At 33.0% G+C, this 72,089-nt stretch overlaps 6 protein-coding genes and 1 pseudogene across 17 annotated transcripts in view; 3 read left to right on the forward strand and 4 right to left on the reverse strand.

Moving 5' to 3' along the window:
* Positions 1-2,302: 2,302 nt before the first annotated feature.
* Positions 2,303-7,016, reverse strand: LOC114725100 (pentatricopeptide repeat-containing protein At5g04780, mitochondrial-like; annotated as a pseudogene).
* Positions 7,017-22,750: 15,734 nt separating this feature from the next.
* Positions 22,751-23,407, forward strand: LOC114725092 (cysteine proteinase inhibitor 2-like). Its single transcript, XM_028911553.1, has 2 exons — positions 22,751-23,059; positions 23,108-23,407. Exons 1-2 carry the CDS (start codon positions 22,751-22,753, stop codon positions 23,405-23,407), a joined length of 609 nt encoding a protein of 202 aa, XP_028767386.1.
* Positions 23,408-24,715: 1,308 nt separating this feature from the next.
* Positions 24,716-36,928, reverse strand: LOC114725089 (fanconi-associated nuclease 1 homolog). 2 transcript variants are annotated; one of them, XM_028911551.1, is made up of 15 exons: positions 36,737-36,928; positions 35,606-35,804; positions 34,788-35,245; positions 34,599-34,703; positions 33,781-34,036; positions 33,633-33,695; positions 32,340-32,414; positions 32,048-32,166; positions 30,533-30,603; positions 30,088-30,175; positions 29,859-29,999; positions 29,550-29,770; positions 26,882-27,155; positions 26,512-26,745; positions 24,716-25,553 (listed from the first exon to the last, which is right to left on the reverse strand). In XM_028911551.1, the coding sequence occupies exons 1-15, from the start codon at positions 36,827-36,829 to the stop codon at positions 25,122-25,124; spliced, it is 2,829 nt and encodes a 942-aa protein (XP_028767384.1). In that variant the 5' UTR covers positions 36,830-36,928; the 3' UTR covers positions 24,716-25,121. The 2 variants fall into 2 exon arrangements, with proteins under 2 accessions (XP_028767384.1, XP_028767383.1); XM_028911550.1 differs by having other exon boundaries at positions 25,383-25,569.
* Positions 36,929-45,932: 9,004 nt separating this feature from the next.
* LOC114725091 (probable splicing factor 3A subunit 1) lies at positions 45,933-51,727 on the forward strand. Of its 10 annotated transcripts, none has more exons than XR_003738397.1 (5): positions 45,933-46,061; positions 46,495-48,765; positions 48,872-49,166; positions 49,826-49,893; positions 50,323-51,727. XR_003738397.1 is itself a non-coding variant. In XM_028911552.1 (4 exons), the coding sequence occupies exons 2-3, from the start codon at positions 46,594-46,596 to the stop codon at positions 49,139-49,141; spliced, it is 2,442 nt and encodes an 813-aa protein (XP_028767385.1). In that variant the 5' UTR covers positions 45,933-46,061; positions 46,495-46,593; the 3' UTR covers positions 49,142-49,166; positions 49,826-50,214. The 10 variants fall into 10 exon arrangements, 1 of the variants encoding a protein (XP_028767385.1); XR_003738394.1 differs by lacking the exon at positions 50,323-51,727 and adding an exon at positions 49,270-49,728 and having other exon boundaries at positions 49,826-50,214; XR_003738395.1 differs by lacking the exon at positions 50,323-51,727 and adding an exon at positions 49,601-49,728 and having other exon boundaries at positions 49,826-50,214.
* Positions 51,728-54,408: 2,681 nt separating this feature from the next.
* On the forward strand, positions 54,409-57,345 carry LOC114725101 (cytochrome c-type biogenesis CcmH-like mitochondrial protein). 2 transcript variants are annotated; one of them, XM_028911563.1, is made up of 5 exons: positions 54,409-54,575; positions 54,714-54,773; positions 55,477-55,669; positions 56,701-56,832; positions 56,934-57,345. In XM_028911563.1, the coding sequence occupies exons 3-5, from the start codon at positions 55,526-55,528 to the stop codon at positions 57,126-57,128; spliced, it is 471 nt and encodes a 156-aa protein (XP_028767396.1). In that variant the 5' UTR covers positions 54,409-54,575; positions 54,714-54,773; positions 55,477-55,525; the 3' UTR covers positions 57,129-57,345. The 2 variants fall into 2 exon arrangements, with proteins under 2 accessions (XP_028767396.1, XP_028767397.1); XM_028911564.1 differs by lacking the exon at positions 54,714-54,773.
* Positions 57,346-67,033: 9,688 nt separating this feature from the next.
* Positions 67,034-68,167, reverse strand: LOC114725093 (uncharacterized). The gene has a single exon (XM_028911554.1). The coding sequence runs from the start codon at positions 68,165-68,167 to the stop codon at positions 67,034-67,036; it is 1,134 nt and encodes a 377-aa protein (XP_028767387.1).
* Positions 68,168-71,940: 3,773 nt separating this feature from the next.
* The window catches only part of LOC114725098 (30S ribosomal protein S1), a 6,681-nt gene continuing 6,532 nt past the window's right edge, over positions 71,941-72,089 (reverse strand). Inside the window, exon 10 of the mRNA XM_028911560.1 lies at positions 71,941-72,089. This exon is cut by the window's right edge and continues 248 nt beyond it. The gene's annotated coding sequence lies outside the window, so the exon portion shown is untranslated.

Here is a 72,089-nt window from a genome sequence, read left to right on the forward strand (position 1 = left end):
TCAGGCTTTTCTGCATCACTACGGTTAAACAATATATCTCTTTTCAAATACAGTACAATTAGCATCGTACTTCGATTTTTTTTTGGGTACATCCTAAACTATGCCAAGAATTTCAGGCTTTTCTGCATCACTACGGTTTATACAATTTTCACTGTCACCATCAATTTCAAGCTGGCTACCTTCATTGGCTTGCACATTATTCAAAAATAGAATCATCATCAATCCTTTCACTCCCCCACTTTCTTCAACTTCATTATCATCATAATCCTTCTCTTCAACATCGGTCTATAATTTATCAATAGGAGGTCAGTATTTATCACAATTATCAATATCTCCAACATGAGTTATATTATCCAAAAATGGTGAAATTATTTTAATTTGAAATAATAATAAAATATAACTAAAACATATTATATTTTCACGCAAATTACTTTAGGAATGATATATGTTAATATTTGTTCAATAAAAAAGAATTGAATGAATGATTAGATAGTGGTATATAATGGTAAAGAAAGTGTTCGTATTAATCTATTATATGCAAAGCACAAAATATAGCAATGGTTACTTCAACAAGAGAATTAAGCTTAAGTGCACATGCGACAATGCACCCTGTTGCTTTATATTGCAAGCGAAATGCTTAGATCACCAGCAGTTAATAATACATCTCGTTTTTTGGGCAGTTTGGCTTCTATGGATATTTGCAAGTTTCGCTGCTTCGTTTTCAAAGAAAGGAAAATATTGGATATGCAAAACAACATATTTTTAGAATCTTTTTAAAATATCCTTAATAAGGTTAACAATTTGAATTAAGTATTTGTTTTCAAAATAAATCAGAAATCTGCAAGGAACAAAAACCGGACTGGACACTAAACCGGTTGAGATAGTGATTCAAGGGTCAGTTGGTCGGATCGGAATCAACTCGGAACCTAACCGGTCATATTAAAATAATATAATTTAATTAAAAATAACAAAAATAACAAAATTAACAATACTAATAACAAAATACAAGAAAATATGACAATAATTTGATTGTAACAATAACAAAGCATAACAATATTGAGGATTTTAATCTTTATGGTTCATCATTAATTAAAATTAATAATTATTTATACCAAAATTATCATTAAAATTCATCTATATTTATAGGAACTGATATATTAAGAGTTACATGAGAAAAAATAGGACTAATAACAACCTAATTATTCAAACCGGTTTATTATAGGTTCACACCAGTTTTTACCAGTTTGACCAGTTTTCTAGTGGTTCAACTCTCTCCCAGTTTAATATCTAAACCGAACATGTCCACTGATCGGTTCACCAGTTGAACCAGCCAGTCCGAACCGGTTTTTTGTTCACCGGGAATTTGTATAATTGATACAAAACAAAAAAGATAGTTAAAGCATTTTACTCTAATTAATGTATCTTTGACGACTTGGAATTTAGCATAGAGTTCCATTTGATGAATGAGAATCTGAGCATTTTCCTTGGACGCGTTGCTTGTGAGCATTTTGCTTTCCTAGAATACAAATTTAACTAGGATGTTTCTTTTTTCTTTTTTGGGTAAATAGCTAATTAAGATGTTGATCACCTCTTGTGATGCTTGTGATTAAGGTTTGAGGGAATTGTGATTTTTTAAAATTCTAACCATATCGGTAATGTTCTTAATTTTTTTCAAGTCCTTGATCGCGTGGTGTATTTTCCGGGTTTCTAATTCACCAGTTTCCCTAGCGGACTAGCAGTTCATAACATGAAACCCTACCAAATTGAAACCATTAAAGCTCTTTGTAGAACATAAAGTAACTTCTGTATTTCAAGCAAATGAAACGCAATGCATTTGTCTACTTTTTCAACAAATAAAAATGTTAACTTTCGACGAAAGTAAATATATATATAAAGGAATTTTGTCACCATGCTTTGTATGATATACAATGGAACGTAACATTTGCTTTCTGTATGATTGGTTGGATGAAGATGAAATAAAAATGAATGGAGAACGACCAAAATGCATTTTCAATCTTAGAAAGAAAGACAAAAATCCCTATGAAATAGGGAAACCCCGGATCAGTATCCTAAAATGCTGAAATGAAAGAGAAGTCCTCAGGTACTGATTTAGGGTTACTTAATTGGGGGAACTTACCTACATGCCTTCCACTGTTTGTCTTCCTACTATCCCCTTTCATTGTTAGAAATGTGGTCGTCATTCTCTTCTTCAGTTAGCTTTGGTCAGATAAACTTCCACTCGGTTCTGGTGGCTCCTCTGGACTTGCGTTGCATGGAACTCGCTGAGCTTGTGGAGTAGTTATGCTATTGCAGATTCTTAAGGATACTGTTGGCAGCCACTATATCACCATCTCCACTACCAGAAATAAAGAGAATGAACAGAGATGAGGCCACGGATTTGATAGGCCTTAAAAGGAGAACCAGCATTCAGACTCCGGGGTTTGTTTGGGGTGCTGCGTTTTGATTTCAGCTTGAAGTGAACAATATTAGCAGATGCTGAAATTTCTGTAACTGGCTTGCCTTACTCTTGTCATTTCTTAACTTAAACCATCAACGGCGTGACTTCAAGCTATACAATGTACGAAAAATTTATCAAGTTAATCAGGAAACATGGCATAATAGAACTGAAATACTCAGTTCTTGAGATTCATAGTATATCAATACCCTGGAATAGAAAGACCTAATTTAAGAATACAACTTAGGCGATCAACAATTTGACAGGCTAATGTAAGGTATTATTTAGAGCAAAAGCTAAACATGCTCATCTCAGCACATCACCAATCATAGAGAAGCAAAGACCTCATATCATAAGCATGCACCTTGACTTATCAACAATTTTATAGCCAGACTGAAGGCATTATCATACTAACAAAATCTGAGGACAGCATCTCGATATCCATATCTCTGCTAAACATTTTCGACCAATCTTCCATTTTCCTTCAGATTCTCTGGCAGTCGAAATTATGAAACATAAAAGGGAAAACAATCCCTTCAAAATCAAATAAAAGATGTGAGTACGAAGCACTTTTACCTTGTAGCTTGTGTACTGCAGCGTTGTCTTTGACGCATCAACTTTGGTTGAGAGGATGGTAGTAGCACATATGTAAGGAATCAGTGTGCTCCATAAGAATGGAATAATGAACCATCTTGATGACGTTACCAATAATCACCACATGAACATGAACCGTTTTTAAAATGATGGAATCTATTGATATCTCTGATAATAATTTCCCTTGAAACAATTTTACATAAAAACTTGAAAAAGGTGTGGCAGTCCATGCAGACTCGTAGATTCTTCTTAACCCTTATTGGGGATCCTGGAGGTGTAGCAATTAATCCAAAGACTACAGCCAGTTTCTCACTATGGTGAAATAAGAGTTGCTCCTTTTCACTTTGGTTCACATTATGTAGATCAATCTCTACGATGGGACTATAACCGGCTTTGCTTAGAAGGCCACATAGCTCATCCAGTTTAGCATATATTTCAGCACTTCTATAATGGCTTCTATCCCCAACAATAAAGGTGTACACTTTGTCCTTGACCTCGATCCAACTCATGCCAGGCTCCTTCTTAACCTTGCTGTCCTTCATAAGCTTTCTAACCTTTGCAACATTTTCCCACATCCCTGCTGATGCATAGATATTTGCAAGAAGAACATGGGTACCAGATTTCTCAGGCTCAATAGCCAAAAGCATTTCAGCAGCTTGTTGACCAAGTTCTACATTTTTATGAATTCTTGCAGCTCCAAGAAGTGCCCCCCAAACTGATCCATCTGCTTCAAATGGCATGGATTTTACAAGCTCAATTGCTTCATTTAATTTTCCTGCTCGACCAAGGAGATCAATCATGCAAGCATAATGCTCTTGCATTGGTTTAAAACCAAACATCTCCTCCATTTTCTCGAAGTATTGCTTTCCCTCATTTACCAAACCAGCATGATTACATGCACAAAGAACACTAACTAATGTTATTTGATTGGGACTCACACCTTCTTCAAGCATTTGACTAAACAATTGAAGAGCCTCCTTCCCATGACCATGTTGTGCCAACCCTCCAATCATAGCAGACCATGAGACTATTCCTCTTTGAGGTATCTCAGAAAAAACACGATTAGCATCCTCTATACTTCCACATTTTGCATACATATTAACTACAGAATTGCTTGCAAAAATATCAGAATAAATCCAAACTTGAGAGCATGAACATGTAATTGTTTCCCTTGCTCATATGCTGACAAATTTGCACAGGCATTCAAAAGAGAACTGCAGACAAATGAATCTGGCTTGATATCTGCATCTTGCATTCGCGAATAGAGTTTTAGTGCCTCTTCTCCATCCCCATCCTGAGAGTACGCTGTTATCATGGATGTGTAAGCCACCAGATCTTCACACGTGCATTCTTCAAATATTTTTGAAGCTTCATCAATATGATTACATTTTCCGTATGCGTCAAGAAGACTATTTATGACATAAAAATCTGAATGAAGTCCAGATTTGATGGAAAGTGTATGAATTTGCCTGCAAACATCAAGTGCCTGTATACTAGCCACAGATTTAAGAACTGTTGACAAAGTAGTTTGGTTATAAACTACATCCTCCTTGTACATTTCAGCAAAAATGGACACTGCTTCTAAGTCTTCTCCACATTGTGAGTAACCAGAGATCAAAGCATTCCATGCAACCAACTCCTTTTTTACCATTAAGTCATAAGCTCTCCTTGCATCATCCATCATTTCACATTTAGAATACATGTCTACTAGTCCTGCAGCCACAAACGAATCTGAATCAATATCTGTCTTTATCAAACCAGAGTGCAACTGTCTACCCAAGTCCTTGAACCCCATTGCGGCACATGCCTTTAGAGCACTTGATACGGTGAACATATTGGGACAAGTTCCCGCCCTTTTCATCTCACCAAACAATGCTAAAGCCCAATCATGACACTCATGAAGAACACAACCAGCAATAATTGCATTCCAAGAAATAATATCAGGATGTGTAATTTCTCTAAAAACTGCAATTGCATCTTCAATGTCCCCTCCTTTTGAGTACATGTCAACTAGAGCATTTGCAGAAAATAGATCCAGATTGTAACCCAACTTTAGCAAATACGCATGAACTGTCCTTCCATGATTGCCATCTTGCAATCCTGCACAAGCATTTAATATGATTGAAAGGCTAAACTCATTAGGCCTTATTCCACTCTGAACCATTTCTCTAAACAAATCCACAGCTTCTATACCCAAATCACTTTGCACATAGCAAGAGAGCAATGCATTCCATGAAACAACATTTAGTTCTATAATTGAGCCAAATAGTCTCCTAGAATCACCAAGCTGTCCACATCTTGCATACATAACAACCAAAGTATTTGTAACAAACACATCAGACTCAAACCCTGTGACTATTGTCATACCATGAACCAATTTCCCCAAATTCAAATCTTTCTTGATTGAGCACGCCTTAAGAACACTTGAAAAGGTAAACTCATTGCATTTAATATCCAACATTCGCATCTCAGAAAATGCTAACAAGGCTTCCACCCCGAGCCCATTTTGTGCATATCCAGAGATCAAGGCAGACCAAGAAACCAAATCTGGTTCTGAATTTTCTTCAACCAGCTTCCGGGCATACCCAAATTGTTGAGACTTGGAGTACAAGGTTATCAAATAATTTTTAAGACTTGGATTTTGAGATGAACCAAACTTAATCATGTGGGCATGAACAACCATGCCTGAGGTTACAGATTTGGAAGCAATACATTGTGACAAAAGATTTGAGTAAGATACGAAGCTTTGAGTAGAAATTTCTCCAGCCAACTTCTGGGCATACCCAAATTGTCGCCACTGGGAGTACCATGTTTTCAAATGATTTCTGAGACTTGGAATGTGAGGTGATCCAAACTTAACCATGTGGGCACGAACTTCCATGCCTAAGGTTATAATCTCGGAAGCAACGCATTTGACAGGAGCTTTGAGTAGGAAGTAAAGACCCTCGTCTCAAAGCAGGGAAAGCTTAACATAGCAGCATTAGTTTGCATAAATTTAGGGGAGTAGAAAAATTTAGATGGTGGTTTAAGCAGTGGTTGAAGAATAGGGTCTTGGAAGTGGGAAAAAAGTTACAAAGCCAGAACTTCATAGTACACTTGACAACCGGACATGAGAAGAATTGAATTACCTCATGCCCACTGGATTTGTTAGGCAAGGCATCCTATAATAGATCAAGCTATTTAAGTGACAAAACATAAAATATCTCCAACTTCCCCACGTACCCAGTACATAATAGAAGAATTAGTTCTCTCAGATCACAACTGCGTATCTTCAGACATTCAATCAGAGGCAACTTCTGCATACAAAATAGCTGAGGCCAACAATAATGGGAAGCAAAAGATAGGGTTAGACTTCAAACTTGATAGCCATAGCCAAGAATCCAGAAAGGAAATAGCAGAGTAAATGACAACAAAATATCAGACGATGACTCCATGAATTTCTGAAGAATGTCAATGCACATTCAAATAACAGCTAAAACAAGTACGAGAAGAAATGGGGTTTCCAGTTCCAAGTGGGAAAAGCTTCCAATAAGAAACGCAAAACATGGTTCGCCCCAAAATTGCTCATGCCAGAGATGCCCATCATAAAGCATTGCTCAGCAAAGCAAGGTGCCTGCGAAAGTGTGATACAATATGATACACAATTGGACTGTTTTAACAGCAATATGATACTGAAGAAAAAGTGGTGCTTGCCAAGGAGGGGGAATACTTTAACAGTACTATGATACAGAATCCTTTTTCAATTCACAGGATCCAGTCTAAAATAGAAATATCACATACAACCATTTCAACAGCAATACAATCTAGACAATATAAACATATATAGCAATAGGCTTTTCGACTGAAGAAAGAGGGAACGAAGGGTTAAAAAGAAGGCTGAAGCTATAGAGAAGAATGAGAGTGAAGAGTCACATAGATAAACGAAAAAGAACCTGATCATGGCGAGGCTGTGCAGCACCGCCTCACCGACGGCGAACGACGGTGGACAATCTGAGACTAGGGATTTGCAAAATTCAGGACTTTACTCAACGGCTAAGATGATAACTAAATGGACGGTGCAGATGAGACAGTGCGTTCTAGGTGACGTGGCAATGCAAGAATTTCTCATCAGCCCAAGCAAATATTCCCTCCCATCTTTTTTTTTTAAAATAATATCTCAAAGCTTAGCACAAATAAATTAAAAATTATAATATTTCAATTTAGGTACTTAAAAAGTCAAAACTTTAGGAGAGAAAGTGACGTCTAATATGATATTTTACAAATATAATTAAATAACTGAAATTTCCTTGCATAAGTTTTTTTTTAAAAAAAATCAAATTAATCATTGTGAATATATTTCTTGTTATTGGTTATTCAACACTTGTTATTATTAGTCATTATTTGTACATTTCTTGTCATTTGTTATTCAATATTTATTATTGTCAATTCACCACTTGTTAATAAACTTTTTGGTACAAAAGTATTTTTGTCATTTGACTATATTTACAAAATGTCATATCAGACAACATTTTCTTTTTTAGGTTTTTGATATTTTAAATGTTTGAATTGAAATATTATAATTTTTACCTTCTTTTAATGTCATTTTTCCTTCTTTTTATAGTGTTTGAACAATGAATACTCTCTTCACTCTATAATAGAAATTGCATATAGAAGAATGACTTGGTTGAAAATATAAGTAAGTAAAAGATTAATTAATACTATTTTTTGTTAATATTATCCCATAACCAAAGTTTAAAGGTAACTCCTTATATTTTTCTCTTTTCTTCGTAACCTCATTTAATATGGATAAAATAAATAAAAAAATCTCTTTTACTGCTTAAATGTGATTTTTTTTCTCATTTACTAAAGTTTTTTTTCAAGTTCTATCATGCAACGAAAAAAGAGAAAATGCTTTAAAATCTCAAAATACCTAAAACTAAGATATTCTAAAGTTACAAAAGAGTAAATGTGCATCTAACATCTTGATCTTATTTTCTGGGTGCATCTAACAAACAAAAGAAAATGATTTAAAAAATCTCAAAATATCTAAAACTTGTTATGAATATTATAATATGTGGATGTCCATATCCTCTTCTTCCTCTTCCTCTTCATCTTCCTCTCAACTTCATCATCAACTCCCACTACTTCCACTAGGCATTAATCTTCCACTACTCCATTACCTTTCCACTATGCCGTTAATCTTGTAACCCCCCCACTCATATTCATATGGTTTATTGTCCACTATCTATCATTTAAGTACAAATGTAACTTATGTGTGAGACTATGCCTATAAATAAGGCATGTCATTGTATTGTGAAGCAAGTGAAGCAAAGCAAGAAATACAATATCATTCTCTCATTTTCTTGTCTACTTCTCTTCTCCAATCTACTTTCATTGTTGGTTAATTTCATAACACGTTATCAGCACGAGACTCTACTATCAGAGTTCATGGCTCCTAGTTGATACACGTTGATGTTTTGTTCGTTGAATGAAGATAGTTTGATCCGAAAGTTTGGTAAGATTTCTCCAATTTATTTAAAGCAAATAATGGTTTTGCATATTAACCATATTGATTCAATGGCAATCGAATATTTTATTCATCATATTGAGATATGAAAATTTTTATTTTTTATTTCTTTTCTTATATTTTTATGATCCTACTATCCTTAATACTCCTTGATTTGCTATGAGGTTTATGTTTATCTATAAAATTACTATATATTATTATCATCTCTGATATTGGTTAATTGTTGTCTTAGAAAGTAGAATGTTAAACATATAAATGAATGGCTAATAGCCATTATATTCTTGATTTTGTTATCAGATGGCCAGAAGCCACATCACATTTTGATGATTATTTAATAAAGGACTATCTTATGGTAGCAACAGATGGCATGACAAAACTGTCACAATTTAATAATGTATATCAAAGTTCTGAAAATTAATGGTTTAAAAAAAATTAAACCATACAAAAGAACTTCGTAGTTCTGAAAATTTTGTTATAGTCCGGAAGACTAATATTTGAGAAAATTGATGGTGTGCTATTGAAAGTAAAGAATATATCCATAAAAGTGATAAAGAGTATGATCACATTATATCAGTTAAACTGATAACTAAAAGGGCAATAATCTTGGGGCTTGACTATTGGATCATAGCAGAAGAATTAGTAATAGCCCCATGATAAATATGATAAAATTATGAATAAATATTATCATATGACCAGAAGTCATATAGACAAATATCAATTCATTGAAAAACAAATGTTAAGAAAAAATGGTTGTGGAATCAAAAGGACCATGTGATATTATGAAAATATCGAAGCTAATTTTAATGCCTGAAAGCAGTAAGTTGTGAAGAAAGATAGATATCCAAAGTATATATAAAAATAGAAAACATATAAGTATATGCTTAGAAGGCTATGTGTATAATGTTTAATTTTTATTAGTCTTTAAATTTATTGTGATTTGTGAGAAACAAATGTTATAAGAATTTGATATTGTAATATTGATAAATATGTGATATAAAACTAAATAGATCAAATAGACCCAAAAGTTACTAGTTGTATTTTGTTTATTTATATCTTATTTATATGATCTGATTCAATATTAGTTTTGAATATTTTAAATGTTTATAGTACGTTGATCAATATTGAAAAGTTTTGAACGTTAAGTACTTTACTTTTAAAAGTTCATTTTAAATGTTCTCCATCATTTTTGTGTGTTTTCTATGTGTCTTGCAAGTTAAATCTATGATACTCATGATTATTTGTTATTATGTTAATAATATATTGAAATAGAGTTGTCTTTCATATTCCTCTTAAATTATATAGTTCCTGAAGAACTCGATGTAATAGTATTAATATAGTTCCAGAAGAACTAATACTGATTTTTCTTTATGAGTAGACAAAGTATTGATAGTGAAAAATATGATCCATAGATCTACATCGCAACTTTGGTTCTCCAAAGAGTGTAAATATTATAGTATAATTGGATTAAAGTCCGTAACTATATATAAACTAGGAAGTACTTGGGCTTCCAAGCAAAAGATAGGTTATTGGCTTTAACCTATTTTATGCTAGTAGCTATTTATGAAATATATGAATAAATGAATCATATTTGAATGACTCAATCTTGAGGGGAAAAACTGTTGAAATACAAATATGAGTTGATATTGGATATATTTTCATATCAATTTCATAAATGGATATCATCAATCATATATTATATTGAAAAGTTTATTATTGGTAATGAAACATGATACAGTAAACCAGAAGTTTACTGATATAATTAGATTTATTGTTGGCATGACTTGTTTGATCATCTTAAACTATATAATTATTGAAGATTATGTATTGATATCCATTGAAGAACCAGAAGATTCTTCCGAATAGCCAACATTTTTAAGAATCCGTATGTGCTGCTTGTTCTCAAAGAAAATTGATTATAAAATATCACTAGTTATGTTTTGTTTTTGAATGGATCACTATATTTCTGGAAATATATATGGGCCCATTTAGAAGCACATAAGCCATACAAGTATTTAATATTTGATAGATGCATCTATATAAAATGGTAAGATGTGTGATTGATATTAATTTGCAACCTAAAGTTTGCAAGATTATTTAGATAAATTTTCCAGACTGTGTGATTCCCAAAACTTGATTTCAAAGATGCTAGTGAATTTATATATCAGGCTTTTAATGTTGAAAAGCCTACTTAACAAATTGATCTAGCAAAATCATTTGTTAATGCCTCCGTGAATAGTTTGATCAATATTTATGAGAACAAATTTTTCCATTTTAGTGTTGGCATATTTGATATATTGCAGCACTTATAGACATCAAAGCAACAAAATTCTCCCAAGAAAATTGGCTTTTGGTTAGGAGCAAGATATTTTCCATCTAAAGATTGAAATGTGCAATATTTATTCTTACCAATCCACCACAATGCACATAGATGGATATTTAAAGAAAGTTGGAACATATGTTGAGTAAGAACCTCCTTCTTCTTGTTTGTTTTTAAATGGAATAAAATAATGTTCCTGAAAGAAACAAATGGATTTAGGATACTTATATTGCATAATTAGTTGATTGTTATTCAACAAAATTTTCCTAACATGAGGGGGAGAAATTGAGTAGCTGGAAAAGAGAATGCATGGAATGCATCATTACTATCAAATATAGATCCTCATATATATCAGTATGAACCAGAAGTTCATCAAAATTGCATTCATGAAATACTATAAAATATTTTACTGACTTGAGTGAAAATTTTAAATCCCTTATTCCGGCTGAAAATGCTCCAATTATTTTAAATATTAAGACATGCCAGAAGCATGGGAGGTTAATCGGTTCCAATCTAAATATTTTGAATAAAGAGGAGCATACAACTTAGAAGTTATATTGAGGAGGCATATACTCTAGAAGAGTGTCAAGACATAACTAATTGTAAAACTCCAGAAGAGGTTCAAGTACTTGAAAAGGAAGAAAGAGATCTCAACAAGTTATGTCACAAAAGAAAAAAATGGAACCGAAAAAGGTAAAGTTGTCGACAATGATTTTTCATAAGAATATCACGTGATAAAAAGAGGATCTTACACATAGATCTATCATGCAAAGTAGAGATAAATTTGGCCAAGAAGAAAAGTAAAAAGGAAAATACGTGATGGAAATATTGTTTCGATATGTGAAAATAGGCATGCAGTCTGAACATATAAAATATAAAGTTTCTATAGAATAGATAGATGTTTATGTGAAAATATAGATTTTCACAAATGATTATGATGAGACATATTACTTTGTGGTGGATATCATTTTGCATATTTGAATAGTCTGGCATTATGAAATGTGCCTGCTAGATGACCCCTGGAATACTTGAGAAATGAAGATTTTTGTGTATCAAATAATTGATACAAGAAAGGCCTTAAAGTGTTTTTATATGGATAAATCACATCCATTATATACTTTGACGGTTGTGAGATTTGTGGAGGTGAATAAAGAACCTTATATATTTTGAGAAGGTGATGAAGAACTACTTGGTCCAGAAGTACCAAATCATAGGTCCAGAAGTACCATATCTATCTTATCAATCATGCATAACATCACATATCATTTGCTGTTAACTTACTGGTAAGATATATTTCTTCACCAAAGACATTGGAATAGAATTATAGATTCTTTTCTGATTCACATGCTGGTAATTCCAAATGGAGTATTTATCTCACAATATCCAAAAGATGGTGAAAGATATATCCAGCAAATTCATTCAAATAAAAATCTAGCAGATTTGTTCACCAAGTCACTTCCTATTACAATATTTGAAAAGTATGTTCATGATATCAGATGTCATAGACTCAAGGATATCAATTGATGTTATCAAGAGGGGAAGTTAATACACGCTGTACTCTTTTTCCCTTGTCTATGGTTTTTCCCCACTGGGTTTTCCTAGCAAGGTTTTTAATGAGGCAGCATCGAATAGTGTATCAATGAATGTGTACTCTTTTTCTTCTACTAGGTTTTTATCCCACAGGGTTTTTCCTAGTTGAAGTTTTTTTAATGAGGCACATATCTTAGATAATGGACATCCAAGGGGGAGTGTTATGAATATTATAATATGTGGATGTCCATATCCTCTTCTTCCTCTTCCTCTTCATCTTCCTCTCAACTTCATCATCAACTCCCACTACTTCCACTAGGCATTAACCTTTCACTACTCCATTACCTTTCCACTATGCCTTTAATCTTGTAACTCCCCCCACTCATATTCATATGGTTTATTGTCCACTATCTATCATTTAAGTACAAATGTAACTTATGTGTGAGACTATGCCTATAAATAAGGCATGTCATTGTATTGTGAAGCAAGTGAAGCAAAGCAAGGAATACAATATCATTCTCTCATTTTCTTGTCTACTTCTCTTCTCCAATCTACTTTCATTGTTGGTTAATTTCATAACAAAACTAAGATATTCTAAAGTTACAAAAAAAAAAAATGTACATCCAGAATCCTAATCCTATTTTCTGAGTGTATCGTACATCTTGATCTTTTATACGGTGCATCCAACGCTCTCATCTTATTTTAATTGTGCACCCCAATTTTTTTTTTGTTACATCTGGCATTCAATTTTTAGGATGCTGGTTGTATTAAAAATAAAATTAGAATACTAGATATAACAAAAATCAAAATGCCAGCCGCGATATACAAATCAGGATGCTGCGCCTTTATCCGTCGCTACTCGCTAGTTTTTCCAAAAAAACAATTTTTAACCCAAATGAGGGGGCAGGTCAGAAGACCAGACAAAAGCGCTTTACGCATATTGCAATCTAAAGTTCTCATCCTTCCACCCCCTATGTTCCTTAATTTTCAGATTAAGGTACGCCGAACGGGGTGGAATTTGCCGTCAAATATGCACAGTACTTTAAAATATTACATGATTTGTCCAGCATCATGAAGTCCTTTTTAGGTCCAACGTCTTAAAATATTTATGATGTAATTTTAGTTTTAGAGTACTAATTTTTTTTCAGAAACAATTATACTTTAAAGTATTATTTCATGATCAATTTTAACTTTGTCATTAACTTTAGTCAACGGCTAAGATGATAACTAAATGGACGGTGCAGATGAGACAGTACGTTCTGGGTGACGTGGCAATGCAAGAATTTCTCATCGACTCGAGCAAATATTCAGGAAAATTTTGATTAAGAACCACAATTGAGAATTTATTTCAAATAGCTCCTAAAACATTCTGACATGTCACTGTAGGACCAAAAGACCAAAGTGAAATTAAAATTATGAGTAAGATTATAATAATACCTCTCACTTTTATTTTTTCAAAAAATTAATATTAATGGTCGCCAGAATTCCAGCCACCGAAAGTCGAAGGTTCAGCCACCGGCGCTCAGGTGGCCGCCACCGAAGATGGGAGCTCCGGTAGCCGCTACTATAGCTCCAGTGGCCGAAATTTTTTTTTTTTTAAAAAAATAAGGTACCCAAGGGAAAGTTTAAACCCATAATCCCTTAGCACACTAAGAGTGATATGACCACCAAGCTAACCAAACCATTTAGTCATATGATGCAAATAAAAATATATATAACAAAACAAATGCAGGTATCCAAATGTAAGTGAATAGGTGAAATTTGACAATTTACAAGTGAAATTCAGCAATTTACAACAAAAATTTGATGATTTACAAATACCATAATGGAATTTACAACCTTAAATACAAGTGTTTAAGTATAAATGAGTAAGTGAAATTTGAATATTTACAACAAAAGTTCATAAATTTACAACCCAAATTTAGCGATTCACAAAAAATAAAAAGGAATTCACAACCCAAAAATGTAAATGTTTGAGTATGATCGAACAAGTGAAATTTAGCGATTTACAGCAATAATTAAGATATTTACAACCCAAATTCAGCGATTCATAAGAAACATGAATACTTATATTTGAAGTTATGAATTCTCTTATTAGTTTTGTAATATTTATGTTTCTTATGAATTACTGAATTTAGGTTGTAAATAGCTGAATTTCACTTGTTTATTTACACTCAAACACTTATACTTTCGGCTGTGAATTTTCTTGTGTTTTTTGTGAATAGCTGAATTTGGATCTCAAATTCATGAACTTTTGTTATAAATCTTCAAATTTTATTTGCTCATTTATACTTAAACACTTATATTTGGAATTGTAAATTCCATTATGTTATTTGTAAGTCGCCAAATTTTTGTTGTAAATTGTCAAATTTCACTTGTTCACTTACACTTCGACACCTGCGTTCGTTTTGTTATATATATTTTTGTTTGTATTATATAACTAAATGGTTTGGTTGGCTTAGTAGTCATATCACTTTTGGTATGCCAAGAGGTCATGAGTTCAAACCTTCCCTTGGCCACCTCATTTAAAAAAAAAAAAATCAAGCCACCAGAGCTATGACCTCCGGCGGCAGCCACCTAAGCACTGGTGGCCGGAATTCCAACAATCATTAATATTTATTTTTTAAGAAAAATAAAAATGAAGGGTATTATTGTCGTCTTACTTTTAATTTTAATTTTAGTTTGGTCTTTTGGTCTTGCAGTGACATTTCAGAATGTTTTGGAGCTATTTGAAATAAATTCTCAACTGCGGTCCTTAATCAAAATTTTCTCCAAATATTCCCTCCCATCCTTTTTTTTTTTAATAATAGGGTTAATACAAATTTTAATCCCTCAAATTTGGGCCCAATTTGGTATTAGTCCCTGAAATTTAAAACGTGTGGTATTGGTCCCTGAAATTATGTCCGTTTCAGACCGTTGGTCCCTGGCATCTTAGCACCGTTAAATTTTACTGACGTGGCGTTAACACCGTTAAACTGATGAGTTGGCATATGACCTGGACATGATATTGGTCCCTCAAATTTGGGGCCATTTTGGTGTTGGTCCCTGAAATTTAAAACTGATGGTATTGGTCCCTCAAATTATATGTTTCTGGCCTTTGGTCCCTGATAGCTTTAGACCCTCCTCTTTTTATCTGTTCCTGTAGAACCCTCTGCTTTGCTGTTATCTGGTCTCAACGGCTCTGGTGGCTTGCTGGTCGTGCCTGCCTTTTTGTTGGAGTTGCCGGTGAGGTTCTTGTTGCTTCTTCTCAAGCTTCTTACTCTGATAATGGGCTTCTCTTTTTCTTGGGAGGTTCATCATCATCTGTACTAGAAGAAGATGGCTTCAATGGGAGTGGTTTTGTATCTGAAGCCGGCTTCTTCTTCTCATGAATTGTTAAGTCACCTTTTTGGCCAAAAGTAGCAGAGAAGGTAGAAGGTTTAGCTGAGAATGCACTGCGTTTCCTCCACACTAATATAGGAGCAAAAGCTCTGTGTTTTGACAAAAGTGAATCTCAGATTGCATAGATTCTCTTCTACCATAGCCTTCCATTGCTCATGTCACATCATCAAGTTTTAGTTGCCAAGTCAAATGCCATATCATAGGTTAACAAAGTTAGAGCCAACTCAGACAAATTTGACGGCGTAAACCTATCAAGAACCAACGGTCAGAAACAGATATAATTTGAGAGACCAATACCATCTATTTTAAATTTCAGGGACCAATACCAAAATGGCCTCAAATTTGAGGGACCAATACCATGTCCAGGTTATATGCCACCTATATGTCAACTCATCAGTTAACGGTGTTAACGCCACGATAGCAAAATTTAACGGTGCCAAGATACCAGGGACTAACGGTTTGAAATGGACATAATTTGAGGGACCAATACCACACGTTTTAAATTTCAGGGACCAATACCAAATTGGACCCAAATTTGAGGGACCAAACTTTGTATTAACCCTTAATAATATCTCAGAATTTAATCAATTCATGTACTTAAAAAGTCAAAATTTTAGGAGAGGAAGTGATACCTAATATGATATTTTGCAAATATAATTAAATAACTAAAATTTCCTTGCATAAGATTTTTTTTAAATAAAAAAAATTCAAACTAGTGATTGTGAATATATTTTTTGTTATTGGTTGTTCAACACTTGTCATTATCGGTCATTGCCTGTACATTTTTTGTCATTTGCTATTCAACACTTGTTATTGTCAATTCACATCTTGTTAATAAACTTTTTGATACAAGAATATTTTTATCATTTGATTATATTTGCAAAATATCATATTAGACATCACTTTCTTTTTTGGGTTTTTGATCTTTTGAGTGCCTAAATTGAAATATTGTAATTTTTAACTTCTTTTAATGTCATTTTTCCTCCTATTTATAGTGTTTGAGCAATGAATACTCTCTTCACTCTGCAATAGAAATTGCTTATGGAAGAATGACTTGGTTGAAAATATAAGTAAGTAAAAGATTATACTCCTCCGGTCCTTAATATAGGACCCAATTGTTAAGTTGGTTTTGGTCTTAAATATAAAACTCATTTCTCGTATTTATCAATTTTCTCTAAATTACCTCGATGGATACTCCCTCAACTATAATCAAGTAGAAAAGGAAGAGGGGATATTAAAAAAGATGATTATGGTGTTTTAAGAAAAATGTGTCACATTTCTTATAATTAACTAACTTACCTAACTTTCTTAATATAATCAAATTAGTTAAATGGGTCTTATATTAAGGATTGGAGGAATACTATTTTTTGTTAATTTTATCCCATAACTAAATTTAAAGGTAACTCCTTATATTTTTCTCTTTCCTTCATAACCTCGTTTAATATGAATAAAATAAAATAAAAATCTCTTTTGCTGCTTAAATGTGGTTTTTTTCTCATTTACTAAAGTTTTTTTTTTCAAGTTCTATCATGCAACGAAAAAAGAGAAAATGATTTAAAATCATTCAAATATTCTAAAGTTACAAAAGAGTAAATGTGTATCTAGCACCTTGATGTTATTTTCTAGGTGCATCTAACAAACAAAAGAAAATGATTTTAAAAAATTTCAAAATATCTAAAATTAAGATATTCTAAAGTTACAAAAAAGTAAATGTACATCTAGAACCCTGATCTTATTTTCTAAGTACATCTAATATCCTGATCTTTTATATGATGCATCTAATACTCTCATCTTATTTTCATTGTGCACCCCAATGATTTTTTTTTTTTTGGTTACATCTGGCATCTAATTTTTAGGGTGCTAGTTGTATTAAAAATAAAATTAGAATTCTAGACATAACAAAAATCAGAGTGCCAACCGTGACAGACAAATCAGGATGCTGCGCCTTTATCAGTTACTGGTTTTTCCAAATAAACAATTTTTAACCCAAATGAGGGGGCAGGTCAGGAGACCAGACAAAACCGCTTTACACATATTGCAATCTAAAGTTCTAATCCTTCCACCCCCTATGTTCTTTAATTTTCGGATTAAGGTATGCCGAACAGGGTGAAATATGCCGTCAAATATGTACGGTACTTTAAAATATTATATGATGCGTCCAGGAGATCTTAAAATATTTTATGATGTAATTTTACTTTTAGAGTGTTAATTTTTTTCAGAACCATTTACACTTTTAGCTTGTCATCAACTTTTCAAAACTCTATTAAATGAACGTATATCAAATAACATAAAGTAGCATATTTTAGGGTATTGGACAGATCTGAAGAGATATATCTAATTATTAGATGAACTACAAAATACTTTATGGTATATGATGCACTTAAACAAATATTTTAGGATGTTAAAAATACCACAAAATACTTTAAGATACTTGACTCATTTAACAAAATACTTTAATATGGCGCATGCACCTTAATCCTTAATTTTTGGGCATAAGACGGCTAAAAGTAAGAGCCAAGTGGGGATTAGGTCCCATACAATCTTTGTCGCATGCCGTCAGAAGATGAGGCAGACAATCACGGAAAATAGAAGAGCAGAACAAGTCCACATTTGCTAAGGCTTTGTTTGGATTTCCGTTGAGACAAAAAAAAAACAGTGTGAAATGTTAGTTGGTGGGTTATTTCAACATTCGTGTGTTTTTTTTTTTGGGGGGGGGGGAATACAGTACGGTAAAAGCAAAAAAAAAAAAATTGCGCCTTTTCAAAACAAATGAGAATCTAAATAAGTATCAATTTTTCAAACTAACTTTTGTAAAATTAATCCAAACATAAATTAAATTACACTATCTGATTTTTAATCCTAATTTAAATTTTTAAAAATCAACTGAAATAAAAATTATTTTTATCAATGTTAATCTAAACACACTGTAAGATGTTTTCAAGGTCCCAAGCGAGCTATAGTCCTTGCGAGCCCAATCCTTAGCTTCAAAAACATTGCAATATCGGGTTCCCATTTGGTACTCATCAGGTGATGAGCACCCAGTGCTCATCATCTAGTGAGCAATTTGGACCATCCAGATTTAATTTGGACAGTCCAAATTTAATATTATTAAATAATTATTTTAAAATAGAAAAAATTATATTTTTAAAGAATGATAGTTATGAGATTATCTTTATTTTTTATCTTATACTTATTAAAATAAATATTTTTAAAAAATAAAAATAAAAATAAATCTGGACCGTCCAGATCAAATCTGGACCGTCCAGATGGGTGATGAGCACTGGGTACTTATCACCTGATGAGCACCCAATGCAAATCCTTGCAATGTCCCAACAACTGATTAAATCCAACAATTCAATTTTCTTTATGATCTCTAATAACTTCTCCACATCCTACCTTATAGGGGTGTGTATAGATTAGACTAGACCGAGTTTGTTATCAACCCGAAGTCTGATCCAGTAAAGACCTCGAGCTGAAAAAGATAGCCCGAGGTCTGGTTCAATCCAGTACTAACCCGAGGTCAGGTTGGACTGGACTTGGTCTTTTGGACTACCTGGATCAATCCAGACAGTCCAGGACCTAAATTTAATTTTTTTAAAGAAAAAATTTCTTCAATAGAAGACAAGATTATAACTTACTATATAAAATTTTGCACATATTTTAATCCAAAGTTCATCAAATTTGATCATTCCCTTTCAATTTCCCAATAATGTCATGTTTTATTAATTAATCCTCATTAATATAGATCTTATATTGTAGAAAATATATATGCATGCTCATTATTTAGGAAGTTAATAGATAAATCTTGATAATTTAAATAGATAAAAAAACTTATATAGAAAAATTAAATCAAATTAAAATTATATAAATAATAATTTAAAAAAACTAGGCTAGACTGAACTGGACCAACTGGTCTGGAGGAGCCAGTCCCTAGTCCAGTTCAGCCTGATGAGACTAGTTCGGTCCAGTCTAGTCCAGTCTTGTTTCAGGCTAATTTTTTCTAGACCAGATTGGACCAAGTTTGCTTGAGTTGAACCGGATCACACCAGGCCACTGGGTTTTTGCACAGCCCTACTGCCTTACATCCTGCCTTGTTAGGCGAAAATGAAACAATACCATCAACGTTAATTTTAAAAGCATTAGCAAGAGAGGTTTTACCCTGCCACTCTAGCTCTTAATATAAGTTATTTATAATATATTTTCATACATAAAAAAATGTATTAAATTGACAAAATTTTCTAATTTTGCCCTTATTAAAGTTTTATTCCTCTCTATATACATTTATAAATCATTCTCATTACCTTTCCATTCTCTCTTTCTTTCGGATGAGAATTAAATAAGTATACCATTAAAATATAAGCATTAAATATAGTGCAAGTAACTTATATTTAGAACTAAAAATTTTTCTCATCAATGACCCTTTTTTAACAAACCTATAAATGACTTTTATTCGGAGCTAGAGTGATATACATTTCCCTAAGTAAGCTCTTTAAATTGGCTTATTAACAACATGAATTTTTTAACTATATTTATTAACTAATAATAATAATATAATCTGACTTACACCAATAATAATTCTATGTGTGTGTATTTATATATATATTGTGTGTGTATTTATATGTTTATAATATATATATATATATATATATATATATAGATCATCTTATCATACTCAAACTAGCCCTTACAAAAATAGGCATAGTTCAACAAGCTTGGTTGTAGGCTTGAGTTTCTTGGTTTGGTCAAACAGTACTGAGAATATAAGCCAACCTAATCTTTGGGGACAATCTTACAAAAGCTCAGGCTTAAAGGAACTAGCCTTATAAGGTTGAAATTTCATAAATGTCTCGTTTTGTTAGGCTTAGCCCTTAAAATGGCATGCTCAAAATCAGTCCATTGGTTTTCGGCCTATTTAAAGAAAAATATATAATTTTTTATATTCTCCGCATGTTTCATTGAAAAAATAAAAAATAAAGCAATGAAATTAGTAATAAAAAGCATGAATGTGAATAAAATTAAGTCACAAAAACAAAACATCATCATATCCAAACATTCATCAATATTCAAGAACATCTAAACCATCCATGAACAAGACAACAACATCCAAAAATTTTATCAACGGTGTAAATGTGCAATAAACAAAAATTATCATAAATTTTTTGAAACTTCGCTATCACTATCATTAAGTGCTCTTCTTTATGAGTATGCTTTTCTTTAAAGGTAAAAATGTCAAGCTTTTCTTCATAAAAAATTTTACTTTTAAATTTTACAATTTAGCTATTATTTTATTTTAATTTGAGATAAATTATCATTGAAACTCATAAATTTCTAATTCAAATCATAGAATCACAAGTTATATAAGTATAAATATATTCTCTTATCAAATATATATAGTTTAAAAATATCAACAGATATAATATAAATCAAAATATTATTAAAGTCCAAATTAACCTATTTTTTTAAAATTTAATTGAACAAATCATTGTCCGAAACTAAATAAATCAAACCATTTTATAAAATTTAATTAAAAAAGAATAATAATAACTGAATATTTGAAATATTATTAATAATATAAAATTAATAATAATATTAGCATTATATAAAAAAAATTAAAAAAACAAAACAATTATTGAAGGCCATAAATTGGCTCGCTCTCAGCCCTACATGACTGACCTGTTTAAACCCTCAGCCCCACAAGACTAACCTTTTTAAATCTATTTATCATTTAAAAAGAAAAATTATAAACTCGGCCCTCACACTTTTTGGCCCTAAACTGACATGCACAATTCAGCCCATTTTCCCAACCTATGGTCAAGCCATCTTTCTACATAGGTAAGGCTGAGCTCAGACCCCAACCTAGACCATACCCTCTTGATTGGCGTTTTTTGACCTCTCACCAGAGGTCTAATATTTCATCTATCGCTTATTATAAAATCTGAATGACTGATGAATCACATGTGGTTGACAAAAATTATTAAAGTTAGTTAAAAATAATAAATATGTATAGTATATTTTTATTTTCTAATTATGCTTATAGGTGGGTAAATAAGAGATAGTAATAATATGAAAAATGATGAAAGAGATAGTATGAAAAAAATTAAGAACATAATTAGTAAAAATGTATTTATTTAATGCTCAAATAATCTGATATTGTTAGTGTAAAAAGGGATGGAGTGGTTCAAAATTTTGGATTTTATAAAAAGAAATAGATGGAGTAAAGTACTCCTCCGATCCTTAATATAGGACATAATTGTTGAGTTGATTTTGATTCTAAATATAAGACTCATTTCTCATATTTATCAATTTTCTCTAAATTATCCCTATGGATACTCCCTCAACCATAATCAAGTAGAAGAAGGAGATGGGGTATTAAGAAAGATAATTATGGTATTTTAGGAAAAACGTGTCACATTTCTTATAATTAACTAACTTACCTAACTTCCTTAATCTAATCAAATTAGTTAAATGAGTCTTATATTAAGGATCGGAAGAGTAGTATTTATATAAGTTTGAGTAAAGTAGTATTTACATAAGTTTCTTATATTCATTAGATTCTCTAATCAACACATGTTCATGTATCATATTTTACTTATTTACATGTGATTGGAAAAGTGCAACTGGGCGGAGCATTTTCTCAGCATCAGTGCCAGCTCCCACAATTACATGCATGTACGGACGTGTCAGCCTCCAAATTTGATACTCGCACATCCTTATCTGTTACGTCGGCCATGAACAATTTTGTGAAGATCAGCGACGACAAAAGCCACTAGTTCCTCTCTCTCTCTCTCTCCCTGCCATTTCCCCATACCCTTCATCTCGTCATCTTCCTCCATCACGCACCAGAACCCGATGTGATAACATATATATATACACACATATACATACAAATACATATATAACAAGAAGCCGCCCAATAATATATTCCCGATCCAAATCTTCTGTCGTTTACCTCCCCACTCTTTCCAATATGCGGCACGCCGTTTCCGTCACCCTCCTCTATATATACCCCACATCCTCTCCCCTTCTTCCTTCACCAAGACGCAAAATTAACAAACACATTCTCAAAGCTTTCTTCGACATGGTGTTCACGATGCTAAACTCACCCGCCGTCACCCTGGCGACTTTCGTCACCGTCCTATTGGTCCTTGTTACGGCGTCGGATGGGAGGGTTATGATGGTGGGGGAGAAGACGGACATGGGAGACGTGAGGAGGAACAAGGAGGTGCAGGAGCTGGGGAGGTTTTCTGTGGACGAGTACAACGAGAGAGTCGGAGTAGTTGTAGTGTCACCAAAAGACGCCGTTTTTGCCGGAGGCGACTGCCAGAACGGAGTCCTAGGAGGACGGAAGAAGAAGGTGGAGTTCATGAAGGTGGTGGAGGCAAAGAAGCAGGTGGTGGTTGGGACGAAGTATTACCTGAAGATATGGGCTGTGGATGAGAAGGGACGTTACAGAGAGTTCGATTCGGTGGTGGAAGTGAAGCCATGGCTGACTCAGAATGCTAAGCAGTTACTTAGCTTTGCTCCTTCTCATACTAAAAGAGATCAGAAAGTTAACGATGATGAAGATGATGATGTTCTTAGTGATGAATCTGTGTTGAATAAGAAGCTTGTCTCAAGTATGTAGGGTGCCTCTCACGTTCTATATGTATATCGTCGCGCAGCTTTGCTGCTTATTCTTCACTGTCTTTTTTCCTTTCATGGCCAAAATTTGTATTGCGGGATTTGTAATTGAATGAGTTTTACATTTTCAATAAATTTCTTTTGCTACATTCAATATGTTCTTTATATTTCTTTAAAAAAGAACTTGGATTATCCGATAAAGATTACATAATCCTTGTCGAGATATGGAAAGCAAAAGACAATAATCCACCCATCTATGAAATGAGAGCTGGGAATCAAATATATTCTTTTTATTTAATTTAATGAGTATAGAGGTAGATATCCGAGTTTATATTTTTATATATATATATAAGAATATTAATTTGTAAATCCTTATAATTTCACTTGATTTTTGATAGGCTTCTGTGGTTGTTTTATTGAATTTTACAATTTTTTAAATTATAAACATTAGACTCTATGCTCATAATATGTTAATTAAAGTTGATACTAAACGACATGTAAGTTGTCACAAAATACAAATTTTAAAAAATTTTAAAAATAAAATGATAGAATATTTGTTATCATCGTATAAATAAAAAATTATAATTGTCTCCTTGCAACTATATATAATCCATAACCTGTATAATTTTGATTTTATTTAACTATTGTAGTAAAACTAATCTAGATGTTTATTAAGCATAAATCGTGTCAGCAACTACTAACCTTGTTTCTTTACTAATTAATAGTATAATAATGCATAATTAATCCAAATTTTATTCACAACACGGCTAAATATAGTTAGTGATTTCGGCTCAACGAATCTTTTTTTTCATAATAAACTGTTGACATCAGTCCTACATTTTTTTCTCTGTAGACCGAGGAGAAAGGGAGCTCAACGGAAAGAGGATTGTAGCATAAGAGAAGTAAGGAGCTCAACCTCTTTCAAATGTACATGGGTTCTAGCAATGCAATATCACAAATTCTTAAGAGCAAGCCTAAGCCCTCAAAGAAAATGTGTTGTCAACTTGTCATACTTCAACACTCCCCTTAGAAAAATCTGTTCTGGTCTTGACAGATAGGGCACTTTCAAATTTTGATCTTATCCCTCATAATCATTGCTTTAAGATGTCCTTCCTTCATTTTACTTTTGTCCCAGCCTTGCAAACGAGCTCTCTCATACTTCGCTTTTTACATCATCTATTATGCATTGGAGGTTCAAAAAGTCAAAAGATTTATGCCATAGAATGGAAGTATAAATATTAAAATTGATGGTGATTGTTCGATTATTCATACCATTACACCGAAATTTAAACAAATTTTCCCTTACAGAATATAAAAAGTAAGCTCCATTATGCCATATATTGATATGTTGATGGTTCTTGCCCACAGATTATTGCATGTGATAAGTCATTTCCCTCCTCTTCACCTGTTCCTTGAATTCCACAAGCAACGAAATTCCTCTCAGATCCAAAAACCTAAAAAGAAAACAAAAAACAAAAATATTTTGGGCAACTTATGGATATTTGCATCCTTTGTATCCATCCAAAGCAATGTTCAACAATGAATATTAGCAACCAAAGTAATGGTCCGAGAAACAGCTCCTTGGTATCCAACCAAAGTAATGCTCAACAATGAATATTTGCGAGGTAAAACCATTCTCATAAGCAAAAGAAAAATTTGCTAAGCTCTCATTTTCATTTGCTTCTCCAGCTATTTTGGGCCACTTGTGTACTAATTCATCATGGCTTCACCTTACAAACCTCTACCTTGAATCCACAATCCATAAGCTGAAGCAGCCAGGCTCGCTGCTGTTCGGAGAGGCGATCTTTGGGACCTTTAACTTCAACAAGCTTGGCCTCACCACTGTATTCCCCATGGAAACGCCATAGCAGTAAATCTGGCATTCCACTGGACCAGCTCTGATAGTCTTGAGCAAATAGTCTGCAGAGAGAGGCCAAACAGGGTCCTCCGACACACGCAACAGCAGCACGAAGCTCATCTAAAGAATGGCAATCCCAATTGACTCCTCTACATCTCGTACCATAATGTGTTTCCCATGATTTTATGAGAAATTCCTCAGCCATGCCATCATGAATTTGCCGAAGATGAGATTCTATGATACTCTTTCTCGCTGTATAAAATCCATCCGTGACAAGATCGAAAGGTGCAATCTGTAAATTTAAGGAGCTTTCAATCAGATTACCAAGTATGATTTAGAATGAAATAGGCACTCTTACAATTGAAGAAATATCAAATAATTCTTAAATTTCTTGAAATCATAGGAAGCATACATACACAAGGGAGAAAGGAACTGATCTCCCAATCAATCCCAATAAGCCATCTTTTTCTTCCTCAATTCATAGAATTCAGGGGCGGTAAGTTTATTTAAAGAGAAAAGAGAGAGAAAGGAAGGAGAATGTGCATAAGTGGGCTAGATACTCTCCCTCGTGTATTTACCCTGAGTTTACCCCCACAATTAAGGGTATCCATTCTTCATTTATCAGGGAAACACTGTCACTAAATTACTAGCTCACATGGTTCATGAGATTTGAGTGTATGATGGTTCGAGGATTTTTTACAACCGGTCTAGGTAGTGAAGGGACGATGAATTTGCAGAAACTCGGGTTGAGAGACTCTGGCCTGTTAAAAGTCAGTGGTGTCTACTTTTCCTTGTTATTCTCACTTGTTACTATTGTAATTCAGCTAGTTAACTTCCTGACTAATTCTTGGTTAGTGCAGGAGTATACTACCTCTAATCCTTAATATAAGAGTTAGTTAGAGATTCAGTTTAGTTTTAAATATAAGACCCTAATATACTTTATCTTCAATATTTATTCATTTTGCTCCTAGGTAATCCTTATAGTGATTGCACATGTTAAAGAGTTTTTATCAAAAGTTAATTCCAATGCACATAATTGATAAAGGTATTTTAGAAGAGATATCATCCATTTATTACAAATAGCTAATTTTCTTAATATCCGAAAATTAGTTATCCAGCTCTTATATTAAAGACCGAATGTAGTATAATACTATTCTTCTCGAAAGTTTCATCAAGTAACTGGGACCAAAGACCAATACAGTGTAAGATGAAGCAAAGATGGAAAGTTTAATTACTCCAATAAAATGTACCTGAAATCTATTGTAGAAGACATTTGGTACATCTGCAAATATGATGTGCCACATAAGAAGCCCAAAAATGGTCAGCCATATACCACTTTCTGTATGAACACCCTGCCATCCGCCTTCCATCTCAACGTAATAATGCAAAGCAAGCTGTTCCACTCCACACTGCTCCCCCTCTTCATTATAGAACCTGTTCTTAGCACCCAATTCAGAATTCAAAGGTCTCCCTTGAACATAAACCTGAATCATAGAAGCAGTCACAATAGAAAAGCCATAATATTACCATAATGATCAGCGATTTTGACAATTCTTTTCGACAAGCAAATCAGAATCCTGAACAGGCAAACCATGAAATCACTAAATTGACAGTCGTTACCTCCGTGATCTCCCTGTTTATGGACTTTGAAAAACTTGGAACTTTCCATCTCCTTGGTGGTCTTCCTAAGCGAAGAACCCGTCTTTGAAGTGCCACTCTTGAACCAGCACGTATCCATGGATCAAGCAACCCATTTTCAGCTACCTGAAGGCTCTCATCAATATAGCCTAGGTGCTCCAAGTCAACAGATAACCTCAGCGTCCAATATCCTCGTCTTACATCATGTGTGAAAAAACTCAGCAGCTGCTTCAATAAGCCAATTGCATCACTGTACCTGAGAATACAATTAGATAAATAACTGCAATCATATAACAGTGTCGGTAGAACTATGAGCTACATCATAAACTACACCCATTTTTATGTTGATAAATCCAAACCAAGAGCATTACGATATTATTATGCTATGTGCTGTTGCAATGTTGTCCAAATGTAGTTAGTCGCAGATGCTAAACTGAGAGCCTATCCCGCATCCACTAATATGACTCCAACAGATAGCCTTGCTTCAGACCAAAATTGGGTTAATTCATTATGTTATTAAGTGGCAGAGAAGAGGAAAAATTCTCTCCTCTCACAAGAGCAAATTCTCTACCCCGTGAGAGCACAAAACGCCCCTTGGTGAGTGACTTCCATCGGTGTCCTCTCCCCAGCAGCGGTCATGGAAGAGTGAGTCTAGTGTATGCGCGTTGGTGTGTGCGTGTGAGTTGGAGATTTTGCAAGATCTGAAGATGAGGGCGAGTTCTGTAGTTTTGCTAGTTATGGATTTGAAGGAGGAAGATTAGCGGATAGCATGATTAAGTGCCTCAACAAGAATGGCGAAGACGAAAACAGAACACAAATTGTGAATCGATGGGAACAGCATCAGAGATGGTGAAATCTGAAAGCTATTTTGGTCAGAGGAGAATGGGTGAAGGAGAGTTCTTTGTGTTGCAAGCAGTGCTGCCTTGATGTAAGTCTGTTCCATGGGATTCTTTTGCCTTGGCCTTGTGAGGTAACAAGATCTCGTACTCTTTCTACTAATAGCCTCTTTGTGAAGTCCTTTTGACCATATGGTATGATTAATTGTTCTCAAGTGTGTGTTGCGCTAGTTCGTCTGATTTATGCTTCTTGGTGGTTTTGGAATATGAGGAGAACTTTGGTTTCTGCTCAAAATGATTGTTGCTGCTAGTTTGTACCGTTGGTTTTATCTGAGATAGTGCTTGCCATAGTTTTTTCAAAGGTTATAGGGGGCTTTAGTTTATTTTCCTTTTGAGACAAAGATATCTTTTGGGGAGATGCCGTTAGCTTGGGATTTTTTGGTAGTTCATTTGTTTACTTTGCTTCAATCTTTGCAGAATGGAAGGTTCAGAAGTTTAGTTTCTTTGTGGCAGTGAAAAGGGCTGCACTGAAAATTAAGGATGATTTAAGATGGGTGCCGCCTGGCTGTCTTTGGTCTGTATTTGATTTTAGGAATTTAGTGTTAGTAGTTGCTGGGATTGATGGTTCTGGTTTAAGAGAGAGGATTGCTTCTGCTGTGGCTTTGGAGATTGGTCACTGATTGACTAGAAATCTAGAGGATAAAAACCTTCTGGTTCTCTGTGTTGAATTTGCTCAACTTGGCTGTGGTTGGTGGAGCTTCTTTCTTGAGAGCATGATCCCTTTGGAATTTGTTGCTCTCTCTTGCAACTTAGCTTCTTTGGATGAGCTAAGAAGTTTTGTAATGGATTTGTGGCCTCTATGGTTGGGTTTTATGCCCCCCAATCCCAGTAATTTCTTCTTTTGTTTGTTGGTTTCTCCTCTTGATGGATTGTTAACTGGTGCATCTTTGCTTGCCTGGTTTTGTGATTGTTTTGGTATGCAGCTTCAAGTACATTAAGGGTATGTGTTCTTGGATGGATTTTTCATCTTCTCCCCTTCTCTGTCACGGTTTGTTCTCAGCCACCGCTATAGGAGTGAACCAGATCTGTTCGTTCTCAACTGCTGCTCTAGGAGTGAACCAGCTTGTTTCTGCTATTTCATAGTTTTTTTCGGTTTCTATTGTTTCCTTTGCCTTTAAACTTTGAGTTGTTCTGTTTTGTTTTTATGATATTATATACTTTTTCTGACCCAAAAAAAAAAAAGGGAAAAAAGTGGCAGAGAGCAGATGAGAACAAAGGAAAAGCTAAAGTACAGCACTCTGCTTTAGATAAGATACCCCATTAACTAAACACTAAAGTTGAAACACAACAAAAAGAAAATTGACATAAAATTATACTACCTCCAGTCCTAATATAAGAGTTAGTTGGGAGGTTGAATTTGATCTTAAATATAAAACTTCAATTTACTTTGTCTCCCAAACTTATAATTCATTCTCCAAACATGTTAAGTGAGTTTCCATCCTAGGATAGTCATAATTAAAAAGGGTATTTTGAGGAGATCAACTCCAAAATATAAGAGCTAGTCATATCATCATGAGTTGAGGGGTTTCTTAACCGATAAACCCAGTCATCTAGGGATTTCAGGCCCTGCCTCAACATGCTGAGCCCAGCCAAAATGCTGTGTGTCATTATATGTTTGGGCAGCTGAAATCAAACGGATGTAGGTGTGATCCCATATGCAGAATTGGTACTTGAATACAAAGATAAGTTCATGAAACTGTAACTAAATAGAGAAAGGAGCAAGTGCCAGTATATTCAACCTAGAATCTCCATACCTGCGCAGTTGCTCAAGAAATGAAATCCCTAACGTGACCACTTTGGAATGTACCCATGATGCAGTATATAAACAACGAAATGAAACTACTGATTCAGCAGTCGAGTACTGGATTGGCAAAACAGTAGACACATGGGATTCAGCAATCTTTATGCATTTCAATACCAATTCATTGTCATGTGTATCAAGAGCTTCATCCATTATCTGAGCAACTTCAATGGCCTGTAAAACTAGTTGATATAAGTGTTTGTGTCTTGAGGTGGCAATAAGAGGCAAATAGTATCTCTGAAGTCTGAAACACAACATATACCTCCTCGTACAAGAGCAGGTCACTGCGGTTTGAGAAAATTGGTTCTGATGTTATGCAACTATAAGTTGGATACTTAACTTTTCCCATGTCAACAAGCAGAAACGTTGAGAGATCCTGCTCTCCATTTAGGAAAAAAAGCCTCTGTGGCAAATACCAAAGCGTTAAAATTATCACGTTTAACTAAATTCTTCCATAAGAAAGAGCAACTGAAGGAAACAAACAAAAGAACCTCAGCACGCCACATGAGAGTTTCAGCTTTTGAAGCTATTTTGATACAGGTGCCAGTTCTATTCAAAATCTCAGTTGATAGAAACGGCCTGCACAGAGAGAACCAAAAAAAAAAAAGACGCTTATTTGCTATTAAATATTATATTAAGATTATGCATGGGCCTTCATTTAAATGCAAATTACTCAATTTGAAACAGTATGTGACATGATATCAAGAAGCCTCTATGACCAAGTGGTGAGGACAACGTATAAAGGTGAGTCTCTGCCTTGTTCACAATTCCAGCCCAAAGTGCCTTTGTGTTAGGCACTGGTTAATATCTAAAAATAAAACTAATCATGAATTTTCACTGAAAAAGTTTAAACTTTTGAGTTGAAATGATCCATGAAAGGCTCCATTAAAAGTTATCTATAAGACAAGAAGAACAAAAATTCTGAATAGTAAATACCACAGTCCATCAGCGTATGAAGAAAGAAGAGATGCAACAAGATCTTGCTTTCTCAACCCACGATTGCAACTCTGGAACATTATCAGAAAACAACAGAAATTTTATATATAGATCAAGAAGAAATAAAGAGAGATCTGTAGTGCCTCCTACTCATGCCTATAGAGAAACACTGTATGATGTTTAATTGTTTGGCCCGTATCTGTCCACAGGAGGTCTCTTACTCTGTAGTCATCAGAAGCCATTCATCAATTTAGGAGCATCTACTAGAGATACAACCAAATTTAGGAGGATCCATCCAAAATGCTCCAATTAATAACACAACAATGCACAAAAATACTGGTTTCCATCATAGCTAAAGGTAATAAAAGATATGAAAAAGAAAATAAGAACACTGTTTGCGTCAGGTCTACATTCGTGAAACATAGCTAGCAAAACTGAATCAAATAGGTATTGTTTGAAGCCTGAACGTATTCTACAGAGGAGACAGTACAAGCTTAAAGGATAAGATAATAGTAGGGCAGCATATAAAACTGAAAAACGAAACTGAACGAGTAAAATTATCTTGTCCTGAAGAACAAGAGAATTAGCTCAAGCAACCCAATAATTGTTAGTGTTTATTAACAGAACAAAGTTTTCATATAGAAAACATTTTTTTCAGCCCAAAATGCAGAATGATATCCCATACAAGGTCCTTGTAAGGGAAGAGATATTCACTAAAACTGCGCTCCAACAAAACAACCCATGTAAACTAGACACTTGTTAAGTCTCGGAAAAAGCTTGCACCCCTTGTTTTTAATAACTCAACTAATTGTAGAGAAAACATTCACATTCGACTTTTTATCTCAACCCACAACTGCTCCTCAAACTTGGTAAATTCATTAACAGCCAAGCAACCTAGAAAACAAGAAAGCTTCCTACATAGAGTATTAAATAAAATCATATACTGATTTTTTTTCTTGGTGGGGCAAATCTAGCTTAATACTCAACATCATCAACTTCCTTATCCCGATTTAGTGAGTTCTCTGAAACAGGAAGCAAATGCTTAACCCATTAAACATTCAACAGACAAATAGATTGCCCACAACAGATTTTGTCATGGAAAAATTAGTACTACTTTATGTGCATCAAAGAAAACAACTATCCATTCCTAGTACGGCATATTTGATTCCTAGATTCAAAAATTTGGATTCCTATGAGTGTGAATCTTGTACACAATGCAAGAGCAAAGACCATGATATATAGCAATTTTTTGTGAAAGCTACCGATAGTCAGTGCTGTTTATCCAAAGTCAAGTTGCATCATCCCCCAAATGAGGCAATGCTCTCCTACCATAATTTTTTTTTTTAATACATCAAATTTAAACCAGCCCCTTAATCAAAGGGTATCAAGTCTTTCCGCTTGACTTAATCGGCAGTAGTAGCAATTTTAATCCTCCAATAATTAACAAAATCCATTTATGCATGAAGTTTGAAATTAAAATAAACTACGGACACAAAAATGGCTATAGAATCTAACCTTTTCAAGAAGACACCAAATTTCACGTAGCTCAGAGACCGTGAGCGTATTCAAAATATCTTTCATCTCACTTTCACATACATGGTCTCCATCTTCAACATAACATACATATCCTTTGTCTGTAATATGACAATACCAAAGACAGGTCACCAAAAGCTGGTGATATTTTTTATGAAAACGAAAGCTAATTGTATTGGAAGAGAAAGAAAAAACAAATCTTATAATAACAAGCCTTATCCCACTAGGGGTAGTTGGCTACACAAAACAAATCTTACAACTTTTATTAAATTACCAGCAAGTCCCTTCGCTGCTTTTTGAACATCTATTATTTCAGTATAGGATATACAAGACATTCGAAACCAAGGCCCTAGACAAGAAAACAACATAAGATGTTTGTCAAGTCCAAAAGCACAACAATAAAACAGACTAAAAAGGAAAGTCAGTAGAAGCATAACTCAACATTATAAATATTGCAACATGTAAACCAACAGGAAAAGTTCTCAACTTTTGATGCAAGCATTGGTTTCCAAAGAGTAGTAATAGAAGCATTTCTACTGAATGCATGATTCTTCCACAGAGGACTGTAAGTTTCATAACATGAATAAACAATGGAAGACATTTGGATTATCAGAATATTGATGATCTGTTATGAGACAGCTTCAGTTTTTGCATGTCAATGACGGGCAGAGTCACAGATAGGGACAGATCAAGATTTTTTTTTGGGGGGTAATCACATCAAATATGGGGGACTATAATTAATTTATCATATTTTACAAAGAAAATTTCAGCCAATCTTAAAGAGAAGTGGGAAATATGGAGCCCCCTGAAATCCATATCTGGTGGCAGGAGTGTGGCATGAAAAAACAATTAAACCATGCCTTGGTTGGTGTCACTTGGACATTAAAGTTCTAATATCTTTGACTGGGCATCAAATTCTGGACAGTTGCTGAAAGTTTGATTTCATTCCTAACACCAAAATATCCGTACAAGTCTTTCACTTAGATCAATAAAACTCACCAACTTAAGACTCATGACATTTTACATTTCGTTCTTAATTAGAAATAGTGGCTCCTTCATCTATTTGTCCACTCATTTCAATTTCAATTAGATTTTTTGGGGTATTAGTTGAATCTTCAGTGTTTCTTCAGAGTTTAGAAAAGATTGTTTGATTAATTTTAAAGGTTTTTGTAGTTGTAAGGAGGGCAAAGTCTAATGGCAGCATGATTTATGCTCATGTGTAGTCATTTCGATTGCACTCATGTTTTGTCCTTTAGTATTTAGTTAAATCAGATTTTGAATGCTTGGACTTTTTGAGAAATCTGACCAATAATGTGCAGTGGGACATGATTTCATTTTGGGCACTGACAAGAATTTAGAGAGCTCAGTGGTCCTACTGACATTGACTTTGTTTCTACTTCCTCTCGTGATCTATAATTGCCCCCTAAGGTGAACACACAATCCTTCTTTACCTTTTCTAATAATTGCTTTCAAAAACAACATTAAGGTAGACAAAATTCAACCATAAATATAAGGCAAAACACTTAATATCAAGCCAGAGAAGTACACATTTGGATGTTAACGCAACCTTTTCTAGTGTACAGCCGGATAAAAAGCCTCTGACTATCATTTGAGAGCAAAGTGAATAACTCTGTCAATAAATAAGACAAAATTTAAACTCTGAAGAAAAAATGCCAGAGAAATATGTCACAACTCATGAATATTGATGTTGATACCTAGATACTCTTTTTCATCATCAGTTAAAAGGTGAAAATTACTTCTCAACACCTCCTTCAGTATAAGACAAAAATTGAGCTGATACTTCACAGAAGGGGGATCATTCCTTCTGATCTCAACCACATGCTGAGCATTTTCCCATAAACATTTGAAAGTTTCATCGTCAAGCCCCCTTTCAAAGTCTGATTCTCTCTGGCATACAATTTGAATTGGAACAGCATCAACAGAATGTTCCGGAACAGAAGAGATATGTCCCTGCAAAAAAATTCCACAGTGCGTACTGATGAGGACTACAACCCAGCAGCCTGCTCCTCTCCTTTTTCATCATAAAAAAATTATTCTTTACTGCAATATATTCTTCTTTGGGTGGCAGTGTGCCAACACCTCAGATAAAACATTGAATAAAGAAAAAGGGAGGGGAAAGCAGAAGGTGGATAAGGTATTCTTCTCATCTATCTAGCTGAAATAGGACTCTGCATATACAAATTGACCTTTCTCAGATTTGTTGAAGATACAATTCATGAAAGCCATGGATACTCCAAAGCATCATGAAACAACCGTCCCCTATAGCACATAAAAACATAAATAGCAATAAACCTCAAAACTAAAACTTCAATGAAGTATACTCCTATGGAAAGACCTGCTAGAAAATATCTAAAAAGTGAAAATATGCACGAAACTAAACTTAGAAGCAAGGAATGCCTAAAGGTACCTTCATGAATAATATAAAAGATATTTAACACATATCGACATAATAAAGAAAAGGAATAAGAAATCAAATCACAGAAACTTTGTTGTATGGTTAGAACTTTAATACCTCAAATATAAGGCCATAATTGTCCACTAGAGGTGATAGATATTGTGCTAGCTCACGAGAGAGGAAACCTAATAATTTAGAACTTCCAGAATCAGCAGAAACAACCTGAACATACAGAAGAGCTCAATTCCCTAAGAACAATAATGTGTAAAACCAATACTAGCTAATAGAATGAAAAAGAATGAAAACCTTAATGGCATTGGAATCGTTAACATTGTGAGGATCCCTCACAAGAGAGAAGGTATCACCAGGGTGTATCTCCTCATGACCAGTATATCTACGACCAACTAAGAAAGTTTCAAGTGTTGCCCCGGATAAACTGGACCTACAATTAGCCAGCTCTAATTTTGGGAGCCCATCCTTAGAGGACAAGGATGAGCTTCCAATTTTGCAACAACCATTGTGATTATGGTCCGGATTGTGAGTAAGTTTACACTTTTTCTCACTTTCTTCCTTGGCTGTAAGACCAGGTAAAACATTACTTAGATTATGTGGAACATGGTTATTACAATTTCTCAGGACCACAGCATTTTCTGACTTCAACGAGTCAGCAGGAATATTCTGCACTTTTAATGTTGGGCTGAAGTTCAACTGAAGGAGGGTGCGCTGAGTGAGTTTTCGCTTGGTTCTTTGAGAGAGACATACATCTGGAAATATAAATTGAATTAAAACCATCATCATGCAAAAGAGGCTATCTAAAATTAACGTACAAAAAAGTGGATAAACCAGCAAATTGGTATTCTTTTCTTAGGCTGCTTTCAGCCAGAATTGTCATCATAGGTAATTAGATGGTGTAAAATTAAGAAAGGCCAAGTAGTTTTTCAACCAGAATGATGCACACATAGCAAGATACCACATTAGATTAAAATAACTTCCTTTAGTTTTACTAGTATACTGATTTTCTATCATAAATGATAATATACCTAATTCAAGATATAGACTCTTTTTCACATACTATGGGTTTCATTGGTTAACCAAATGAGAAAGAGACTTACAAGACTACGTACCAAGATGAGAATTGACCTCATAGTTATCCCCATCAATCTTACAGCCACAAACTGGGCAAGCTATCTCAACATGAGGGGTCTTATTCTCAGTCTCATCCCCAACATATTTAAATTGGTTCAAATTAGCTTCTTGAGGTTGTTCAGCAAACTTTCCCGAGCAAACGTCTCCATCATTGTCATTGGAGAGATTCAAAGAGATCTAAAATCAAATAAACAAGCATCTGCATAAATAAAGATAATTGAAACCAACCCATTGTAACTGTACTGAATAAGGTGTTCCGAAAAATAATAATCTGGTGAATCCTGAAGTTAGTATTGATACAAAGCACGCAGCCATTCACTCTCCCCCTTGCTGACAAGTTCTACAGCTACTTGTTGGCTATTTTATCTTATATACCTTGGAAGTTGTTAATTGTTAATGTCTTGTTCTAACTTCAATCTCCAATAAGAAAAGCGATATACATCTACTATTCTCAAAGGAAATGTGGGATGTATAGAAAAGAGAATATAAAGTAGAAGGGCATTCGTCCCATCTTCACTTGCCCCCCATAATCGATAATATCTTATAAGATTTTGGCATCGTAGGTTATCAGAAATAATCATCCACTACAACAAAACCTATTATCCCAATTCTTTGACCCAAAAAAAAAAAAAATTCAAATTCAGTAGTCCCGTGCAAATGAATGTTTGAAAAATTTTATAAAAAAAAAAAAGGCAAAACAAGTTGACACGCCCCTTTATGAATCGGAAGGAAATAGTTTAACACGTGTCGGGTGGCAGGAGTCATGGCTTTAGAAGCCAAAATGGTTATAGAAACTAGGAAGACGACAATATGTGATGCCATTATCAGATTAAGCACTCCCTCTTCTTCTTAATTAAGTGTACCCAATGAAGATTTACATACTAGGAGTTTCGCGGAGACTCCCGACTTGAAAGATGCAGTTTCCTACGACCATATTCAGCCGTGGGACAAAGTTTCAAACACATGGTGAACATAGCTAACGCGTCCCCGCACCGAATGCAAGTGACAAGAATCTAAATGTCGCTTATGGGCCATCATGTTATCAAGCAATAAATCGAAAAGTAATCAGAATAACTTGGGAGTGAAAGAACATGAGCAAGTGCAAATACCGGTTCTGGATTGGAGAAGAGAGACTGGCGACTTGGAAGAAAGCGCCTGCGTTTGCCTATCAATCGGATCAAGCTTTCTCTGCCGGTCAGCATCGCATTTGCATCGTAGCCAGTCACGGTGGGGGAACTCCGGCAGCGAGGGTTTGCTCTCGCCTTGCTCCCTCCACTGTCCAAACAACTCTTTCATGGTTTCATTGGCATTTCATAGTCTCTAGAATAGTAAAATTCAATGTCCAGTCCCGCCAACTGCGAAAATATTTCTCGGTTTCTTTTTTAAAAAAATTAATTGTACAAAATGAAAGATTTTTTTTTTTTGCGCCACCATATAAAATGAAAGAATTGCATTAAACTAAAGTTGATGTAAAAAATTCTGTACCCAAAAAAAAAAGTTGATGTAAAAAATTACAGAAAGATATGATAATGGAAAATGAGTAAACAATTTTTCCAGAGTAGACTTTTTAGGTTTTTCGCACTCTTTTTTCACATTTCTTTTTCATTTTCACCTTTGTCCATATTTTTTAATTGAGAATGGAAATTAATAAAACAATGAAAAACAAAATGAAGATTTCTTTCTTTCTTTTTCCTTTTACTTCTTTCTTTTTTTAATTTTGCCCCTATATTTAATGTAATTCATGTTACCACCATTTCTACCACACAAGAATATGATGTGAGTGTCTCCCTTTGCGGTAGGAACTAGGAAGAGTTAAATTATGAGTAAACCGGGGAAAAAAATCTGATTATTTTTCTCTATTGCTCTCTTTGAATTATTATAATGAATCCTTTTCTTTACAAGCCTATATCACTTAAATACATTATTAACAATTACAAACATCAAATCTTCAAATTCTCCGGAACATTACAAACATAAAACACGTAATTCAAACATGATTTTTGAATGAAATAATCGACACAATCTGTAACATCCTAATCTTATCCTAAGGTTTAGGGTCTACTTAAGCTTGCATTTAGGAGAAGAATTGGATAAATAAAGGATTCATGAGGAATTAGGAGTTTAATTTTGATTATTATAAGCCATGTCTTTAGAAATTCCCAGCAATCTTAGTATTTGGCAATTTTTGAGAATCAAATGATAACATTTTTTCAGTGGTTCTTTTTGCATTACAAAATAGACATATCAAGTATTTTAAAGAGTTCTAGTTTATAATTTTTCAAGTTATGTAGAAGTAATTATAAATTTTTTTAAAGTCACGTCATCCTTTTTGTGTCATTAGTCGCAGCGAATGCATTAAAATTTGATTTTTTTTTTTTTAAGAACAAATCTCAGACGTGAAAATAGGAGGGAGGCATGGAGCAAACTTTAGGGCTCTTCTAGGGCAAATTTGTTCAGCATAAGGGGAGTGTTTTTAAACTTCCTAGTACAAAAGGAAGTTATCTAACCCTGATTTCTCTCTTCCTCTTCTCATATTTTTTGGATTTTTGAATAGTTAGAATCTAGGATTCATCTTAGTTTTCATAATGACTAATCTTTTAGCCAATTATTTTAGCTCTAAATGAGTTATACATATTAGATTAAATATTTTAACTCAAAATGAACAATTTTGAGTTATATAAAATTTTAAGCCAGTATTTACTTCTATAGTTAAGGATTTGTTGAGATTTGACAATGTGATTATTTATAGTTTGGTATTTGGGTTATTTTTATGCGTGATACTACCTCCGATCCTAATTATAAGAGCCAGTTGACTAATTTGAAAAGATTAAGAGAGTAAGTTAAGTTAGTTATTTGTCATAAATAGGTGTTGTCTTTCCTAAAATATCCTTGCTAATTAAGTGTATTGACTAGAACTATCATTGTTAGAAGGGTTACTTTGGAAAAAAAAAAGTATAAATATGAGAGACAAAGTGGATTGAGCTCTTATATTTATAATCAAAATAAAAGTCAAACAAGGTTTTATATTAAGGACCGAAGGTAGTAGTTTAAATGTGTGATTAGTTTAGAATGTTGATATTGATAGTTTTAGTTAAATGGGTATGTTGAAGGTTGAAAATCACAAGTGTAAATTAATATTGGTGAGGTTGATTAATATTTCCACTAAGTTGTTTGGGTGGAGGAGTGTAACGAGGATCCTCTTATCACAGTTACTTACCAAATTATTTATTTTCAATGCTATTATAGTGGGGAAAAACGAAAGGGTTGACAAACCTTATCATGATAGAAAGAGTTTTAACTCAATTTTAAATGCTAACAAAGATAGAAAAAAATTCAACTGATCATTTGAAAATAGCGTCATAGTTATAAAAAGAATATTTATTAACTCAACAAGATAAACATGATAGAAAAAGGATATAACTTAACTTCAAAGTGTCAATAATGATTAAAAAAAAGATAAATTCCTTTTTAATTAGCTTATCCATGATAGAAGGCAAATAAATTAATATTTAAAAGCTATCATGGATTTTTGGCCAAAAAAAAAGCTATCATGGATAATAAAACCTTTCTAAATCAATTACAAATCAAATTATGATAGACGAAATACAACCTATCTAATAATATAAAAATCAACCTCTATTTAACGCTGTAATGTGACAGATGGGGCTTTGGGCTTCATTTATTTTGATTAGTATCCTTTCAAAGTTTCAATCATATTTCATTCCCTTCTTAATTCTATATTTTCAAACTTCAAACAATGAATTTCATCTAGAGAGAATCCCAATTAAATCCAATCAAAATATCAAAATTAAAATTTAGACCTATATTTTTAATCAATTTCTAGCGAGGCCATGAGACCTAATTAGAAATTTCTGATGTTGTTAAATAACCAAAATGCTCTTCTTTTATTTAAAAAATTCATTATTTTATTTTCCTAAGTGATTCCTCATCTGTTATCATTATTTTTTGAGACCAAAAATATATAAGTAATTTTACAATGTTTGAAATACGTGTATATAACTTACACCAATAAAAATATTAAAATAAAATATGTTAAATTACAACCTAAGAATAAAAAATATTTATTTAAAGGCTATTTATATTGTAATTTAAAATATTTTGAAGGTTTTAGTTATATATACAAAATTTTAAACACTAAGAAATTACTTATATTTTTTTGTCTAAATATTAATAATAAAAGGGTTCAAGGGCATTGTGGTCATTCAATAGCGTCAACAATCACTGATTAGGCCCTATGTCCTGATTAAAAATTTGTTAAAAGTGTAGGTCTTAATTTGAATTTAAGCATTTCGATTGGATTTAATTAGAATTTTCTCTTTAATCTATTCTCAACCTTAACGTTGTGTTTGGCTCAACGGAAGGGAGAGGAGGAGAAGAATTTTAATAAAGAAAATGGGAGGGAGGAAAAGATGAGGGTAGCTACCAAAAGGAGGGTATGGCAAGGGAAGGGAGGGAAGGGATTTTAATAAAGGGGAGACGAGGAAAGAAATTTTGATGATACCCTATTTGATTTGGAAGAGGAGGGGAGGGGAGCTAATCAAAAATTAACTATTTTAACCTTATAAAATGAATTTTCTCGCTTTTCTATTTTGTCAAGGTATAAATACGTGTAATAGAATTCACCAACTTTAACTTGCCATAATACAAATTATTTATGACTACTTATTATTTGAACAATAATTAAAAAATAACAAGAATTATAATATTTTTAATTGAACTAACCTTCTTAAAAAACAAATTAAAAAAATAGATTGAACTTGTTTACTGATATATATTGCAATCAAAGTAAATATCCATATTTGTAAAACTAAAAGATTCACGTGAAAAAAGATTCACGAGCGAATATATCATCTACATTAAAAAAGAATTCAAATAACAATAATATGATATAAGACTACTCCTAATGAGAACATGAAGAAGATCCAAACACTATATCCATGATTACTGCTTTACATGCTGAAGGTGGGCATTAAACAATTGATCTCAACTTGTCAACATCACTTACAAGATTGTTATAAACCTTACTTGTCAACATCACTTACAAGATTGTTATAAACCTTTTTTTCTCAGCATTAAATCCATATTCACTTATCAAATGTCAAATCTTTGCACCTGACATGGGTGAAATCTAGTAGATAAAACTCTTTTTATAACATTTGACTCATGTAATAAATCATTTCCCGGGTTCAAAGTGTCATGAATTAAATCATGATCTCGAGCTAATGCTTCATTGCCTTCTCTAATTGCTGTAGCCATGTCAAATACTACGCTCTTTATTATGTAGAGATCAATCTCCTTATCTTGAGCATGCTCTCTCCTTCTCCTTTTAGCACAATCACTAGTTGCTCCTTGTGGCTATTTAGAAGGTAGGGGATTTTATTTACCAGTATCACAATCATTTAAAATCTTAACACCATCTAGTGTGTACTCTTTTTTGTGAGATAAGTTGATCCAGGTCATTGATAATTTCATAATTTGCTTCCATAGGAGATGAATGGCGTCGTTTTCACTTCTCATTTGCTGTTAGAGACTCATCTCCACCAACTCTATTAGCTTCATATAAGATTACTATCTTATCATGATTAAAAAATGGAGTATTTCGCCATACTGTAGCCTTCGGTTTAGACTGAGATAATACATATACATTTTAAAAGAAACATAATTTAAGCTTGACCCCAAAAAAAAAAAAGACCATATATAAAATGTAAAAATCATACCTAAATAAGAGCCTTCTAGACTTGAGGTTCAGCATCCCACAATTGAGTTGATGGGTCCCAAGCAAAACCACTTAGACCATTTTTAAATATATCATAAATTTCTAAAAAGTTTCTTTTTAACGTCTTCCAATGTTTTTTTTATTTTGTCATTGTCAATCTTCCTGCCAAATTGTGCACTCAACACTTGGGCAATATTTTCATAAGTTGTAGTGATAAATATCCCATTAATTTCAACCATGTTCATACTCATATATGAAGGCATCAATAACGGCATCATCCATAGCCTTTATCCAATTGAGCAATTCTTTGCCATTGTTTGATTTTATTGGCATTCTATAGGCCTGTTTATTTTAAACATAATAAAATTTGAATTGAAAAAAAAACAGAAATAAGTCTAGACTCAATCAAATTAATACCATAAATCGTTCTGACGATAACAAATATAGGTATTGAAAACAAAACTCAATCAAATTAGAAATATAAATCGTTCTAACAATAATAAATATAAGTACTAAAAATTGAATGTCGATTAAATATGTCAATTAATCAACATGCTTGAGCTTAAGCTTGAGCTTGATAAATAATCCACATTTTCCTAGCCATATTCTCTAATAAGCTCACTTTGAGTAACTTCCACATCTTCATTATTTGGAGCACGACTATCATCATTTTCATTTAGATTTGTGAGTTCCTCGTCAACTTCCCTAATAAGATCTTCATCAGGTCCTATGGTTATCAAGTAATTATGAAGAATACAACATGTAAGTATTACTAACGTTTGAGCTTTGACCCCATGAGTAGGCTTTGATTAATTAGATAAAATTTGAAATCATTTTTTCAATACTCCGGTTGCTATTTTGATTACATTTCATAATGATGTATGCCTTAGATTAAATAATTCCTTGTGATTTTGAGGTGGATTTCTTGAATATTCTTTTAAATGATATCGAACCCTTCTATAAAGGGTGATAAGTCCACTTGTTAACATGAAATTAGCATCCACAAAGTAATATTTTCCTATATATGAATGAAAATAATTAATATAAATGAGCGATAATAACTTGATTAATTGGATTAATTTTAAAAATTATTCAAGCAGTTACCATGGGGGGATTTTAAGCCTATCTTCTCTAGTCAATGCATTCTTTAAAATTCTTGAGTCAGATGCTGTGTCTTCCCACCCTAAGAGCACATAAGTAAACTTTAGATCAAATGAGCATGTTGTTAAAATATTTTGTATTGGGTACTCTTTCCTACCATGATATTGAGGGGTATCTATTGTAGATACCTTAACATGTATATGTATCTCATCTAATGCACAACATAATCTTTAAAAAAAGGGAAAAATTTACCCTTATTACAAATCTTAGAAGGCACTAAAAAACCATTAGATTGTACAAAAAATCTTTCTTCTAGTTCAGTAATAACGTCTAATACTTTATAGAGGTGTTGACTAATTGTCTCACCAGACTTTTGAAAAATAAAGTTAATTACACAATTTCTTTCTTTGTGTACTAATATATGAAGAGTCTTAGCAACTTGTTCTTCCACACTTGCATATCGTGTGGCTCGTAAGTTGCCCTATCTCTCTAACATACTATATAATTTTAAAAAAAGTTTCAGGACCCATCCTAATCATGTCTTGATCATTTCTACTATTAGTTATTTGAGTCATTACTTTTTCACATACTCTTTCTCTTCTGGAGCTCATATTATAACATTTTTTTTCTTATTCCACATATGAGTCACATAGAACTATACAATAGCACAAATGACTTGAATTATAGTTCTTCGACGCAATTTCAAGTATCGACGAACCAAAATAAAATATTGAATCAACATTTGGCGAATCAATATATATTTATGTCTTACCAATTCCATCTAAAATAAATAAATAAAAAATACTTCCACTCAAATCATAGATACCATAATGTTAATTAGTTGGATAAACACGAATAAATTTCTTTTGCCAATTCTTATATTATGTACGTCTAATCTAATATCAATAAAAATGAATCATTAGCATATATGTGTAATAAAAGTAATAGAAATGGGAATGAGAACTACCTAGTAAATAAATTATAATTTATCAAAATCTACATGTGATTGAGGGTCTCTCACTGCCACACTAGTGACAGTATCTCATATATTAGTCAAATTTGAAGAGAAAACAAATTAAAAACTATATCTAAGTTAATATAAAGATGTCAACCAGGATTTCTATTTTTCCAAGTGCTAAGTAAGACTCTGCAAAGGCTTAGGACTTAAAGCCATCTTGCATCTAATACGTATCTAAGAAAATATCTTGCGAACTATAACCACAATTAATATTGCAAAAAATTTTTGCGCATTATGATTGTGAAACTATATACGCCGCAGTACTGAAGAATGGTAAAGAAATTAGGTGGAGTGGGAATGTTGATGGCTTCGGGTGTGGGCAAATATCTTATCAGAAAGAGAATTCATTTACAACAAAAATATCAAATGGCATGCCAAGTGGTAACTTCAATTTTGTTGCGAGTTTAGGTTAATTGGTTAATGCGCTATAGCTTGGAAACACTCATCATCGTCTTTATCAATTCTTGCTTTCGTAAATCCAAGATTCCCAGCAAACATGTCCTAACCCCGTATGATTTGTATTGTTTTATATTGCTTTTAGCCATTATTTTTTTTTTCCTACAGCTGCTCATAATATGAATAGAAAAGTCAAAGAATATGGACCTGAAGCTCAGAAGAAGATGACGATTGATTGGCTCAATTGTGTGATGGCAGTTTCTTGAGATGTGGGCACAGCATATTAGGGCGTAGAAAAAATAAGAGGGTTAAAAACTTAAAAAAACAAGAGAGGAATTAAAATATTTTACTTAGATTAATTTGAGAATATAAAATTTATCTCCCACATTTTCTCTAAAAAATCCCATTTTTAGAGGGGAGGTTAGAAAAGAATAAGAGGGAAGGAGAACCCTTTCCTCTTTAAGAAATATCTCAACCAAACAAAAAGAGGGGAGTTTAAAAAAATGTACCAACCAAGCAAGAGGACTACCCTGCATTTCAAAAAACCTGTTCAAAACATAGTGTTACTTAAATTATAAGTCTTATCCTAATATTACTTAACTTAAATCCTGAAAATAAAAATTTGAGATGTCACAATGGAACTAAAATACCGTCACTCAATCAATTTGCCACGAAAGAATTAGGGAGAAAAAAATTATGTCGCTAATACAATTTTTTTTAGTGAACTCTTTCTTCTCTTTCTTAATTAAACAAGATAATATTAAAAATCTTTCCTTTCCCCCTTACTAATCCAAATAAAATAATATTAAAACTTCTCTTCTACCGGTCCTAAGGTGGATTAAAATGTAATCCATTTCACATTATACAACTAACCAAACACGTAAATCGGCTCATCATATTAGGATAATATGTAATCTTTCCTCTGGAATAGAACCAAACGGCCTGTTTGGTGTGAGGAAAACGAAAAAGAGTTAACTTGCATCTTTGTTTGGCTTCTAAAAATATATGTAAGATTATTTTAGTTTTAATTGTAAGTCATTAAGAGAGTATTTGGATGAAATCAAACCATGGTTTGGAGAATAACTTATGAGGGAAAAGTTATTTTTGATAATAGATTTTGTGAAAAAAGTTATTCTCATAAAATAAGAGTGTTTGGATAATTATTATTAGAAATACTTTTTATATGTGCAAATTACTAAAAAGACATAAATTAATATGATAATTACATAAAAGATAGATTTTATAATATATTTTTATTTGAAGTGATAAGTTTGTTAATAATATTTTTTTTGGCAACATAATAAATAATATATAAAAAATTGTAATTAATATGTGTATATAAAATATGTTTTAGAAAAATGATTTTTTCTGCCAACAAAATTTTTTTTTTCACAACTAGTTTCTTTAACGACATACTACCTCTGATATTTAATATAAAAATTATTTTAATATTTAATTTGGTCCTAAATATAAAATTTTAATCTATTTTATTTCTCATATTTATTTATTTTTTAAAGTAGTCCTTGTAATACATGTTAAATATTTTATTAAATGGTACTTTAATACACATGATTAGAAAGGGTATTTTAGGAAAAACAACACCTATTTATTACAAATAATTGATTTAGCTAATTTTCTTAATCTACTTAAATTAGTTAACTAACTCCTATATTAAGAACCAAAAGTAGTATTACAATGTAAAAACAGAGGACCACATTTTCAAGAAGTAACATTTTTTTGCTTTTCATAAAACCATAGTTCAGATAGGTCAAACAATAATTTTAGAGCCAAACCATCATTTCATAAAAAAATGAGGTGTTTATAACTTTTGGAAGCAAATCACGGTTTGGGCTCCAAAAGTAATTTTGAGAAGTTTGCCAATAATTCCCCAAGTTTTGGAGGTAAATGCAAGTCACTTGCCTTTATCTTCCAATTTTGCAAATTACTTCTATTTATCGGACTGCTATGTGTGTGTGTGTGTGTGTATATATATATATATATATATATTTGCGATATAGGGACTGCTATAATTTCTATGCAGGAAGAAAAGGCACAAGTCACAAACCCTACTCAAATCAGGATTCGGGAGCTCTGCTTGTTGGGTTGAGGAGACAGGGGAGAGCTCGCGATTAGATTGCACGCGTCCTTCGTCTTCATCTCCGTCAGCATCGACAGCAAGCAGGTGCGTCTTCCACTTGTTCTCCATCTCTCTGTGTCTGAATCTGTGTGCGTGTAGTGAAGAGGGGTTGGGGTACTCTGTTTGAGAGAGTTGTGAAGAAGTCTCTTTCTGAATCTCTATACTCTCCACCCCTCCGGTTCGTTTCACTCTCTCCCTACTATTCGAATAGCCTGCAGCTTCTTCAGCTTCCTTGTTTCTGAATCCTCCGTGCCCGTCGTTACCTTGTCTCCGTCGCCGTTAAGGCGAAATCGTAAACGTTGGTGGCTCTCATTCACTGTCCTCCGTGTCTCTCGTTGTTCTGAGTGTTTTTATGTTAAATATAATTTCCATGTTTGTTGATCTGCTGGTCTCACTGATTTCGTCGTGCTATTCTTTTGTTTGATTTTTGTTTAGATTTTACTCTAATCGGTGGCCCTGTTGCATCTTCAATTTGCAGGTTGGTTTTGATAGCTATCGCCTACTTCTATGCCCTACTTTTGCTTTAACGTAAAGGTAAGGCGGTAAAAGACTTGGGAATTGTTTTGAAGTCGCCATAATGTTGGGTTCATTACCGATACTGCCTCTGCCTGCTCCTCCCTCTGATGGAAATCTAGGTCCTCGCCCTGAGGCTCAATTGCCTGAGGAGAGGGAGGATGAAAAATCGTCTAGCGAGGAGCAGACCAAATCGAATTCTACATCAGTTGCTACCCACACTAGAACTATTGGAATCATACATCCCCCTCCAGACATTAGAACTATTGTCGATAAAACAGCCCAGTTCGTTGCAAAAAACGGTCCTGAATTTGAGAAAAGGATCATTGCAAATAACACTGGCAATGTCAAGTTCAATTTCCTGAATTCATCGGATCCCTATCATGCATATTATCAACATCGACTAGCGGAATTTCGTGCCCAAAACCAATCTTCCACCCAGCAATCTCCTTTGCAACCTATAGATTCAGCTTTGTCTGAATCAACCTTCTCTGCGCCAGCCTCTGACAGTAATGATGCTGCAGCAGCACCTACAGCAACAATAAAGCCTGACCCCTCCTCTCAATTTAAGCCTGTAAGGAAAGTACTTGAACCCCCTGAAGCTGAGCAGTATACAGTTCGGCTTCCTGAAGGGATTACAGGGGAAGAGCTGGATATTATAAAGCTCACCGCACAATTTGTGGCTCGAAATGGAAAATCATTCTTGACAGGGTTGACTAGTAGGGAGGTTAATAATCCTCAATTCCATTTCTTGAAACCAACCCACAGCATGTTTACATTCTTCACTTCCCTTGCAGACGCGTATTCTAAGGTTTTGATGCCTCCGAAGGGGTTGACAGAGAAGCTGAGGAAAAGCATTTCTGACATGACTACTGTCCTTGAACGGTGTGTGAACAGGCTGGAATGGGAGCGATCACAGGAGCAAGCTCGGCAAAAGGCTGAGGATGAAATAGAGCAGGAAAGGATTCAAATGGCGATGATAGATTGGCATGATTTTGTTGTGGTTGAAACAATAGATTTTGCTGATGATGAGGATAAGGAGCTGCCTCCCCCGATGACTCTTGAGGAGGTTATAAGGAGAAGCAAGGTTTCAGCCATGGAAGAAGATATAGTTGAACCTGAAAAGGAAGTTGAAATGGAAATGGATGAGGAAGAGGCCCAACTTGTTCAAGAGGGCATGAGGGCAGCTAGTTTGGAAGATAATGATGATGGGAAGAAAGGTGGGGTCAATGTTACAGAGGAGCCTGAGCCACCTATGAGGATTGTCAAAAACTGGAAAAGACCAGAGGAAAGGATTCCTGCAGAAAGAGATCCGACAAAATTTGTTGTTTCCCCAATTACTGGTGAGTTAATTCCAATTAATGAAATGTCTGAACATATGCGAATCTCTCTCATTGATCCCAAGTTCAAAGAACAAAAGGAAAGGATGTTTGCCAAAATTCGTGAGACAATGCTGGCTCAGGATGATGAAATCTCAAGAAACATTGTTGGACTTGCACGGACCCGTCCTGATATCTTTGGTACTACTGAAGAGGAGGTCTCCAATGCTGTCAAGGCAGAAATTGAAAAGAAGAAAGATGAGCAACCTAAGCAGGTTATATGGGATGGTCACACTGGTAGCATAGGACGAACTGCGAACCAAGCCATGTCACAGAGTTTGGGTGGTGAGGATCCAAATAATGTTGCTAATAATGAAGCTAGAAACCTTCCTGGCCCTGCCGCACCTCCTCCTAGGCCTGGTATGCCTTCAATTCGTCCTCTTCCACCACCGCCTGGACTTGCATTGAATCTTCCCCGTGTTCCACCCCCCACAGTTCAGTATCCTCCCCCAACCAGTGGTGGTCTTTCAGTGCCTCCTCCAAGACCTCCGGTACCCATTATGCCATCTTTTCATCCTGCTTCTCATCCAGTGCCAGTCACTTCTGGGCAGCAAACATTCATGTCCAGTCAACCACCTCCGTTGCCTTCAGTTTCTGTCAATGGACCGGGGATGCCTGTTCCTCCACCCCCAGGTTCTCAGATCACTCCTGTTTCAATTCCTCGACCGTATGCCTCTCTTCCTATCCCTCCACCTGGGATGCCTATGATGCCTCCACCACCTTTGCCTCAAGGAATGCCACCCCCGCCGCCACCTGAGGAAGCTCCTCCTCCGCTTCCAGAAGAACCAGAGCCAAAGAAACAGAAGCTTGATGATTCAGCTCTTATCCCAGAAGATCAGTTTCTGGCTCAACATCCGGTAGGGACTTCGATATTTTTTATGATGATGATGATTAATTAGTTTTTAATTTACAAAAAAATAGCTTCAACATTTATCCTTACTGATTTTATTTTGTTGCAACCAGGGACCAGTTCGTATCTGTATATCAATTCCTAATATTGATGAAGGAAATCTCAGAGGACAAGTTCTGGAGATTGCCATGCAATCTCTGTCTGAAACTGTTGGCAGTCTGAAGGAGAAAATTGCTGGGGAGATTCAACTCCCTGCTAACAAACAGAAATTGAGTGGAAAACCTGGCTTTCTCAAGGATAATATGTCACTTGCTTATTACAATGTTGGAGGAGGGGAGGTGCTCTCTCTCACATTAAGAGAGCGTGGTGGTAGGAGGAGATGAGTTCATACTTGCCCATCCGTTCGAGGTTGTTGTTGGAGCTTTTGCCTCACTATGGGCATATGATTTCTCATAATATTCATAAACTCTATGATGCTTTATTAATGTTGGTGACTTTATGTGTATTCTAGTATCAGCAAGCTTTCAGGATCTTATAATTGTTTGGCAAGATTGATGTTAACTGTGAAATGCTGATTTGGGCACCTAGGCCTCATCTTTTGAGAGCAGTGGGAAGTAATGCAGTTCCTTTTATATGATTAAGTCAATACTTACACCATTAATTATTATTTTCTTCTGGATTTCAGTTGATTTCTTGCAGATTTACTAGTTTGTTTCTGCTCGAACTCTTCTGCAATCAGGGAGGGGCCATGTAGATTCTTGTTTTTCTTTGGTCTTGCTCATTTTTAGTGTTGTTTCAAATTTGAATGGGAAGCAGTGATTTAGGTTTTTCTTCTCTTCTAGTGTTTAGGTCTTCTTATATTGGATATGCTCTTACACCAGCACAGTTAATTGGTTGGTTTGGTTGGAGGATCCTTTAGGTGCTGAGCTTATGCACCTTTAGCTGGTGCATTATGTTTGGGCTTAATAGGGTTAGTCATATTTTACTTCCATTTATGCTTCACATAACCATTCCATGTATTGGCTGGGATGTTTGTTGTCGTTGATTATGTTGTTTTCTCGTAACAGACATTTTACATCGACTTATGGGAAGGCTGTTCCGCTTAGCTGATTTATCTGTGAATGGGATGAGGAAGGTAGAATGGCCTACATTACTCTCTACTCTGTAATATTAATGTATTTTCTTTTTATTTTTTGAGCTATCTGATGGCAGTTTGTGCCTGCTAATTTTTGCAGCATAGAGCAGGTTTGGTGTCGTCATTTGGAGGGTATTTTTGAAAAATTATGAGCAAGATTACTTTCTGCTTTACTTGGTTTAGCTGACTTGATTATGTTAGATCTTAAATCTTGTTCTGCTAATATTTATTGAGATTCACTTTGTCTTTCTACTGGGTTGATTCATAGCTCTTGAATTCTTAAGAGAGTCAGTATGATCCATTAGAGCCACTTGTTTGTCTTTTTATACTTCTCCGTAAGTATGTGATTACTTCTCCCGTTGGGTCTCAAGTGATCATTCTTTTGTCTCCTTGCATTAACCAAGTTTTGTCACTTTGTGGTGGGAGCAGAAGACCACTGCATTGATGGCTGAAGGATAAAGAATAACGCAAGTGATACAAAACAGAAATAGAAGGGAATGAATTATTTCTATGCATATTGACCTGCGACTGTTGCATTATATATAGAGAAAATCAAGCCTGATCAATCATTACTGATTTGAATCAAACTGTTCGACTAACTGATTTTGAGCTGATAGGTAAACAACTCTTCTAATCCCAAAGTTGGCCATTCATTTCCTACTTTTGACTTACCGTTCCTCTGGCATTTCTTGCTCCCGAGCACCATCTTTTGGACAGCTTTTATTATATTTTTGTAGCAAAGGTTACAAATAGACTAGGAAACCAAGATGCTGAGTTTTATGTCATCTCCAACCGATTTATTATTTGTCTTACCATATTTGGGGCTTAGTTTCTACCTTTTCAGTTCTCACATGAACAGTTAATCTTGCAGTGACCATTTGCTGTTTTGGGAATGACATACATTTGACTTAATGCGTGATCTCAGAGGCATGAATTTATGGGACCTTTTGTCTTTGCTAGTTTTGGGTCCATGTCAATATTCACTCGTCTTAGATGCATGGAGTCTCAATTTTCCTGTGGCATGTCTGTTTCAGTGTCGCTATATCGTTTCTTCTTGGAATGTGATGCCACTGGTAACGCTACTGATAGAAGTAGTGAAATAGTGGGTTCGGTTGTAATGTTTTTGGATTGATCAGAATGACATTTGAGCTATTCGTGATAAAAGTTCTGTTGATGGTGTAATGGTGCTGAAAAAAGTGGCCATATAGCGCACCAAAAGTGTGGCCATTGTCTTCTGCCCAAAAAAGAGAAAAATAGCTATAAGAATGTTTGTGCCCTTATGTTGTGCAAGTCGCCTATATGACCCATCTTGGAATGATGGGTGCTGGTAAAACGGGCCAGCTCATGGCCCATGGTGGAGCAAGGACTTACAAGGAAGGACCAATGTATTAAACCAAAAAAAAAACACTGGCCTAGACTGTGGTGGTGTGGGGCTGTAAAATTTCAGATTCTAGCAGGCTGGCCTTTTGCCAACCCGCCTGTGGGCCCAGCCTGGTGGGTAAGGTGCTGCAGTAGTAAGCTTATTTGTTTGCCGTAAAAGCTTAATTGGTGTCATGGGATGTCTGTTCGTGGAAGAGTTACCAATATTGATTTGTGGTTTATGTGATTTTATTATTGTCGGTTTGTTTTTCATTATCTTTAGATTTTGGGGAGAATGACACGTCGGTCCTTTAGAAGAGAATTATTGATACGAGTGGGTGCATTACAAGTCCCAAGAAGTAAGGAATGGGGCTTGGTGAGGGTTATGTAGGTTCTCAAGAAAGAGTTCCGTACAGGCCAAGAACAATTATGTACTTTTAATTATAGAATGAGAAAACTTTTTTGGAGATATTTATATTTGTTTCCAATTTTCATTTTGGTATTTGTGTATTTTTTTCTTAATTAAATTTTTATTTTTGCACTATTAACATGATTAATCCCCATATGATGATTAAAAATGTTAATAGAACAAAGTTACAAGAGATAATGTTGTTAGAAAAGTAAAATTCAATAATTAAGAAGAAAAATATAGGTATCAATTTAAAAATTAAGAGAAAGTATAGGTGTTTTTAATATAGTTTTTGTTTTATAATCGTACAAGGGTATATTCTAGTCTTAGGAATTCATACAAATAGATGCATGCAAATATGTAATGTACTAAAGAACCCTTGCATAAGTAATTTATAGACAAAAAATCCGAAATATAACAGTCGACTATCCTTTGCGGGTTCTTTTTTTTTTTTTTAATTAAAATAATATAGAGTTAAAATAAAAAGATACAACATCCTAAATCGCGTTTTATAAAATATAGTTAATTAAAAAGAAAGAAATATTGTTTGAAATACATAAACGAAAACAAAAAAAAGAAGGAAATTCGTCAAGTAGCTTATGATTTTTGCAAATTCCTTTGGCAAATTTTGTGAGTTGCTATAATTTATGATCCAAGCTTTTTTAGGTGAAACAAGAGTATTTTTAAGTCACATTAGACTTGAAATTAATCCCTTTCAAGTCTGAAATGGTTAAGGAATAACCCTGTCAATAAATGCGTTTTTCGCAATTCAAACTTGTATTGTATTCCTTATGAAAATGTACCACCTGAACCAATAACTTTTTCGCTGAGCAAGTCACATTCGTGAATTGCTATGGTTTATTATCCAAGTTAAATGGGAGAGGAATTGTTCGCTTAGTCAGATTTTTAACTCAACATGATATTTGACGTTATTGATGAAGGAGGAAGATTTTCTCCTCTTAATCTTACTGATCCAAATAGTCTATCCATGAAGGGATATTAGTAATGAGCGGGGAAGCTAATATTTTCCTATCTTAGATTCTTTCTTTTGAAGACTTAGAGAATTAGCATTTCACTTTTTTTTTGGTGTTTCTTTCTTCCTCCTCTTTTCTTAGAAGCGATTCTAACGAGGCTAACGTATGTGAGAAGAATTTTGTACGACATCCAAAAACAATTTTGTTTTGTACAACATAAAAATCCATCTTAGAGTCAAAAGTTAAAATTTGTGGTTGTGTTTAAAAAAATCTCCAAACACAGCAAAAGATAAATTATGTTGGTTGATTTATTATATAAATACTTCATACTGACGAAAAAATTTAAGTTTTTAATTTGTAAATCTATTTTGCCTTTTGCTTTTATTCCAGACTTGCCATTTTATTAATTTTATTATATACATGTATCACGCAAAAATATATAATATAATACTGCCTCTGATCTTTAATATAAGATCTCGTTGACTAATTCGAGTAGATGAAGAAAATTAGTTAAGTTAGTTATTTGTAATAAATATGTGTTATCTTTTCTAAATTATACTTGTTAATCAAGTGTATTGACTAGAACTATCATTATTACAAATATTAATTTAAAAATAAATAAATAAATATGAGAGACAAAGTGGATTGTGATATTATATTTAAGACTAAGATAAAAGTCAAACCAGTTCTTATGTTAAGGACATGATGTAGTAATACACATAAATATCGATCAATTAATCATCAACTATCAACTAATATTTTTGAAAATTTGTAATACTCAATTCATTTTAAAAAACGTCGGATATGATATTATGACATCAGAATATATTCCATTAAAGAAATTTGAATAAGGTTGTGATTAAGATTTGAATATGTTGAATTAAACGGAAAACATTATAAATAAATAAAATTTCAATTAGAGGCTCAAATGAAGGAATGAAAAATTAACTGTGAATTTTAATAATATCTTAATTGAGATTTGAATATATTGAATTAAACGAGGAGTATTATAATTAAATAGTATATCAATTATAGATTTAAATAGAGAAATAAATAAATAATTTTAAATTTTTATCTATTCCTCCTAAATTCCGCATCTTTAATTCAAATTCTATATGAATGAATTAAAAAAAATCATAATTCTATAAAAAATAAATCTTGAGCTATCTTAGGTAATGTAATTTGTTAAAATTTTAAATCTGATTAAATATGCTAATCTGTGCATCGTACATGGAGAAATTTTTAGTTTTAAAGAGATCATGTAATATATGTTATGCAAGTTATTGGTTGAAATGATAATTAGTCTACTCTAAGAAGAACAGTAAAGTTCGAATTTTAAAAACCACAGCGGACTTTAATTTTAATGCTTTCTCGACATCTTCTGAATTACTACTTTTGATTCTAATTATAAAAGCCACTTGATTAATTTGAGAAAATTAAGGAAAGAAATTAAGTTAGTTATTTGTAATAAATATGTGTTGTTTTTTCTAAAATATCCTTGTTAATCACGTATATTGGTTAGAACTATCATTATTAGAAGGACTACTTTAAAAAAAATATATAAATATAAGAGATAAAATAAATTAAGGTTTTATATTTATGACCAAAATAAAAATTAAATAAAATTTTATATTAAAAACTGGAGGCAGCATAATTTAGTAAGTTCTTTATTGAGAAGCGAGATAATAGTTAACATGATGCGAACTTCCAAAAAAAGTTTTTACTAGAAAACATATTTTCCGTAAATTCTAAGATCCCCTGCTGTGTCTGCGGCCGCAGCTCCCGTAAGGACGTAGCCACTTCCTCATTCGCAAGCTTGTATGATTTTGGACTGAAGTTCCAATGCACAATCTGAGTTCAAGCATAGCATCCTTTGTGGTGGAACCACGCTAGTTGATCAAACCTTCTCCGATATCTCTCTTAGCTTTCTGCACTACAGTGTGAGTTCTTAAGTTTTGAAGTGCTGTTTGATATTTCTAAAGGATAGATTTTAAGAAATTACTGTGGGAATTGGAGGAAATATTATTTTGCTTAGTTTTTGCGAAATGTTGCTCATCAAGTGCTATGGTTAATACTAGGTGGTAATTTCATGATCACAAGGTGTTCGAGGGAATGCGTAGATGGGAATTATGTGTAGGATGAGTTTTCTTCTCTCTGAGTTTGTCATTTAATTAGTTAAATTTGATATGATGTGTACAGAACTCAATACCAATGGCGTGTACGCTATAGCCCTGTTTTCTTGGTCCTTTATGGTTATCCTTCTGATATGACGTATACACTATAGCCTGTGACATCAAGTTTAATTCCAACGAATTGGGGTTTAATTTCTGAGTAAATATTATGACGATTTCTGTATTTTCTAGGTGAGTTGGCGGAACATAAACATATGCATTATGTTTTTGACATTACTTTAAAGGTGCAAAACTCATTGTTTTTTTATTTTAAATAGTTGGCTGTAGAAATGAGGGATTAGGGTTAAAGCAAAGCTGTATGTCTTGTATGTGTTTTCTACATCACTCTTGACCTCCACTGCCTTCACTGAAAGCTGTTCAATGAACAGGCAGAAATCTTTTAGTTTTTATCTTGTTAGTCTTGTTCTGATGAGTAATATGTTTGTACTAAGGTCTTAGTTTACATTATTGGCGTTAACTATTCATGAATTTGCATTTGCAATCACTCGATGATAAAGCCTCATTGTGTCATTGTGCCCAATAATCTTGTATTGTGGCTGTTTGATCTGGCCTTTTAGCTTTTTGATACAATGTATTGATACGAAGAGAATTCCCTCTATCCTACTTTTAACATGCAAACAATTTGTTATTATCTCAATGGATTTTGCAGCTGTCTTTAGCAAGATAACATAAATAATAGTGTTTCGCTGCCTTTGGTGATGGGGAGTGAGGTGGATGCAGTAAAGGAGGCCCGGATAGTTGATGCCCGGGCAAGAAACATCAGTCATAACGTGAGGTGCACAGAATGTGGGAGTCAGTCCATTGAAGATTCTCAAGCAGACATTGCAATTCTACTTAGAAAGGTACCGGTACTTGTAATTTCTAATTTAGTTTCCACGCGGGAAGGTTAAATGTGTGGTATGAATTGGCCAACATGAGTATTATGCAGCGTTGTCTTTTTATTAACTAATTCATGATTGATAGACTTCATTGGTTAGAACTATATGTTTACGACATCTACTTGTTTCTGAAATCAAAGTTGGAAGAAATGGGTGCATGATTTGTCGCAAATTTGATGAATTAATCTAGTGGGGGACTATTCAGATTGTTTTTGGTATGCAACTTGCAAGTGTTCGATTTTATTTAATCCATATGGTATGAGTCGTCATTTCATTATTTGTTTCAGCTACCTGTCGATTTGCTTTGCCTTATCATAGCATTTTAATCGTTTTTTCTACGTGAAGAAGGCATCTCAATCTTTGTTAATTTATTAAGTTATTTCTCACTTTATTTAGTTCTTTCGTGCTTACGTTGGCTTTGTGATTTAATTTAAATTGTTTTCCATGTTTCTACCCAGAAAAAGCTTATGCTTTTTTTTTCTTGGGTGATACAGTTTATGCTTATTTTTTTTGATAAAATAATATAGACTCCCCTCCCCTGCTCCTTCCACCCTTTTTTCCCTTGAATGCCTTTGTAGTGGTTTAAAGAGATTCAATTTCTCAATTTTATTAATATGCTAAGATTCCCTTCCCTTTTTTCACCCCTAGTCTTAAGGCAATTGTTGTATGATAATTCTTTATAAGCTAGCCCTGGGAATATCAAGAAATAAATTGATGGATTTGAGCCTTGGTTAACGAAGTTAGGAAAGATCAAATAAAGTAGGCCTGACTTATTGGGAAATCTATTTGGCCCAAAAAAAAAAAACAGACCTATTGGGAAATCAAAGACGTGTTAACTGGTTTCTTGTGTTTTGAAACCAGGCTGAATAGGTTCTTAAAGTTGCTTGCCAATTCTTGTTGCGCTTTTTTCATCCTTATCTGCTCAAATTTTCTATAAAATAATTAGCCGACCATTGTGACATATAGTAACCTGCATTATGTGTATTATCTTGCAGTTAATTCGCGATGAGATTCGTAGTGGGAAGACAGACAAGGAGATATACAAAAAGCTTGAGGAAGAATATGGGGAAACTGTACTCTATGAACCAAAATTTGATCTGCAGACTGCAGCTTTATGGCTATGTCCTGTAAGTTTTCTCAGGAGGGTTGAGAACACTTGAATTTGTAACATATTTTGATCTGATTCATATTCATTCTGACTCCAGAATAACTTGTTCTCTGGGAATAGATCCTAGTTGCAGGTGCAGCAGCTGGAGTATGGGCTTACAACAAGCACAGAAAGAAGACAAATGTTCATATCATGGCTTTGAACCTTATCAGAGGCGTTCCATTGACCCCAAAAGAAAAGCAAACCATGCTTGATCTCCTTACACCACCTCCATCTCAGAATTCAAGAACTCCCTTCTGGTGGAGGAGATGGTGAGGTTAATGATCTTATTCGCTATCGGCTTTCGTGACTTGGATTGATCCCTGCATCACTATGAAGTTAAGTTTTAGTTAGAGACTCGTATAAAATAATGACTACTTTGAAGAATTTTAGAAATCATAATTTCTCTCAGGGTCGGATACTATCAGTGTAGTTTTGTAAAGTTAAAGCTAATATATACTGTTCTGATCTTTCACGTAAGAGCTACTTAATTTTTATAGATTAAGAAAACTAAATCTATTACTAAATCCTACTAAATGTGACTTGATCTTCATAAAATACCTGTATATAACATTAGATTATATCTTAGCTTTTAGAAAATGATTTATACTGTGGAGAGAAACCTAGTATGAAAGTAATGATTTTTCTGTATTGTATTCACTTCTTATTGATTTTAATATGGAGCAAATCTAAGTCCATTGTTCAACACTCGAAAATCGGAATATCAACAGTCCGATATATTCTCATTCTAATGATCATTTCTTAACCCCATCAGAATCTCTCCACAAGCCAATCCCATGCTTTTCTTACCTGGATGTACGTGTGATTTTTTAATACATGGAATGCATACACTCAATTATCGGAAGTTCAAAAAATAGTTTTCCTCAATTCTCTTTTGCTGTTAAGAAACCACGTAGGATATGGCTGGCCAGCTTGTTATGTAACCTTTTTATCTGATGTTTGAATAAAATTTACGGTTATAAAAGAAGAAAACTATACACACACAAACTAATTTTCCTTGCAAAGAGAATTCGATTCTTCTTCCCCTCTTGCTCTCTATGGGTTATCATCTTTCTTTCTTTTTTTTTAAAACGTTTTTGTAGTTCTTATCATTGGTTAATTCAGAACATATCTGTTTAATTCTCAATATTGTTGCTTGAATACATCACAAAAAATGAACTTGCGGAGTAACACAAATACACACACACACACACACATATCAACCTACACTCATAAAACCTGAAACAAAAACTTCGACTTAAAAGAAAGCATGGAATATCATAAGAAAATTAAAAACAAAAGAAAACGCAGAATAGAATCCATAACAAGAATCAGAGAACTAAAACCTGAAATAAATCCAGAAACTAGAGAGAGAGAGAGAGAGAGAGAGAGGAAATACATGGAGGTAAAAAAAAAAAGGTAAAAAAGAGCCAACGATATATATATGTATGTGTATATCACTTCTGATCTTCCCCTGTCTTACAGCAATTCTTCATCAGAACCCCTTTTTCCCTTCCTCTTTTCTTTTCCTTTCTTTTTCTCCTTTTCCATTTTCCTTTCCATTTTCTTTTCCATCTCAGTTTCTACTCTCATTTTCATATCTCTTTCCACTTCCCTGTCTATTTCTTTCTCTCTTTCCCTTTCCGCTCTATCCCTTTCCATCTCCATTTCTATTTCTCTTTCCAATATTTTCTTCTCTCTTTTCTCTCCCTTTCGCACCATAGTTCTTCAATTCTCTTCACCTGTTATGTGTGGGGTGTGTGTGTGAATATATCAGTTCGTTTCGCATTTAATGATGTAAACCTGGAATGGTTGAAAAGGGCAGTTTTAAAAGGCGATTAAATGGGAAGTTTGAAAGACAAACAGGTTCAGTGGGTCTTGCCTAGTCTTCTTCAATTTCTTATCCGAATCCAATTGCTCCGTTCATGCTCATTTTCTTCTCTTGTCCAAATTCAATTGCCACATTTGCTCAAATCCAATTTATAAGAGAGTTTCGAGAAATACTCTCCCAATCCTCAATATAAGATTCTTATGCTAAAATCTTATATTTAGGACCGGAGAAGTACCATTTATAAGGCAGGAAATTTTTTTTAATTATTATATTTATGAGTTACTATTTTGTTAAATTTTTAACATAAACATTATTTTACTTTTTATTTATTATTATGCATATTATTATTTTTTAGATAGTGTATATATTAAATAAGAATAAAATTAAAAAGTTATTAAATTTTAAGAAAGAGTTGAAGAGTTGATTCTAACAAAATATGTTAAGAGTGACTTATAAATAAAATTACAAGAGTATTTCACTAAAACCAAAAATGGTATTAAACTCCATTAGCTCTGTCTTAAAAGTTAAGAACTTCTCAATGTCACCCTTATTTAACATACATTCTAAGAGAATAACAGTAGACATAATAATAAACTAAAGAAAAATTATATATTATATGATAAATTTAATGACATTACTCATATTAATCACAAAAACTCTCCCTCTTTTTTTTTATCAATATATCCCAAAATGAAAGTGTATCACTCTAATTATTATTATAAGTGATTTGTAACTCATTCTTACATAAAAAAAAATATTAAATTGATAAAAATGTTCAAGTATATCTTTATCAAATTTTTTTCTCTTTATATTCACAAATCACGCCTCTCTAATTTTTATCTCTCCAACAAAAATTAAATAAGAATAAAACTGAAAAACAATCATTAAATCTCTTACAAATTATTTGGGACCAAAATTTTTCCCCCACAACTGACTTAGGATTTTCATCGATTTCAGTGAGGCCGCCTAATCTCGAATTTCAACACACGAATGTGAACCGTCTATACTTTTCACTATATTTTATTTTTAAAAATTTAACTAGAGTAATGAAATAAACTAATTATATTTGATATGCCATAAAAACGCCTTTTTCATTTTATATTATTTGATCAAGCGAAAATAATTTAAAAACAAAAAAGACGGTGTTTGCATGATTTTAATTTTGAAACATAATATTACCTTGGGAGAATTTCAGTAAAAGACCGTTGTAGCATCTTACTTTAAAAGAACGACAAAAAAAAAATCTAAAATCTCAGTTCAGACTTTAAAGTTTGAAATGAAAATAAGTTTGAAAACAAAATATTCAAAATATCCTTAACCTAAAATGAAGAATCAGTAAAAAAAGGAAAAAGTTGGGCAAGAAAAAAACAAAAGACTGGTTGTATGAAATCTTTACAATAATGTCCCAATGGGGTGTCACACTGTTGTACTGTTGTGTGTGTTGTGTATTTTACATTTCATTTAATTTATATTCCGGCTTCATGCAGGCGAGTTGCAGCCTACAATCTGAACTAAGGACAGGTTTTTGGAGTTAGCTCATCCTCACGGGATTGCAATCCTTTGTCCTGAGCATTGTAGCACGTGTGTCACCCAGGACATAAAGGGCATGATAATGTAATTTATTTTATTCCTACAAAATTTCTAAAACTCCTCCAAAATTGAAAAACTAGTAATGCTTAAATAATTATAATATGTCAATTTGAAAAAATAGATTAATATTTTTATTTGATCCTACTTAATATTATTGATTTACTCATTCTGAAAATTTTAGTTTATTGTATTTATTAATGAATTTATAAGTGTTAATAAACATTTTAACAAGTAGTCATACGCAGAAGAACAAATGTTATGATATGAAAAATCATACAAATCTTTACTTTCATAAACATACTTTCATACAAATCTTTACTTTCATAAACATACTTTCCTGGTCAAACGTGAGCTATATTTTTGCCATCTAATCCATTTAATCATGTGTTGCAAAAACAAAAACAAAAGAAATACAAATAACTAAATATGAATGAACATGAGATATAAGAAGACTAACAACAAAAATTAGAAAATTTACAAAAAAATATAAAGAAATTTACAATAGCATTTAAGGTTTTGTAGAGAAAAAAATATTTGCAAATATCTACATAAATAATTAAAATAAGAAAATTTACAATGAAAATTAGACGTTTTATAAAAAAATTAACAACAATATATAAAGGAATTAACGGCAAAAATTAAAAAATTTACAATAAGAAAACTAACAACAAAAATTAGTTGATTTACAAGACATGTAAGGAATTGACAACAAAAATTAAGCAATTTAGAATAAATATAAGAGTATTTATAATGAAAATTAGGCAATTTACAATATACATAAGATCTCATTTTTGTTGGTAATTCCCTTATATGTTGCTTGTCGACTCCCTTATATTTGTTATAAATTGTCTAATTTAAGAGGATTTACAACAAAAATTAGACAATTTACAAGAAACATAAAACCTAATTTTTGTTGTTAATTCCGTTATGTCTTGTTGTCAATTTTCTAATATTTCTTATAAATAGCTTAGCTTTTATTGTTAATTCCCTCATATGTTGTTGTTAATTTTTTTATATTTTTCGGAAATTACATAATTTTTGTTGTTAGCTCATATGTTGTTGTAATTTTTGTAAATATTTTTCTCTCTATAGAACCTCCAATGGTATTGTGAATTTTCATATATTTTTTGTAAATTTTCTAATTTTCATTGTTAATCTTCTTATTTCACCTGTTCATTAATATTTATATGTTTACATTTATTTTGTCATATATTTTTCTTTGTATCAAATGATTAAATGGATTAAATGATAAAAATATAACTCACATTTGACCAGCAAAAATATGTCTATGAAAAATGAAAATTTGGTTATTAACAAGAACGCTTAAGGGTGATGGATTTGCATTAGTTAGAGTTGTTTTAGTCTTTTTCTCTCGTCAATTTAATTTTATGATGGGGCTTGAGAAATTGATTTAAAGTTTTAGATTTTTTTTTAGCAGTTTTTGTTTAATAAATCCAACAAGTTAGAATGAAAGTAAAGAGTAAAGACTTGCAGGATTTTTCACATCATTACACTTGTTATTCTACGCAGAGTACTTGTTTGGTTGTTTATTAGCATTTATAAATTTATTAATCTATGAATACAATAAACTATAATTTTTAGAATGAGAAAATCAATAAAATTAAGTAGGATTAAATAAAAGTATTAATGTATTTTTTCAAATCAACATATTATAATTATTTAAACATTACTAATCATTTAAATTTTAGAGGAGTTTAAGAAAATTTTGTAAGAATAGAATAAATTGCAAAAATGTAAATTAAATGAAATGTAAAGTATATAACGCACAATTAATAATACAACAATACGACACTACATTAGGCCATTACTGTATGGATTTGATATATCCCGTATTTTATGTTTTCTTCCTCAAGGGCTTTTTTACCAAAATACGATAAACAGTAAAACTTTTTACCAAAATGCTACACTTTTGAAACTATTTACCAATATGTTGCATTTAAAATCGTTCTTGACGTGAACGATTTTCAAATTACACACATGGCGTGAACGATTTCAGAAATCGTTCTTGGCGCGAACGATTTCACTTTTAATTTTTTTTTAAATCAAAAAGTGAAATCGTTCTTGGCGTGAACGATTTTAGAAATCGTTCACGCCAAGAACGATTTCACCCTTGCATACAAATATAAGAATCCCCGACGATGCTCAGGTGAGGCTACAACATATATAGTAAATATTACTTCATCTAACTTATATTGGATTAAAATTTGAAAACCCCAGTTTTTTAAAATTTTTTTTCAAATAGAGCTTGATGAAATTTTCTATCATTTCCTCTTCTTTTTATCTTTCTCATACCAAACAGTACGTAACAAAAAAAGTTATGTTTTGATTGTAAATTTTTAATTGTAGTAATTAAGTTGTAAGACTAAATTATTATTATTATTATTTTGGTCACAGGCATAAAAGGCCCATGCCCAATACTTGATTTCTTGTCAAACCGAACAAATGCCACACGACAGGTTTTTTTACCAAAATACTACAAACAGTAAATTATATATCAATATGCTGCACTTTTAAAAGTATTTACTAATATATTACACTTAAAATCGGTCTTCAGGTGAATAATTTTTAAAGTCACTTATCTAGTAAACAACTTCTTCATAATCTGTCCTTGATGTGCATGAGGTGAATGAAAATTGTTTTTCTGATGAACAACTTCAAAACTTCATTTGCTGTTGAATGAATTCTCCCCTTCTCTCCTGATTAAAATGATTAGTATAATGATTTATCAATCATTTGAATGACAAAATCATGACTATATAATGAGAGAAAAATGTTATAATGTTAAAACTAATTGTGAAATAAGTATAAGATTAAAAATAAAAAGTAATAAATAAAGTTTAAGTTTATAAAGAAAAAATTATCCACCTTACTGATAGTGACTTTTAGTACCACATCTTGGCCTTCTTCTCATACGTTGTGGGCATTGTTGTTGTATGTCAATTTCTTGAGCTTCAAATGTCTCATTTGTTTGTGTAGTTGGCGTGTTCAAATCAAACCAAGGTGATTCATTTAAATGTATAGATTGTCGAGGGGTGACAAATGCTTCATTTGATGGTCCACCATGTTCAAAAGTAGAAGCATTGTATTCAGCTGAAAATAATGTAGGATTATCTAATAAAGTCATGAATAGTTGAAATTGAGAAGGATTGGCTGAGTTGGAAGGGGATGATGATGAGGGTGCCATGTAATGAGACTCAAGTTGTGCAGGATCGACAAAGATGAAGGGGGATGATGGTGACAGTGATATGTCAGAAGCCTGAGTAAAAATTAGAGGTTCCTGTTCCCTTGCATTTTTGTTTTCAATTATAGGTTGGGTAGACAAGTAACCACCTCATCGCTTGCTCGGTCTATCACGAGGAATTTGTGGCTGAGGCAATTCAATTGTTGGTGGAGCAGGCTGAGGGTTCACATTAAAACGTTTTCTCTAAGTGCAAGTAAAATGTTACGCTGGTCATGAGCAACCCTATCTCGATAATCAACACAACTAGGGCATGTTGAACGAGAATTAATTGAAAGCCTGTATAGCTCCTCTGCTATGTCAGACTGAAAAAAATAATAAGATATAAGATAATAAAACTTTTGTGTAAAAGAAAATAATATTAATGGTGAAAAAATGAAAAACTTACCGCATGACCTGTATCGCCACTGATATGTTGAATCCATCGTCTTATATGTCTCCAATACCATTGCATGTACTGAGATGTTCAATCAAGTTCATCAAATGCTATAGGAGCATTAACAATTACATGTGGCCATCTATCCCATGCTTGAATGAAGTCTGCGTATTTGTCAATCCAATTTGTAGTTGTTCTACCTCGTAATTGGATCGTGTGGTAATTTCTCAAATGAACAGGCATGGAAGGAATTGGTTGCTGACGACCAAATTGCCGTAGTACACGGTCAGGATGATGCCATTCTATAATATTAAAACATATTAAAGGAACTGAAGCATGCCAAATTTCGGGTGTTGTCAAGCAATACTCAGGAATCAATTGGCGCACATAAGGAGATTCATATGGCTGCTATATTATCTCATCATCGGTCATTTTATCCAGAAAGCTCCTATATTGGATTAAAGACGCAGCAAGTGGACGTGGGTTTTGTCTCACATTTTTCCATCTGTTATTACAAAAAAGTAATGTTAAAAATTATATAATTTTAATAATATAAGAGCATAACAAATAGTTAGTTAATAAATTTAGCATACCTAAAACCCAAAGGAGGTAAGAGAGGGTAGATATCAGATTGTGGATTTGGATACCTAGGTTGTTGTGGTGCTAGCATAGGAAAACGATCCCATGCCCATAAATGAAGTAATGATAAGCATCCTCCAATCCCATTCTCAGTTGAGTTAGTAGCATTACACAATTCTCTGTATAGGTGAGCTAAAACTGCTGATTCCCAACTATATTTTCCAGCTTTTTGAAGATCATAAAGTAGTGGAAGGTACATTAAATACACCCTACTACCCGATCTATCTGGCATGAGATATCCACCAATCAACCTAAGGATATATGCACGAGTGAATTGTTGAACTTGTACATCATTCGTATTATCAGGTAGGTGATTAAAGTTATCTTCCAACCAACTTATAAGTAGTCGCTGCCCACTTAGTCTATCTGTAGATGGTCTAATACCTAGAAAACATTCACACATGTCTTGCCAATTAAAGTCAGTTAGGTCAATAACTGCCATTCCTTCACATGGAAGGCCCAATTGTTTAGCTACATCCTCTAATGTTATGGTGCATTCTCCACGTGTAGTGTGAAATGTATGAGTCTCAGGATGCCACCTCTCAACAAGTGCTGAGACCAAACTTCGATCAAATCAAACTGTCCTACTCGAGTAGCACCATAAAATCCAGCTAATATAAGATATTCAATTATTTGATTAGGTGGGTTAATCATTTGATTAGCGTGCATGACTCGTCTAGTGTGTAGGACCCTGTTAACCTATAGTGGAAAAGGGAAAAAAATATTATTATAGAAACATCAATGAAATAATATATAAGAAATAGATTTTACTTACATTATCATTCCACACATGTTAGGAAATATGTTGGGTTTGCAAATACAAAAGAGAGTTATCCTCTGGGCTAGGATTTATCATCTCTTCTGGAAGTTGTGCCATTTTAAAATGTCTCTACTTAAGGTAAAGGACAAATTCCAAATAATATAAAAGAAATCAAACTAATTATAATATAATCTTCATAAAACATAATGTTTTTATTACAAAAAGTGAAATACATAATTTATTGTCGAGATGCTACACTTTGTGGACAAGTAGAACGGTTATGACCAACTTGTCGACATAATCCACACTTGTTAGGTTTATTGGGTGTGGTCCAATCCATCTCATTTCGTATGCGACTTGAGCGAGAATGTCCTTTATCTCTAATCATTAATGGGTTAGGTATTAGAAGAGGACAATCAATCTGCGGCTAGTACATCTCATCTCCCACTGGTTGGAACTCATTATTATAAACCATTTGCATGGTTTCCAACTGAAAAACAGGATCCACATATAGTAAATGGTCTATGCCTACTCGTGCACAAGCAACAATGGCATGCATACATGGAAACTTTTCTGCTTGAAACTCTCCATAATCACATTTTCTGTCAATCAAATTCACCTTGCAACACCAACGAAATTGACGACATCGAACATTATATGGCTCCATAACCTCAAATGATGTTGCTATTCTGTTAAAATCTCGAACTACACACGTAGATGCACTTTGTGTTGCTATATCTAACTTCTTTGTCATTGTTTCGAAAAATACCTTACCAACCATAATTTGAGCATAAACTTGTTGGGCACATTTGACAAAATAATTATTGACTCTATACATGGTTGCCTTAACTAAACCTGTTATTGGTAGACTTCGAACACCTTTAAATACATTATTCATACACTCTGCAAGATTGGTTATCATGTGTCCAAAACGAAGACCTTCAAGGTCATATGCACGTGACCATTTCTCTTTTGGGATGGCTTCGATCCATCTAGCTGCAGGAGTATGGTGCAATGCTATTTCTGCTAATTCTCTGTCAACAACATGACGTTCATAAGCATACCCTACATATTATTATTAGCACTTGTTAGAATGATTATAAAATCATATAGTTATAAGATCATAAAAAGCACAAGGAATCTCACCAATATTTATAAACTTATCTTTTAACCAATTTGTTCCATGTGCTTTGTGAAGATAAACCACGTGTCATAGACAAAAAACATGATATCCATGTGGTGGTTGCCATCCAACTTGGGGTTGAGCAACAGCAGCCAAAATTGAACGATGTCTATTTGAAATTAAACAAATTCCTGTTCTATCTTTTACAACACATTGGTGTACAAGGTGTAAGAACCATGCCCAAGCAGATCTTGTTTCCCCTTCAACTATAGCAAATGCAAGTGGCACAACATTTCGATCGCCATCTTGTGATATTGCCATAAGCAATGTGCCCTTGTATTTTCCATATAAGAATGTTCCATCAACTTGTATAATGGGCTTTAAATACAGAAATGTATCTATGCATGGCTTGAATGTCCAAAAAACACGATGAAGCATTTCAATCAGTTGACTGTTTGTATTGACTTGAGAGCATTATTTGTTTGAAAAATATATGCATGACCCAGGCATGAAGTGTTGAACTACAGCTAACCATCTTGGGAGCAAGGAATATGAGGTCTCCCAATTTCCAAAGGCAACCGCAATTGCTAATTGTTTTGCCTTCTACGCTTTCCTATATGACACAGTATAACCAAACATTGATTGCATCCTCTCAATAATTTGTGACACTTTCACATCTGGTTTGTCAGTTACCATTGCCACAATGCAGGATGATATAACATCTACGTCCAACTTTGGATGGTCTTGAGTTAATGACGTGCTCAAGCATACGTGAGGCCCCCCATATTTTGTAATTTGCCAATAGTTCTTGCTTTCCTTTTTGCAAGCCCTCACTCTCCAATTGCAATTTTCTCCATAATTAACACAACGATATTCTTCATACTTTTTACAAGAATAATAGACCTTAAATGTATGATGAACACGAACAGAATATAGTTTGACTGCACGTCTTAAAACTTGGACATTGCTAAATATTTTCCCAACATTTAACTCTTCATTATCACTAACATGCAGAATATCTTCTAATTCACCAAATTCAGGAGTTGTAACTGACTCAACATGAATTTGTGACAAGGAAGCATTTGCAACCTGATTTTGCTCATTCATCTCGTCATATTCATTGTCATTGTCACTATTATCATCCCCGTTACTAGCATTTAAATAAGAATCATATTCTTCCTTATCCTCTGATTCATCCATGATATCTTCTACGTGAGAAAGAGAACATGATGATATAATGTTCCCACCATTTATGGGGAGTTCAAATGGTTGAAAACTTTCCATGTGATCACTAAACATAGATTCTTGTTCTATCATATTCACCCTATTGCTACTTGATGGGGGCATATTTTCGACATAATTACCTATGGGTTGTGACTCAACATGGCCATTATCTGGTAAATCACATATGTTAGCATATAACTCTGCACATGTTAATTGAGTTGAAAATCTTCTAGTCACTTGCCACATTTGTTTTATATCTATATCATCTTCCAAATTCCATGCTTGGTATTGTGGTGGATTTATGCATGTAGGATACCTATATACTAAATTTGTCACGTTTTGATGGGGAGGAAGTCGCAACTTTCGTCCAATAACTTGCTTCAATTTGCCTAAGGTAATGTTTTCATCAACTTTGATAATTTTCACATTATCAGATTCAAATGTTACACCGGCTAGGCCATTAAAAATTCGTCCATTTGCGAATACACACACGAACTCCTTTCTATGATCCATTCTACTTCCTAATCATTTCATTATAATCATTAGTCAAGTAAGATCAAGTTATACAAATAAATTAACTCTACTATACCATTACTTTTTTGTAAAATCAATATTTATTATTAGCTCAGAATATCCTATATAACCAAACACATAATGAAATCCATATCTAAGGGGGGAAAAAATATAATGAAAACTGCATAATTGCAAATTAGAAACTACTATAAAAGATGTGTTATTGCTATTATTGTCAAAATCTGTTAAAGTATAGTAAACAAATTTGATTACAAATTTAGTAATTTTCAGAACTTTTTAATCATTTTTTTGTAAATTATTTATTTGCAATTAAAATAAATAAATAAGTTTAAGAAATAGAGATTTTTTTTCCTTTTGTTTCTTTTTCTATTTCTATAATTTTATTTACATCAAGTATTAATTAATATATTATTGCACTATATAAAATACATTAAACATATATTTTTTTAATATTAAAATTCTTTCTTGTAATATTATTTTAATAATAACATATCATAAAGATTTTTTTTTCATTTTACACATATATATTATTTATACCTTATAATACCTATTTATTATTTCATTATTTTTGTAAAATTTAATTTAATAAATATTAATTTATTGTATGAAATTAAACATTTAATTGGACTAAAATCTTTTAGACCATTGGGTTGAAATGAAGGGTTCAAAAATAAAGATTTTTTTCTCTAGTTTATCACATTCATTAAAAATTATTTACTTTGATTTCTTTTAAATTGTAAAAATATATTTCAAATTCCTAGTTTTTATTTATCATAGAATTTAAATGATATAAGTTTAAAATATTTTATAAGTTATTTCAATTTATAATTCAAAAATTTTAAACACTTCTTTATTACAAAGATTTATAAACATACTTAGTTAAATATATATATTTATTATAAAAAATTAGTTAAAATTTTAATCAAATCTTTTATGTTTGCCTTAACTGATTGAAATTAATGTAACTATAAAAATATAATTTAAGACTTTATTAGAATCAGAAGTAAAATAGTAAATAAATTTTATTTTAATATAAATTTCAGTTAAAAATAATATTTTTAGAATCTTTTTAGAATACTCCTATTAACAGTGTTAACTAATTAGACTAAATGTATGCTTTTAAAATAGAGGAAAGATCTATGTAATTAATGTAAACTAGAAGAATAGTCAGAGTATTTTATTCTGGATTCAAAATACTCATATCATGATAGGTCATCATCAATTAAAAAATACAACATAACAAATAGCATGGAAAAGGCAAAATGAAAAAAAGAAATTATGAGTGCTCTTCATTCATTTCAATTTTACTTACAACTTATTTTTACCTAAAAAATATATGAAAGCAATAGTTCATTAGAAGTGGGCAGAAGACTTTTTTTTTTAATTTACCAACTTAATATATACCACATATTTGATATTTAGGGCGTATATATAATTATTTTTCAATTTTATCTTACCAAATTTAAACTTCTAGAGAAGTATACTTTCATAACAAAAAATAATAATCATATACCAAGAAAAAAATAAAGCTTATATAAAAATCTTAACATCTTAAAATAATATAACAGATGATAGTTTTACCGTTAAAATAAGAGGCACCTAGCTTTGAAAGAGTATAAATATTCCAGATTGTTGAACCCACCACTCACTTCCTAAAAATTAGAACAATGAAATATTAACTCATCAAGGATAGTATGGATGAAAAATCAAATTGTATATCACAACTGTAAATTTTTTAAAAGAAAAAATAGAAGAGAAACAACATACCCACAGCAGCAGTAAAAGAGCTTGTCTTGTTTGGAAACAAGAGTGGAAAAAATAATAGTACAAGAGAATAATGAAAATGAAACAACAAGTGAGAAGAAGAAGAAAAGAGAACTCGGCGAAGAAGAAGAAGAAGAAGTGAAGAGCAATGAAGCGTACGGCATGAAGAGAAGAAATTCACATATAATATATATAAAGCCATAGCTGTAGCCTCACGGGATTCTCACATGCTATGTCAAAGATGTTTATAGAGCACGCATAATTGGTTGGTCTTGCACGCATAATTGGTTGGTTTTGCATGCATAATTGGCAGAAATTCAGAAGCATAATTGGTTGGTTTTGCATGCATAATTGGCAGAAATTCAAACGCATAATTGGTTGGTTTTACATGCATAATTGACAGAAATTCAAACGCATAATTGGTTTGTTTTGCATGCATAATTGGCAGAAATTCAGACGCATGGTTTTGCATGCATAATTGGCAGCAATTCAGATGCATGGGTTGAATAGGAAAAAGTGAAATCGTTCTTGGCATGAACAATTTCACTTTTTCATTTAAAAAAAAATTAAAAAGTGAAATCGTTCACGCCAAGAACGATTTCTGAAATTGTTCATGCCAAGAACAACTTGTGTGTAATTTGAAAATTGTTCTTGCCAAGAACGATTTTAAGTGCAGCATATTGGTAAATAGTTTTAAAAGTGCAGTATTTTTGCAAAAAGTTTTACTGTTTATCGTATTTCGGTAAAAAAGCCCTTCCTCGAGTGTCTCTCTCTTTTTTTTGGCTATTTATTTAAGGTTAAGGGCTTTTTTTTTTTGAAGTATGAAGTTAAGTGTATTTTGGATATTTTGTTATCAAATTTATTTCCATTTCAGACTTCAAGGTCTAAACTGAGATTTTAGAATTTTTTGGTCCTTCTTTTTAAATAAGATGCTATAATGGTCCTCTGCTGAAATTCTCCCTATTACCTTTAGTCCTTGATAAGAATTAAATAACTAATTTACAAAAATTAAAAAAATTAGTTAAGTTAGTTGTAATAAATGAGTGTTGTTTTTCTTAAAATATTTTTGTCAACCATATACATTAAAACTACTTTTTGATGAAAACCTTTTAAGATATACAATTACTATAGTGGTTATTTGGGAAGAAATGAACCAATATCAGAGACAAAGTGGATTGAGATTTTATATTTATAACCAAATTAAATCTCTAATGAGCTCTTATATCAAGGACATGAAGTAGTATTATTGTAATTAAAATTGATTTTTCAGAACTTTGTTTTTACTTTTAGCAATTCAAAAATATTGTCTATAAATAACATTAAATTGAATAATTTTATATTTTCTTGGCTTTAAGGGTATTTTAGGAATATACTTAGATCAAGTTTTTTATATTCATTATGTTAAATTCTCCAATCATATATGGCCATATGATTTTTTTTTTCCGATGGAGATTTATAATTAAATATTAATATTTCAAAAATAGAATACATGATTATGTATGATTAAAAAACTTAACATATTATCACAAAAAAATTCACACCCTCAATATAAAAAACTTAATGTAAATATTATTTTATTCTAGAAATTACTAACTTTTTATATTCATGCATTGCTTTTACTTTTGTAATACTACCTTCAATCCTGCGCAGAAGATCTAATTTGTAGTATAATTTGCATTACAAACTAAATATTATATCTAGGACTATAGTACCAAACTAAAAAAAAAAAAATGACATTCGAATATTTGATTTGTGCAGGTTTGATCTGAATTTTTGCAAGCGTTTGGCTTTTCCACTGAAAAAATGATTATGAGTTACAAGATTCCGTTTTGTCTGGTCTATTCTCATCTCAATTATCATTTATAACCCCATCAAAATCTCTCCACAAGCCAATCCCACGCTTTGAAAATTTAAGAGGTAAATGTGATTTTCTAACACATGAAATACATACACTCAATTATCAAAAGTTTGAATTAAAAAAACACAAGAACAAAAAGAAAATCATCAATTTACTTGTTAACTTTTGAGATTCATGAGTCATGACAACATATGTACGATTAGAAGTTCAGAACTCAGGACAAAGAATAGTGAAGATTTCCGTCCTTGAAAAGTCCTACAAGGAAGAATAGAGAGAATT

This window comes from Neltuma alba, unplaced genomic scaffold (assembly GCF_004799145.2).
Source record: "Neltuma alba isolate B1F8T4 unplaced genomic scaffold, ASM479914v2 tig00012225_pilon, whole genome shotgun sequence".
Classification (NCBI taxonomy): Eukaryota; Viridiplantae; Streptophyta; class Magnoliopsida; order Fabales; family Fabaceae; genus Neltuma; species Neltuma alba.

Coding starts and splice junctions, on each gene's coding strand:
- LOC114725091 (XM_028911552.1), top strand. CDS start 46,594: ATGTTGGGTTCATTACCGATACTGCCTCTGCCTGCTCCTCCCTCTGAT. Junction 48,766..48,871: donor AGTTTCTGGCTCAACATCCG/GTAGGGACTTCG, acceptor TGTTGCAACCAG/GGACCAGTTCGTATCTGTAT.
- LOC114725092 (XM_028911553.1), top strand. CDS start 22,751: ATGCGGCACGCCGTTTCCGTCACCCTCCTCTATATATACCCCACATCC. Junction 23,060..23,107: donor ACAACGAGAGAGTCGGAGTA/GTTGTAGTGTCA, acceptor GGCGACTGCCAG/AACGGAGTCCTAGGAGGACG.
- LOC114725089 (XM_028911551.1), bottom strand. CDS start 36,829: ATGCTGACCGGCAGAGAAAGCTTGATCCGATTGATAGGCAAACGCAGG. Junction 27,156..29,549: donor TTTCTTGAGCAACTGCGCAG/GTATGGAGATTC, acceptor TTGTATTCTCAG/GTACAGTGATGCAATTGGCT. Junction 25,554..26,511: donor TCTTCTACAATAGATTTCAG/GTACATTTTATT, acceptor TTAAATTTACAG/ATTGCACCTTTCGATCTTGT.
- LOC114725101 (XM_028911563.1), top strand. CDS start 55,526: ATGGGGAGTGAGGTGGATGCAGTAAAGGAGGCCCGGATAGTTGATGCC. Junction 55,670..56,700: donor TTGCAATTCTACTTAGAAAG/GTACCGGTACTT, acceptor ATTATCTTGCAG/TTAATTCGCGATGAGATTCG. Junction 56,833..56,933: donor CAGCTTTATGGCTATGTCCT/GTAAGTTTTCTC, acceptor CTCTGGGAATAG/ATCCTAGTTGCAGGTGCAGC.
- LOC114725093 (XM_028911554.1), bottom strand. CDS start 68,167: ATGGATCATAGAAAGGAGTTCGTGTGTGTATTCGCAAATGGACGAATT.